This window comes from Amphiura filiformis, chromosome 17, assembly GCF_039555335.1.
Source record: "Amphiura filiformis chromosome 17, Afil_fr2py, whole genome shotgun sequence".
NCBI classification, from domain to species: domain Eukaryota; kingdom Metazoa; phylum Echinodermata; class Ophiuroidea; order Amphilepidida; family Amphiuridae; genus Amphiura; species Amphiura filiformis.
The window spans coordinates 100,001-164,171 of NC_092644.1; the positions used below are offsets into that span (position 1 = coordinate 100,001).

The window sequence follows — 64,171 nt, forward strand, 5'->3', positions numbered from 1 at the left end:
GCATGTGTGCTTCAAGCGGCACACATAAGCCCTATCGGGTCTTTGCTCGTTTGCCACTGATTTTCTTTGGGGTGAACTGGTGTAAATAATGCAAATTTTCTTATGGGTGAAAACGCGATTTGAACACGACCGTTGTTGACCTCTTCGCGATTTTTAGATCTCAACAAATGTAAACAACGAATTGCACTTTACAGGTTCACCGCTACTTAACCTTGGGTGACCTTTGACCCAAATTGGATAAACCTTTCAAAAGCATGGGTTTATAGTGATTTTCCTGCCTATGTTTACCGTATTATTTCAAAGATCGTTTTCGTAATTATATACATACAATTTTCAAACGCCTGAAACAGCAAGAAACATCACAGACGCTATGAAGAAATATTTAATATTAATATAGCTCATTAATGCATGCCGCATAAGAGGGCAGGTATTTCTGTCCGAATGGAGGAGGGGTCATCATGAATATACTGGGGGTTATAGAATTGTCATACCAAAAATAAGGGGGTTATAATTCTTTACACCAAAAATAGAGGAGTTATAAAATCACTAAAGAGCTGGTGACTCAAAATTTTCGCGCGCTACGCATTCTTTTAACAATCAAAATGTGTGCACAATATTTATAGTTACATGATCCAAATTTTCTCACGCTCTGCACGCGTTCTTTACACTTTTGCAGTTTTTGCGTTTTAGTTCCAACAATGAATAATTTGTTCTGAGGCCATATGGGCGGAATGGCGGGTAATATAAATTTTCAACCTGAGATAGGGGGTCATCATGTCTCCCCTGTCTCCCAACCCTTATACCTTCCATCATTTCCGTTCTTTGAATGGTTAACAAGAACCCGTTGTCAATTGTCTCATGCTGGAATATACCATAACGATTCGATGCAATTACAAATGTTATCCACAAGCTCTCACTGCTACCCGGGATACCAATACCAACTGCTTTTGGATAATCACCACGTATAGGTGTCCCAAATTGTCCAGTGATACCGTAAACAGTTGCAGGAAATGCAGGAAATGACCCATGACCTACTCCTATGGTGTCTTCATATGATATGTTGGTGACTATTGGATGTACAATAAACATACCACCATCGTTTGAAGTAATTATTTGATAGCACAAAGGAAAGTTAACATCTACCAAGTCAATAATCGAATAAACATTCGGAAAATGTGGTGATGACATGGAAATCTTATCATATTCAACAATTTTTATTAACCCATATGATTGGCAGATATCTAAAGATAAGTAAGAGAAGTCAAACACATTTTTGTTACGGGCACAGACATGATTTCTGAGCTTGGGGCTCATTAAATCGTGATCGTGGTGTTTCTTTGCGAACATTATAATACACAATAAAACCATGTAATCTTTGGTAAATAAACAGATCCGTAAAACAAAATAAAACGTTGCTACTGCAACTCCATGCAATATGCACTTTAACGATGGTCTTGTACGAAATGTGTCCCTTGGAAACCTTTAACCATTAACACTGTTCTTAAAATATGACATCAGCCCGGGGAAGCAAATGTGTAAGATTTACTCTCGTGTCAACAGGGGGACCTGTGCTTTAGTTTTTGTCACGCGGGTCCTTTCTGCTGCTCCATCAGTCATTTTATTAAAATTGGCACAAATGTTTATAATGATGTTCTCTTTCATTTTGCTACGACTCAGCAGGCAAAATTAGCGAAGTAATTAATAATTAATTACAAAGTCAAATTTGGTGTTTTCTATAGTTGCGTATTGGTCTTATGCCACTTATACACTTTATAATAGTAAACAAAATAAGAAACAGCTGCAAAATGAAAAGCACTGCACCGCATACTGGCTTATTATGGAATGAAGCCCATGTATATGTCTTCTTTTTTTACACAGCCGTGACGTGAGATATTTGAAAAGAAAAAAAGGAAAACAAAAAAGGGTCATTGGGTGAGAAGGAGTTCAGTAAAACGAAAACGGGGTCATTGATGAGAGGGAGTTGAAAAATGGTGGTCAATGTGGCCGCACATCCCCGTCACCCATTTCACCCCCGGACGTCACTAGCTATGTAATGAGACCGACGAATTGTGAAGTTCGATATCAGTGCTTGAATGCAATTTACATAACTTTATTCTCTTTTAACACACAAAATATTTGCCAAGTTTACTCCGATGTAAATATTAACATATAGATTAAGAAAAGTTTGATCTTACTGAGGATGTTACAATCCTTCTCATAAGTTCCACCATACGGACAAGAGCAGTTATATCCTATAATTTCCATACGTGATGCTACGGTATCACCATCCTCAATAGGGTAAACACGCAGAAAGCGCGTGACAATAGCATATGGAAATGCGAAGTCAGCTATGTCATAATTATGCTTGTCTTCAAATACCTGTATGACAACATGAATAAATTAAATGCAAGTTCTTCTTAAAGGATCTGGAATGAGCGATTCGAGCGTTTCTACAGTATTTTTTGTGGGACATGAGAGCACACCAGACATATCGAATTGCATTCTGAATACGAAGAATGTCTTTCTGATATCAAATAATTTTCATTTTTTGAAATTTACGATATAATATAAATTTTATGACAAATTATTAAAATTTGATATTTTCACATTTTGATATATAACAGTCCTCGAAGTAAATTTTATAAATCTAATGATATATTCTTAAAGTGTATGTAGCTGGGAGGAAAAAGCCGACGATCAATTGAAAATTTTGACCTTTCATATTGAAGATATGGAAAATCCATATCTTCAATACGAAAGGTCAACATTTTCAATTGATCGTCGGCTTTTCATCCCACCTACATACACTTTAAGTACCTATTATCAGATTTATAAAGTTTACTTCGAGTACTGTTAAATATCAAAAATATCAATTTTTAATCATTTGCCATCAAATGTGTATTACATTGCGAATTTCAAAAATCTAAATTATTTGATATCAGAAGGACATTCTTCGTATTCAGAATGCAATTCGATATGTCTGATGTGCTCTAATGTCCCACAATAAATACTGTCCAAAGGTTCATACCACACCCCTTAAGCTTATTGTCACGCAATTATTCAAGCAAAATAACAATTTTACCACAAACTCAATAATTATGAAACATTCGCGAACCGCTTATTACTTTTTGCCTTATGTACCAAGTCGCTTGGCAGCATAAACCTGCTGTCACTAGGATCTTTAACATGACAATCTTTAGTACACAGTTCCGTAACCCCAAAGTGCCCCCTACACTCCAAGAATGACCTTTGCATGTGTTGAGTACAATAACCTCATACTCCACACCTTGAGATGAGATGTTGTGCTATGATTGTTGAATAGTAATACTTGAGGCTATTATTAGGGATAACCATCAAAATTTCATGTTGCCCCTATTGCTACAAAAGATCGTTTTCTGGATGGAACTCATCAATAGAAGTATTTTGGTGGTTAAATGGTCAAAATCGGTCAAAAACTTTTCGAATTATGAATTTTCAAAGTTTCCCATTCTGACCGGTCATTGGAACGAAATGAAATGACAAGGTCCAAAAATAGCAATTGGGAGCAAAATTGGCATAAGCATATATTTACCTTTATATATTTCTTTATTTTAACATATATGCAAACATGAAACAACATAATGAAAGTACCAAAGGGGTTTCTTATGAAATGGCACTTTACTAGTCAATGGCATAAATATTTTTTCAAACCGAGGCATTGAAATCATGCATTTAGAGAACATTTGGCAAAAATCATCCAAGATGGCCGATATGGCACAAAATCAAAATTGCACTAAGTACAGGTGAACTTTTTTTTTCACAACCAAAAATGTCAATGTTATTGGGTTTAATATGACCAATTAGTAGGTGTATGCAAAGAAAATCCTAAGTGTCATTGAAGGTCATTGACTCATTCACAACAATAGAGGTTATCCACTTCACTCATCATCATGATGAGTGAAGTGGATAACCTCTATTGATGCTCATGTGTGACTTCTAACAAAAGGTGCTGGTTCCCGTAGTATTCCTTATTCAATACAATTCAATGCATGACCTCGAAGTTAGCTGCATGACTTTCGCGGGCTATTTTGAAACAGTTATGGTTGCACATTCAGGTACTTCTTTTGAAAGTTCTAAACAAGGTATAGCCAGCAGCAAGTTCTAGATGGTATAGGCCTAAATATAAGAAAACGTTTAGGGTTGAAATCAGGTGAACAATACATCAAATGAGCACGAAACGTCACATTTATGTTCAGAAAGGTGTCTTCTTAGCATGATTCGAAAGGAGTATGGAAATTCTAAAGGGAAGCTGGTGATTTAATTTGTAACTCGAGATCTACTTGTTCAATTTTTTAACCTTTTTACAGAGGGTATGATAGAGGTATTACTGGCAACTCTGTCAAATTACAGCTCAGTAGGCCACGTTGTTCACCTGATCTTATTGACATGAATATTTTGTGCCATTCTTGAGCAGTGCTGAACTCAGCCACTGGCAATTAAGCGCACTGTGGCGATGGACCAATTTTGACTCGCACTTACAGGAAAATGAAATAAGTTATGTTGTTGTAATTTGCAAGATAGTTACAAAACATAATTGGCATTAACATCCCCAATTTTTACAGACAAATTATGAAAAATAAAAGAATGAGCTCAATTTAGAAATGTCTGTGCAAGTGCACAGTTGAGCTCCCTGCATGTCTATGGGAGTGTTCTAATCAAGTTGATGGTTCATTGGTCATCCCTACTATTATGGTTCATAGTGTGTGTAAACTTTAGCTATGAAGGTAACCATGGTAACACCTCCTATGCTGTAAAAAGTATCGAACGACAAGCATATTGATGGAAAGATTATGCTATTTTGAATGAGGCACACGCCAGTTAAAATCATGACCGAATGTACATAGCACAAAACAATTAAGGCATGAGTTATTTTTACCCCTGTATTTCCTAAACAAAGACAGATATGTCATTTTTAGAACCAGCAGACAGTATCGGCATCTCGGCATCTTTTAGTTCGGATTTAAGATCTCATTTGTTAAAAAACGATGACGTAAAAAGCCAAGGAAGATGCCAATTTCAAAGTTGCAGTTTGCTTCATTACATGCCTTATTATATGTAAATAAAACGGTCTCGAACATCAACTATCGCTATGCTTTAAACCAAACATAAAAGTGCAACTTTTGATTACGTTACTTCCTCGGGGTTTAGATCGCCGTTTCATTAACCAGTTACAACAAATGATATCATCTTAAATCAGTACAGGTGCAGACTGCTTGTTTTACTTTTGACATATTTGCCTTTAAATAGAATGTGGGGGCATAACTGTGGGAACATTTAATGCAGTCCGGGGATGCAGTCGCTTACACATGCCCTTCTCTTGATCACCCGTTGATACACATGTCCCGATTTTAAGCGACAAGACATAGACGAGGCGTGGAGGTAAATCTGAGCAAGAGATTCAATTGATATTTTTGCTGTTGCCGGCCGTGGAAGTATTTTTCATTTAGCAATCTCTCTAATATTTGACACTTGTCTAACAATATTATTGAGGTATGGTTTACCTTGATTGAGTTATTTTCCATGATCGGTTCAAGGGAACCTTCATCTGATCCAAAATACACTTGATGGCGTTTACTGATTTGTGTTTTAAACCCAGTAACAATTACATCAAAACCAAAGTCTATCTGTATCCACTGATCTGTATTTGTCTGCCTAGCTTCCCAATAAGGTACATAGTTCCAAGTAACCCTGCCGAGTCTACAGTTCTGAGGAAAATTATTGTGGGTGTAACTTGATGCAGTTATTTGGCCATCCTGTATCCGCCCATCTGCTAATCCAAGTGGGAGACTTCTCCCAGACTTAACTAAACAAATAAAATACAGTAAAGAACTTATTCTCTAGGCTTATTCCACCCTCCTTTGGAGAAAAGAGATCTTTTATGTTTATAAGTTCAAGTTGCATTAGTCAATACATTTAAAGATTTAAAGTGATCATGGTGATGATAAAAGTGATGATAAAAACGACACACCACTCTCCTTTAAAGACGTTGTAGTTAAATTTGGCGAAATTGTTTCCCGTCTAGATTTAATTCAGGAAAAGTGATGATAAAAAGCACACACAGGAATGTGCGGAGACAACGTCCTATAAGTGCGGCGTAATTTACGTGCTGCATGTTTTATATCAAGCCAAGATACATAAGAAAAAATAATAATTCCCGGCACTTCGGCCATATTCAAGGGTAAAGGTCAACATATTGACCAAGTTTTGACCTTTTTGCTTATAACTCATGAACATTACGTCGCAGGTAGGTCAACAATTACTTTTTCTGAATCCTTGCAACGAGAGGAATAATTTGTTTACCAGATTTGAGCAACTTTAAAATTTGACCACTGTGTTGACCTTTAACCTAGATTATGGCCGGAGTGCCGGGAATTATTTTTGTTAACATCTTGAATGTGTTATAGGGCCATAAAAGGAAGCTAAAAAGTTTGGTAGAGTCCTGTGGGGGTCATCAATAAATTCCCGTATATACCGGACTAATAATCTTCATAATTGGACATAGGCCAATCAAATTAAAAAATCGCCCACCACTAATTGCAACAGAATCCATTTGACATGCATCCATCTCCCAAAAGATAAGACAAAAACATATCAAAAGTCCCCCAAAATCCAAGTAGTGGAGGGGTGAAATTTCAAATTTGGTCAAATATTGCTAAAAACCATACAAATGTATTTATCTCGTTATAAGGATTCAGAAAAAGTATAGTTTGACATATCTCCGATTCACATTTCTAGTTATAGGGGAAAGGTCAAATGTCAAAATTTGAACCCTACAAGGGGGCAAAAATGAAATATTCTCCGATTTTGTTAAAAATGGTCCCATATTGTTCCGCTTGCAAAAGCATTTAATAAAAATAAAAAATAGTTTGCCATATCTCAGGTGTTTTGTTACCCTGGTAACATGGCAAAGAAGATCAAATTGAATAGAGCCGTATTGACCTTGACCTATTTTGTGATGTTACCTATGTAATAAAACATCCAAAACAATGAAACTTTTCTCATTTTGATTTAGTTTTGCCAAAGGAACAATTTGAGAAGCTTAAAACTGGAGCATATTTCCATTGCAAACGACTGAGAACCCAACACTTGACATTTGATCTTTTTGCCTATAACTCAAGAACTGTATGTTGGAGAATTGGTATCCTTATGATGAGAATAAGACATTGGTATGGTTTTTAAAAAGATTTGACCAAATGTGACCGTACAGCACGAATGAGCCGTAAATGTCCTCAATTGTATTCTGAGTTACAGTGTAAAATGGGCATGAAGGTCGTATTCATAGGTACCTCAATTTGGTGCTATACGTGTACCTCATTTAATGAGATACACGTAGCACCAAATTGAAATGCCTATGAATATGACCTTCATGGCCATTGTACGCTGTAGCTCAGAATACAATTGAGGACATTTACGGCTCATTCGTGCTGTACGGTCTAAATTTGAAATTTCACCCCTGCACAAGCGGCCATTTTAGATTTATGCAAATTAGGTACTGTTCCACTACTTGGATTTTTGGGGACTTTTGATATTTTCTTTAATACTTTTCTGAAAAGAATGGTGATTAAATAGTTTCTGTTGCAATTAGTGGTGGGTTAAGCCCTGATTTTTCTTAATTTGATTGGCCTAACAGGATTATGAAATATTATATGTGTCATGATGCAGATATGTCTACAGTAGAATTCACCACGACCTTTGCAGGACTTAAACCCCATTAAAAGCTATTAAACCAATATAACACTCATTGAAAACAGCTCAACTATGTTACATCAGATCTTCTCTGGTTAAATCCACACACACATGTTTCTGATTTACCTGTGCAATGAGCAATGAGCTGGTATTATAGTTTCAGTTGGGTGAACGATTATAAAGCAAACGCGAGGTAACAATTACTGAGTGGCCTTTGTTCACGAAATGAGACAATACTGTGCATATTGTTAACCACATTCTTGAAAATGAGAAACATAATGACTGTGGGCCGTAACACGGTTTGGAAGTAATTTCTTCATATTTTTTGGTGTTATCTGTCGTTTACATATCCTTCCTAAAACACCAAAGTGCGAATATTTCCAAACACTTAAATTACTGAGCAACAAATTTAGGACATGTTACAAAACTATATTTTCTAGAATTTCAGAAGAGTACTCTAAATATTGGCCGGTTATTTTTCACACAGTGACGTTAACTAGGCAATGTACTATTACCTATAACATACACTAAAACACCAAAGTGCGAATATTTTCAAAGATCTAAATTAGCTAAAAATTTAGGACATGTTACAAACTATACGTTTTCTAGAATTTTAGAAGAGTACTTTTAATATTGGCCGGTTATTTTTCACACAGCGACGTTAACTAGGCAATTACCCATACTTCTAACATACATTATTTGTAGATGTTACGCGTCAATGATAAGAGCACTGTGTATTGTGTATAGGAAAACGGAGAGTAACTGCAGTGTGTTATATAAAACAAAATCATCAGACTACTCATTATTCATGACATTGTTCAAAATACAAATCCTCGTTGACTGGAGATCATGGACCTACTATTTTAAATGGTAGGCTTATGGTCCCCAGTCACTTTGGGTAGGTATTTTGCACCATTGTCTCCATGTGCAGTCAATATCTGTATCCTTCCGTCGTACAGCGTCGTACTAGTTCCCATTTCATAAGTTCAAGATTGGAATTTGAATCTGCTATGCTGTCAACCGAGAAGAGTTTTGACACTAAAGTCATCATAAAGACCCCAAAGTCGTCTCACAACTAGGATCGTTATGGGATGTAATAAACATGAAACTTAATCCACTTTTAACTAATATGTTAAACAACCAATTTAAATAATTTTAAACATTTACCCAATTCGCACGTAGGCCCCATGTAGCATGGTGTGCAAGTACAAGAATTATCATCAACGCAAGTTCCTCCGTTGTTACACGTACACATTGCTATAAACGCATAATAATAATAATAATATCAGAAAAATTGTAATATTGTGCCGATTTATTGTCAACATTTGGACATAAGTTGCCAAATTTCATTATCATTAGTTCGTTCATTGGTCACCTGATGCCTGGACACACACAAATACCATATAAACTTCTACTCTTAAAACCAGGTGCGAAAACAATGCGAATACAACGCAGGAACATATGTCATGGTGTTTACGCAAATGCACAATAAAGCTACAATCCCGGACATAAATAGTTCGAACACTTGTGTCAAAGTAGGACTGTTTGAAACCGTATTTCTGTTATACTTGACATATTAAAATTTCGCTTTCTTTGGTGTAAAGTCTGAACCATTTCCTACTATTACAACCCTCCCCCTGCCCCACCAATCAATGTTGGATGTTTCTAGGGGTGCACGACCAAAAAAAACACAACTAACAACATTGATCGGGGGAATGGGGGCAATTATGCCCGGGATTGTAGGCCACATATCCAATTTCTCTCTATTGATCACACGGAATCCTTCTTGGAGCTGTTTTCAACCGTATTATTATCACACTCGCGTAAAAATTCCAATGGTGGCTAGAACGGCGAAGTCGACTCTGGAAGACAAAAACTGGACTGGTCAAAAAGAGCAACCGCTGTCAGCGCATGGATTTGTGAATCGAGAGAATTGTACTGTACAAAAGACTTGTAAAAGATACTTTACCTTCGGTTTTAAAGTTTAGATGAAGAAGCGCAAATACACACAGCAATAACTGCTCCTTCATAGCTGCAGATGTGAAGAAATTGAATACTAATCTACACAGAAAATAAATTAACACAACAACGAACAATTCAACTTTGTTTATATTTTCTCATTCTGAATACGCACAACGCATTCATTCACAACGCATTTGTTCACCTCGCATTGACAACGCGTTCATTTACTATACTGCCAGTTTATACTTAAAGGAGGATTTCGTGATCTCCTATGCCATTGTCCCGCCTGATCATGAATAACGACTTCCTCGTTTTTAAATTGACTAGCCGTATATCAAGTGACCAGTCCACCGGGTCAGTTGCCAGATGAAGTCAGGTGGTTCCAGACGCAACGTCGCAAAGTTGCAAAAAGTATTCTACAGTATTTGATTCACACATTAGTATGCTTAAATGTTGATAGAAAGCATCGTGCAGTATAGGTGGTATGAATGGCCTTGCACAAAATATAAGCATCTACAGACTGTAACAATAAAAATGATACAATTGCAATTTCGCTTCTCAGAAAAATATACACAAGATCATGGCAACAATTTTACATGCAGTGGAATCAGTAACATCTTAGCTAACTTTACTTGGTTTCTTTAATAGTTCGGGCTCAAACGATATGCCCTATTGACTAAATCGTCCAGAAAACGAGTTGGGCAACTTTTAACATTTTCGCACATATCAAGTCTGCATTGCGTAAAATCGACTTTCGTGATTTAGCAATTGCATTTTGCTCTTCAGGGAAAAATTAAAGTGGCCATGACATAAATATGATAAGCAGTAGAATCAGTAATACCCTGACTAACAGAAAAAAGTTCGTGATTTAGCAATTGCATTTTGTTTTTCTTTAAAAAAATAAAGTGACCATGGCATAAATATGACAAGCAGTAGAATTAGTAATACCTTGACTAACAGAAAAAAGCGTTACTTGGTGTCGTTCCTAGTTCAGGTTCAAACGCTATGGCCTTTTTTACTTAGTCGCCCGAGTTGGGGCAATTTTTACCAATATGGTACATCATGTTTGTTCCACGTAAAATGAACTCTCATGCTTATCGTCAATGATCTCAGAACAAAAATAAAAATAAAACTCAATAAAACTGAAGACTGCTTTTAGAGTGGAGGCAAAACAGATAAAGAGCTTACCTGCAATGATTATTCTCAACATATCAATACCAAAGAGAACATACGACCGGGTTTTAATCATTCATAGCAAAGCTGCATGTGCGTTGTCTAATTCAGCCTCACACCTATGGAAGACGAATCCGGTAACTGACGCAGCCCTTGTAGGTCTACAAGTCTCAATACTATAGGCTACTTTTAGAGTGCGGTTGTAGCCATACGCATTTAATTATTTGTCCAAAAACTGAATAAATATGCTGAGTGCAGTATATTTTAATATATTTCAAATAATACGATATATTCTAATTTGTGCTAAGAATAAACTGCGAATGGACACCGTAAGTAATTAGTTTTACATTTTAATCAATTTGAAAATAATCACACTGGTTTTTTAGGTATAAGAATATCTTCTGTTTGCTATTATTCACCGTTGTAGTGACAACGTCATGTGTTGTGCTATAGCCATCCATTCTCTGATATATTTGAAGTCTTTCACCTCATCTAGCTTTGTGCTATTATGTGTGCTGATGTTAACCTGCTGCATTGTCTGGTTAAAAGATATGATACTTCGTATTGGTGGCATTCTTTTTGTAAGTCGCCACTTCCAACTGGTTTTATTTACCCTCTCAGGTAGTTCATGAGTTTGTTTATTTATTCTGACTGAATGACGATGTCATCAGCAATATCCAATATCCAGCAGTATGTATATGAAGCTAGTTTTTGAAATTAGAATTATAAAAATTATTGATAAATTTAATCAAACTAAAAGTGCTGATCATGATAATATTGGATATGTTTTTTAATAATCTCTATATAAATTATATTACCACTTTTTACACCGGTCACCTATCAATACTGTGTATAGGATATTGATACAGAGGTAAAAACCACGCTATATATGAAGAGTTTGTTTCAAAAAGGCGCTAAATCCAACGGCTGCTTTATGTAAAATTCAATTGTAGATAGTCCTAAGAGTAGCAGTAACCTTGCCAATCTAATAACATTGGACCACTAGAATAGTTCTAACAATTCTTTGGATAGCTTAAAAAATAATTGCAAATCTCTTTAACCTCCCCCGGGCGAAGACAAAAACAATAAATATAAAAGAAAATAATATTTTTTGTTCCAAAAGGCGCTAAATCCAATGGCAGCTATTTTAAAACGTTGCATTGGAGAATTTTTAGGGGACAAAATGATTTTGAAAATAGTTAGAAAATAAGATAGAGTTACTAACATATCCATTCCAATTGTTAAATGTCATTTAAACTTTAAAAATGTTAAAATATAACTGTTAGGGTTAATGGGTGACAGGGATCAAAAGTGGTAGTATATACATCTGCAAGTGTGTGTCTTAACCCCATTAGCTCGGTTGGTAAAGCGCCGGACTTTGGTACAATTTTCAAAAGAGCTAGATAGTAAACAGATGTGCTAACTATCGAGTTTTTACGGTACCACTCTTTACACCTGTCAATAGTCAAACTGTGTACACAATTTTGATAGGGGTATCGGTCTTACCATATTTTTTAAAAATACTAGAAAGGTTACTGACAGGCAGAAGTGTTAAATATATCAATAAACTCAATATTATTGAACAATAAGCAATTCGTATTCAGATCAAACCACTCCAAATGTATGACACTTTTAGACTTAATAGTTACGATTAGTAACTAGTTGGAAAGCAACGAACCAAAACTTAGAGCCTTCCTAGATTTATATAAAGCGTTTGACACCGTTGATTATAAAATACTCTTGCATTTATTAGAATACTATTAGAGGAATTGTCCTCGAGTGGTTTCGTAGTTATTTAAATAAAAGAAAAACAATGTGTCTTTTTCAATTCCGAAAAAAAATAATGAAATTAATTAATTAAAGTACAGGGTGGGTAAAAAAAAAGTGCAATAGAGAAAAGAATCCATTTTTATTTGAGAACCAAGTTGAACCTTTTTGGTTTTAAAACATTTTATAAATAACATATCCATTAGAAATCATGTGTGAAAAACTCAAGGAATTGGCATTTACCGTTTTGTTTTTATGACACATTTTATAGCGATACCCAATTTTAATGTTTGTCCAAGACACATCTAATCGCAATTTTGAAGTGGAGTGAATTACAAAATATCCAGTAAGTTGAACATATTGAACAATACGTGTATACATAATATGATAAATATCGATTTTGACTGCATCGTATATCGGTCCGTGCAATTTATAGGGAGTCTGCCATTTTCTTGTAGGCTTGTAGTCCCAGGGGTATAGACGTTGGGTTCTCCCCAGTTTATTCAAGATTTTCTCATAGAACCCCAAGATGTTTTTAGAAAATGGAAGATTAGATTACCATAAAAACGATACAGTAATCTTGATCGGGGTTCTATGTAAAAATTACATAGATTTTACAACATTTTTTGAGAGTTTATTTTCACTAAATTCAAAAAATATTTAGACGTAGGCCTATATAAAATTGAAATAAAGTTCTCCCATTCCTAAACAACACCAACTGTACCACAATTGGGTATCACGAATCGTTCTACATGTTGTGCAGTTAATATTCATATATTTCTTTATACATAGGATGCTTCAGTTTTTACACACAAAATATTTCGGCGAAAACCCGCCCACTCGGCTATTTTATAAAGATATCGGACTTCCCTAGAAAATGCAATAATTAGCATTAAAACCAAGTTGTTTTTACGCATTTTAAAAACACTTTGGCCCGATGGCGAATGCCGCTGTAGGTACATACCAATAATAAACTGTGTTAATGTTAGTTCCACTAATAAATTTAATATAATCCTTGATAATAACTTCTTATTCTTACGAGTATTGATCGACGAGAATCTAACATGAAAGAAGCATAGAAATAATGTCTTCGAAACCATAGCAAGACGCATGGTGATTTTTTTATAAACTCAAACAATTTATCAGGGAAAAATAGTGTATTCTATATATTGCACTTTAATTCTTCCACATATAACTGTATATTTGCTATGGGTAATGTTGCCAACAAGTGTATTTGAAAATACTCCTAGATTGCAAACGAGAGAGCCCTCAGAATAATCTTCATTATTGATTATAGAAGTCATTCAGCTCCCTTGTTTAAAATTACATGACATCAACGAAGTAGAAATCAGTACATTTATGTATAAGTGCTCCAACCACCAACTCCCAACAGCATTTGATTCGTTCCTTGTCAGACAAAATACTCTGTACCAAACACAGGTAACTATAATACTCTCTTAAATATATTATAAAACTAGAACCAGATCTTAAAGGAAAATATAATTTTAAATATGTTTAATTCTATAAATCTAAGTTATAAAGGTTATTATCTCGTACAAGATTATGCATGCTTATTTTCCCGTACACGAATGGATATAAAAGATAATGTATTTTTATTATTATGATTTTTTTTCTACGTTTGTATAATTTTTTTCTAAATGGAAAGTTGGTGTTCACCTCAGGTGGTCAGTTCTCTCGAGCATCTACATTCTTGAGTTGTTGCTTTTTATTAGCGCTTTTATCTTGTTGATGCAAAATGAATGTTATGCATGTATGTTTATCCTATCTATCTTATACCTAAATATGTATATATAAAAAATGTGGTGCATAGCGGGCAAATTTCTTTAACTCCATCCGCCACACACCCACCCTCCCACCCACAAACACCCCGTCATCCACTTACCTCTCATCCACACATAGTCCTATTGTACGCTCACGTGCAGCATAATGGAACAACTTCTGGTAAACCGCACAGAACCGTATGCTGGTTTGATAGTGTCATGCCGCCTGCCGCTTTTGCCGTTCAATGGTGATATTTGTGTCACTGCGCACTCTCATCAGAAACGCCAGTGGTGACGTGACCAAGCAACAACCAACGATCACCTTGCCGCTCTTTTCGAAAGCGGCAAATCACAAGGAGTTGCTTTACGTCAAATGTTACGCTTGTGGCGTGTATGGCACTGCACGCTATTTGGCCAATGAGAACATAACGGCAACATTGGTTTCAGACTCGAGCCGCTGTCGCAAAGCCGCGTACCGCTTGGTGACTGCGGCAAGCGGCATGACAATCTGAAACCAGCATCAGGCACTATAATAGTCTCCTACACAGCCAGTTTGCGTCGGTCTGACACTCGTCGATCCTCCTAACAAACAGTCTGCAAAAGAGCACATATAACGACTCTTCTGATTGGTGCCCCGTATTTCGGGTGCCGGAAGTGGCTGTTGACCTGATCAATTTGATTTGACCTTTGAACAGCTGATTGATTTCGTTCGCCGCAGCACCGTAGCACGATCTGTCAACGCGAGCAGATTTGATTGAAAATTGAACGAATTTTCAACATCTATTTGGTAATTTTGAGCACCTTTTCATGAAAGAAAATCTCAAGACGAGAAAGTAAGTACTTAACGAACTGATTTCTGTTGATTTTATTGATACTTTCGACAGGCCAGTCCATTGAGTCCCGTCTAAAATCCCTGCAATCTCTGCATACATCCTCCTGTACATTACAATGTTTACATCATTTGTACATGGCATACATACATCATGTACTATTACACTGGAATATTATAAATATATTATAATACTAGCCATTGCATGCATGCATGATACTCTACATACTGATTCTGTCTGATGGCATGGCGTTTGGAGTACATGAGTAAACCTTTGACGAGAGTGTACATCACAAAATTTACTCAGCTCAGTCAGTCATTTGTTGGAACACACTTGTCTGATTGTTGTCTGCAGAGGTGATCTGCTGTCAATGTGGAATCAGTGGAAATTTACAAATTAACTTTGTGCTGTACATAACACATTGTTAGCTCAGACTTTACAACATCACGGTACGTACGCGCTCATCAAACTTTGATTTACTGCAAGTGCAACATATATTATACTTATAGCACCATTGCAAGGCAGCAGTGCATCAGGTTCGGGATGTGGTGCGAGGTGACTGCGGCCTTCATACAGTGTTAATTTATAAACGTTTGATTGTGTGTGTAATTACACAATACACATGAACGCTTGTACGAGAAGTCTAGCTTCGAATTTGTCACAGATAGCTTCACACTATTTAAAGACGAGTCCTGAGCTATCAAAATCTAGTACTTAGAAATCAATGGCTATATAGGGAAGCTGTAAGTAAACACAGCCGATCACTGCTGGAGATCGTATCAAAAATGTTGCTAAAATTGCAGTCATGCACTTCAACTAAATATTAGACTGTCAAAAATAGGCAGCATTTCCTTAAAATACACAGTTGACTCAATCAAATTTTAACTTGCATCAAAATCAGCAGAAATATTAAATGTTAATGCTGATCGGCAGATCCACTGAAATAATGATAGCAAATGGACTCGAGCATCGAATGCGTACAAAGCTGTACATGTAAAACTATTGTGTGCAAATTTGAAGCTAGAGTACTCAAGTAAGTAGTAAGCAAACGTTACTGTCTCGATTCTCGAATGGTACAAATCCTGGTCCCATGGGAGTATGGTGGGGATTTTTTTTCACATGTGAAGTCCCCGATTTTGGCATTCTGAATCTAACTCAAAATTAGTTACAATTTTATCTCAGTATCATTTTTGTTTGGAGATAAATAGGATCAACTGATCATTAAATCGGATATCGTACCGTCGGCCAGATATTTTCGATATCGGTATTTGATCGGATATCAGTCCAAAAAAAATTTCAATTATTTTTTTTTAAAGTTTTCTGCAACTTTGAAGAACCACTGGACCTATTCTGAGGTGCTAGCACAGTTAATTTGAAGAAAAAAATTGGGGAAAAAATTACGAAAAGATTAGTTTGTTATCCAATATGCAAACTATCAACAAATGTTTGTACCTCTTAGCTCTTCATCTATTACATAATTATTATTTATGGAAAATCGTAATTGTTTCCAATTTTTTTTTCAAATTAATTTTGGCTGATCTTAGCACCTCAGAATAGGTCCAGTTGTTTTTCAAAGTCGCTGAAAACTTTGGAATTTTTTTTTTTAAATTGAATTAAAAAAAAAAATTTAACTGATATCTGATCGGATCAGATATTGGCCGATATTATTTACATCGATATCCAATCGGTAGACAGTTCTGCCATGTCGGTTGAGGGCAGGCCTAGAGATAAATCAGGTTTAGCTAGCTCAAGTTGAGTGCCGGTTAATATACCATATCCAATTAGAGCGCCAGCTCAGGGCACAATTTTTTAGCAAACATGAGGAATTGGTAAATGGGGATATACTTTTTTTATGATGAAAACATCATTTGTGAGAAAAAACTGCTATTTATTAAATCATTAATTTGTGTATTTGGTTTGCAGTTGACCAAGATGACATCTGTTGAACAACAGTAATGGAGATGGCTTGATGCAACACGATCTTGGGTTTCTGACAGACAGTGACCTGTTACTTTGTAAGTAGAAACATGCTTAATGTCAACTCATTTTTTCCTTTAGAATCATGCCAACAGCAAAACACCATAGAGTATAATGGTGAAATTAAGAATGGTGGAATATAAATAAGCCTAGATAAGACAAGCAACTAAAAAACTGGAAGAGGCTACATTACCCTAAACAATCACAGAAAGGCTTGAAAATGTGAAAAACATAATCTATGGCAGCACATTAAAATGGCTATTTTTATTTGCTTTTGATTTGAAAGAAAAAATACTAAATCCCCATAATGTCACTGATTCAATGATACGTTAACATGCATGAGACGTCTCGGCACTCACTTTATTGGTGAATAAATCTCCATGCAGACATTTATCAGACCCATTTAATATATTATGTTTAATTGTTATTATTGTCTTACAGGAGCATGCATGATGATTTGGAAATTGGACCTTGTGATGGCCACCTTGGACATAAATAGCGAACAACCGATTTTTGAATCAACAGACAGAACTATTATTGTTGATTATTCAGTGGATTATGCAGCCTACTGATTTGTCACATACTACTCAAATAGCAATTAGATGTAAAGTTACAGCATTCAGCAATTGAGAAAAATCAGACAAAAACACTTGTTTGGCCTGTATGAAAATGAATCGTGCAGAAACACAGAACACAAAATGATTGTGTTCCTGGAGAACAAAACTAAAAGGGCTCCTGTATTACTCTACAAATTACATAAACAATGTATAACACTCAAAGATTATGACACAGGAATTTGATTTAATACAGGGCCTCTGAAAGAACTGCAGTCAGAAAAATTAATTTTTGAGTACCGTAATTAATTTTGCTACAAAGAAATTAAAAAGGTGTATGTTGTTACGTGGTAAAGCATCTGTCACTTACTTTTTAATTTTGAAAATCAAGGGTTTGGTTCAGGAACCAAACTAGGAACAATAATTAAAGTTCAGAGAGTACAGTTCTGTATGAAGTGTTTTTTTTTATTGTTTTGGTTTTGGAGTGTCCCTGTACTAGAGCTAAATGCTAGGATCAGTCTTCATTGATTAAAACAAAAGATCAGAAAAATAAGGCCCCAGTGTTTTTGCAAAGCTATAATTCAGTGTGTTCATGAGATACTCTATTAATGATTTCAAAATGCATTGAATTTGTATCCATTTTGAAATCATTAAGGGGGTACTACACCCCTGCCCAATTTTGTACCTATTTTTGCATTTTTTTCAAAAATTATAGTGCATTGGTGACAAGTAAGATATGTATATTATAGGGGCAAGGACTACAACTACTACACTGGAAATTTTATTTCAACACAGACAGCAGTTGTGGAGTTACAGTCAAAAATGAGGGAAAACCAGTATTTTATCAATAAATCAATAACTACTTGCCTTAAGTTGTCGAATTTTCAGTGCAGTAGTTGTTAGTCCTTGCCCCTATAATATCTTACTTGTCACCAATGCGCTATAATTGTGTGAGAAAAATGCAAAAATAGGCACAAAATTGGCCAGAGTATGACATGAACACATTATATATAACTATTTGCAGGGCCTATTATTTTTTCTTCTTTTTTAAATATCAACCATGAATGATCCTAGCATTTAGGCCTAAAAATTGTTTGATTGACATTTGAAAAATTAGGGTAGGTCGGTCAGCATTTTTTCCCTTTTTTTTCTTCTTTTTTGCACCTGCTTTTTAAGCTGTAAATTGCGTATGATAAAGGCCTTGGAACTTTAAAAAAAAAAAAATTATTATTTTTTAGGGTGTTTAAGTTTAGGGTCGCTCGGATTACACCAATCAAACCATTTTTAAAGGCCTTAGCTCTAGGGTCCAGGGACACTCCAAAACCGAAAAAATAAATAACTAAATTAATTAATTAAATATTTTTTAAATAGCCTGACGGGCCACATGGAGATAAAACCCAATAGCCCAATGGAAAATTTGGTGGGCATGGCTATCGGGCTATCTCTTTTTCCAACCCCTTCAACTTGCAGTTTCTTGTATTCACAGTTTCAAACATTTACAGCCTATGGGACAAAAACATTTTTGCAGGCAAAAATAAAACCCATGATATTTCATGTTTTTTATTTTTGCCTGCAAAAATATTTTTGTCCCATAGATTTGTAGGATTGTATATTAAATTGCAGACCGCGATGATGCATGAAAAGAGTACCCTTTCCTGCAGATTGTTGCTCGATGATGACAACACATTTATTCTGAGTGGCTCCCCGGGTATTAACACTGAAGCAAATTCAAACAAACTAAAATAATTATGCTTGTAATTATTATTCTTTCCATTGTTACACATACAAAGTCATGAAATACAAAGTCATGATTGTTATTAAATGCCATCTGTAATTACCAACAGTATTACCAGTGCTTGTGTTTAATATCAAATATAATTATAGTTTCTTTCAATAGTGTATGAAAAGTAAATCTTCAGATACCATGAAGAGGTTGAATAAAATGTACGTTTTATATACCATGGTCATTTATAAGTCAGATTATAGTCATTCATCTCTCACCAATGTCCTTACTAGTTCCTGACAGACCTCAACAGCATGTACATGTGGTCACAATTCACTATAAAATATTTGGCTGACCAACTGAGAGTAATTTCCAGGACCTATGTTACCAGAAACACATAAACACATTTAAAGTCTAAATGAAACAAGTGAACCTTGACCCTTTTTAGATGAAACTAAATTTCCTATCAAGAGGTGGAAATTACACATTTCATGTAGACCTCAAGGCCATCTATTGCCACACAATGAGTTAGTGGAAGGGAGTTTCATAGGGTATGAAAATACTTGCATTTTTCTGACAATAAGTTGAGCTGTGAACAGATGTAACAATGGCCAGATGATTTCGCTGTGAATTTTGTACCAATTACATGCTATTAAGGTGCACTGAAAGTGGTACTATGGTGTAATTTAAAGAGTTCACAGTGGTGAACTCATTGGAGATTTGAGAATCACTGAATAAACATGATTCTCAGCTTCTGTCTATCCAGTCTAACAAAGCTTCATAATATCAATCCTTATTCATTTGTTGCCACAGTTCACTGCATAAATTTAGTTTCTAAATTGGAATGTGTTAAATTAAAAGTTGTTTATGGAGTGCTTGCTGCCACACCAGTGTACACAGAGGGATGTTGGTGCAAATTTGGTTAACTAATAACGCAGAATGTGGAACCTCATATTGCTGACTTCCAGGTGGCTTCTGTAAGTTTCCCAGGCTTGGTCAACCACTCGGCTTACCACATCAACCTGTAAATTTTAAAAGAAAAAGAATAAAATATTTTTATTGTTTATATTCAAACAATTTTTTTGGTAAATTGAAAATGATACACTGTGACTGGTCACATACTAGAGTTGCAGATCAGGTGGACTGTAGGTACATTTTTATAGCTAGTCAAACTTTAAAAATTACCCTCCCAACATTTGGTTTACTCAGTGGCATTCATTTGTAAACTTAAATTGTTTCCCAATTTTGGAAAAATCTCAGTAGGTCAGCCCCATAGAACAGGGTTTTATTTTTTCGTCACCTATTTTAAAATCAAACCTCCCTTTGGCCTACCAAAAAAACTTTGCCCCCCCCCCCCAATTCACCACCCTGCGGTACATATAAGGGGCTGTGCAATAATTATGAGCCCTGGAGGAGGGTAAAATGACACATGTAGCGCCTTTTAGATAAAACGCTCTAAAAAGGCTTGGAAAACAGTACGGGAAAAGCTTTAATATGCAAATATTCCTGCTTGCTGCACTCGCAACATGTATCTTGTAAATTGGGATTCCAAAAATTTGGCATGCGGCCATGCGCAAGGGGGGGGGGGGCAAAGAATTTTGGCAGGTTGAGAGAGGGTGGGGCAAGCAATTTTTGGCTAGCCGTTCGGAAATTTTACCCTCCCCCGGCTCATAATTATTGCACAGCCCCTAATTATTGCACGGAAGGTCATTCGTTCAAATCATCCTTCAGACATGCTCCAGAAGACATGCAAATGCATTTGCATGTCTTCTGGAGCGCTGGTCTGGAGGTCAGTGGAGGATGATTTGAACTAATGACCTTCCATGCAAGCACCTTACACCCATCGAATGTGTGTCATCGGCCCTCAGACTGTAGGATTCAATTCATGTAAAGCACCTAGTATAAGGGGCTGGCATTTTCTTCAGAAGGGGGGGGGTCCCAAATATGTCAGTGACCAGAGTCAATTTTTTATGACCCCCTATCGTGGCCAAAATTTTTTAACGACCCCCTTATCTTGGGTCAAAATTTTTATGACCAACCCCACCCCCCGCCCACCTACACGCACTCAAGACAAATCATTCATTGCCGGAACTAAAGTGCGGAGTGTGCCAAAGGCTAAGAGCAATGAAGGCGCGTGAAGTGCATAAAAAATTTGCATTATATAGCTAGATTGTATGCACATTTTGATTGTGAAGTTAAAGAATGCGTGCGCAGCGCGTGAACATTTTTAGTCGCCAGCCCTAGGCCTTAATAATTCTACAAACCCCCTATTTTGGGTGTTAAAAAATTATAAGCCCCCTATTTTTGGTCCAAAAATTGTATGACCCCCCACCCAGTATATTTGGGACCCACCCCCTTCCGAAGAAAATGCCAGCCACCTAATTATTTAATTAAATATAAATATACTCACGTCACGTCACTTTTAAGCTTTCTTAGATCAGCACAAAACTGCCTGTCTCTGCACTGTCGCGATCGTGCCTCAGCTGGCGGCCGCGCCGGTCACGGTAAATCCATACAAATTGTATCCATAAAGTGTCACTCGGATCGCCACACAGCATTTTAATTATACTTTATTTTGTTCATGTTTAACACCTTGTTTGTTTACATAAAATCCCCGTAAACATAACTGTAAACAGTTCCCGGGAAATCCCCGTAATACATGTACACTGCAGCCAGCTGACGAACGGCTTCCGGGGTTAAATTACGTCATGGTATATTGACCAATTGCGAACAACAGAGATGATTTTCATTTTGGACTTTACTAAGTCCAGATTAATTTTAAACTTGAAATTAAATTCACTTTGTGTAACAAGTATGATTTTGAATGTCCAATTTATTATCCATTCCAAAAGGAGCACCCCCCTTCCAAGGCTATATGATTAGGATTTGGACTAAGGTTAGGAAGTTGATATAGGATTAGGGTTTGCCTGTTAAGGGTATGTTAGGGTTAAGGTTGGGATTAGGGTTAGGTTAGGGTTAGGATTAGGGTTAGGATTAGGGTTAGGATTAGAATTTCGGTTAGTGTTATGGCCCATGTTTAGGGTTATAGGGTACCGTATGTAGGAGGGGTCTGCAATTACCTTGGATAAAATACAGTTGTTTGTGTGGGTGTGTGTACATCTGCACAGGTACATGTATGGCTATGTGAATATAGGCCAGTGATTCATATGAAGAATGTGCATGGTCTTTTTATAGTACAAGGACAAATTGGCCAATGCCAGAGGCTATATGCATACCAATGTGTGTACATCTACAAATGAGAAATTTTGGTGGTTTGCTTTTCATTGCAAATTGCAGTCATTTTAAATTATCGCAGTTTTTTTAATTGCAACTTCCTACGCACAAAATGGCGTTTAATTTACTCGCAACATTACGCGTCTGGTAAAGCCGTGAAATTGTGCCTATTTAGAGGATATCTCATCATTTGTATAATGTACATCATCACTATACTTGTCCATGTTATCAAAGATATGGCTATATGCAGCTGTGAATTTCAGCCCACCCCCCCCCTTATGGCCAGGGTACCAGGGGATGGGTGGCTGGGACTTATACTCAGGGCTAAATTTCAAAATGTTAAAACTCCCCGCCAAGTCCCGGACCGACGGGAAACAACACATGGCCGGCCCTACAGTGACAAATTTTTGTCAATGCCCGTCTGTTATAATAAACTGCCCGGCTATTTGTTCCGGGTACTGATCTGCACTGCAGGCAGGGGTTGGAGTGGGTCAGGGACTCAGGGTTTCAATTGACAAGTGCATTGTCAACAGTCTTCATTTTCACGTGCATGAAATCTATAAGCTCAACTACTGAACATACGGGCCTATGCACCCCCCACAATCATAATTACTCACATCACTAGTATCACAGGGTCAGGGTTTCAATTGACAAGTGCATTGTCAACAGCCTTGCATTTTAACGTGCATGAAATCTATAAGCTTAAATACTGAATATACAGGCCTATGTACCCCCCAGCACACACACACAATCATAATTACTCACATCACTAGTATCACAGGGTCAGGGTTTCTATTGACAAGTGCATTATCAACAGCATTGCATTTTCACGTGCATGAAATCTATAAGCTTACGGAACATACAGGTCTATGTCCCCCCCCACACGCACACAATCATAATTACTCACATCACTAGTATCACAGACATTCAAATTCCATCATGAAATCTATTCGGCTTTCACAGTACAGTGATTTTCAAGTTCAAACGCTAGCTCTTCAAAGGTGCTGAATTCGACCATCGTGCAAATCGCCAGATATCGCATGATCAAATTATTATAAGGGCGCACATCACTGAAAATGATGCCAGTTTTCTCTATAAAAATGCTAATTAAAATCATTTAAACAATTTTTGATATCTGCCATCTGTGATACAATTGTAGGATTTAATATTACTAATCATTACCAATCCAAATTTAGCCAAAATTATGCAAATTTCTGCTCATTTTAATGCTATCTATGTTTTTTTCTTAGAATAAAAATTAATTAAGATTTGTTCCAAGTCTACCATGTTACAATACTGATAATTCAATAAAAAAACTTTTTAGACTGCAACAAGTCTGTCCTAAAACATTGTATTTATTTGGATAATGAATTGGAAATTCAAAATCATATTTGCTACACAAAGTAAAATTATTTGAAGTTTGAAATATATAGTGGATAAAATAAAGTCCAATTTGAAAGAATTTAATGTTCTAAGGTGTATAGCTCAAGGCTTGGATAGCAGTTATCCATGTTTGACCAATGCATGCATGGATAGCCCTAGTGAAATGGACATTGGATAGCTCTTATCCATAGTGCTGAGTGACCAGCATGGATAATTGCTATCCATTTTGCCTCTCAGTTTACATGTGTTTGGCCCAAGGCTTGGATAGCAGTTATCCATGCATACAAGTGAAATGGGAAAATAATGGATAGCTCTTATCCATCCCAGTGCTGACCAGCATGGATAATTGCTATCCATTTTGCTTGTCAGATTACATATTACAACAGAGATGATTTTCATTTTGGACTTTACTAAGTCCAGATTAATTTTAAACTTGAAATTAAATTCACTTTGTGTAACAAGTATGATTTTGAATGTCCAATTTATTATCCATTCCAAAGGAGCACCCCCTTCCAAGGCTATATGATTAGGATTTGGACTAAGGTTAGGAAGTTGATATAGGATTAGGGTTTGCCTGTTAAGGGTATGTTAGGGTTAAGGTTGGGATTAGGGTTAGGTTAGGGTTAGGATTAGGATTAGGGTTAGGATTAGGGTTAGGATTAGAATTACGGTTAGTGTTATGGCCCATGTTTAGGGTTATAGGGTACCGTATGTAGGAGGGGTCTGCAATTACCTTGGATAAAATACAGTTGTTTGTGTGGGTGTGTGTACATCTGCACAGGTACATGTATGGCTATGTGAATATAGGCCAGTGATTCATATGAAGAATGTGCATGGTCTTTTTATAGTACAAGGACAAATTGGCCAATGCCAGAGGCTATATGCATACCAATGTGTGTACATCTACAAATGAGAAATTTTTGGTGGTTTGCTTTTCATTGCAAATTGCAGTCATTTTAAATTATCGCAGTTTTTTAATTGCAACTTCCTACGCACAAAATGGCGTTTAATTTACTCGCAACATATTACGCGTCTGGTAAAGCCGTGAAATTGTGCCTATTTAGAGGATATCTCATCATTTGTATAATGTACATCATCACTATACTTGTCCATGTTATCAAAGATATGGCTATATGCAGCTGTGAATTTCCAGCCCACCCCCCTTATGGCCAGGGTACCAGGGGGATGGGTGGCTGGGACTTATACCAGGGCTAAATTTCAAAAATGTTAAAACTCCCCGCCTTACAGTGACAAATTTTGTGTCAATGCCCGTCTGTTATAATAAACTGCCCGGCTATTTGTTCCGGGTACTGATCTGCACTGCAGGCAGGGGTTGGAGTGGGTCAGGGACTCAGGGTTTCAATTGACAAGTGCATTGTCAACAGTCTTCATTTTCACGTGCATGAAATCTATAAGCAACTACTGAACATACGGGCCTATACCCCCCCCACAATCATAATTACTCACATCACTAGTATCACAGGGTCAGGGTTTCAATTGACAAGTGCATTGTCAACAGCCTTGCATTTTAACGTGCATGAAATCTATAAGCTTAAATACTGAATATACAGGCCTATGTACCCCCCAGCACCCACACAATCATAATTACTCACATCACTAGTATCACAGGGTCAGGGTTTCTATTGACAAGTGCATTATCAACAGCATTGCATTTTCACGTGCATGAAATCTATAAGCTTACGGAACATACAGGTCTATGTCCCCCCCCACACGCACACAATCATAATTACTCACATCACTAGTATCACAGACATTCAAATTCCATCATGAAATCTATTCGGCTTTCACAGTACAGTGATTTTCAAGTTCAAACGCTAGCTCTTCAAAGGTGCTGAATTCGACCATCGTGCAAATCGCCAGATATCGCATGATCAAATTATTATAAGGGCGCACATCACTGAAAATGATGCCAGTTTTCTCTATAAAAATGCTAATTAAAATCATTTAAACAATTTTGATATCTGCCATCTGTGATACAATTGTAGGATTTAATATTACTAATCATTACCAATCCAAATTTAGCCAAAATTATGCAATTTTCTACTCATTTTAATGCTATCTATGTTTTTATCTTAGAATAAAAATTAATTAAGATTTGTTCCAAGTCTACCATGTTACAATACTGATAATTCAATAAAAAAACTTTTTAGACTGCAACAAGTCTGTCCTAAAACATTGTATTTATTTGGATAATGAATTGGAAATTCAAAATCATATTTGCTACACAAAGTAAAATTATTTGAAGTTTGAAATATATAGTGGATAAAATAAAGTCCAATTTGAAAGAATTTAATGTTCTAAGGTGTATAGCTCAAGGCTTGGATAGCAGTTATCCATGTTTGACCAATGCATGCATGGATAGCCCTAGTGAAATGGACATTGGATAGCTCTTATCCATAGTGCTGAGTGACCAGCATGGATAATTGCTATCCATTTTGCCTCTCAGTTTACATGTGTTTGGCCCAAGGCTTGGATAGCAGTTATCCATGCATACAAGTGAAATGGGAAAATAATGGATAGCTCTTATCCATCCCAGTGCTGACCAGCATGGATAATTGCTATCCATTTTGCTTGTCAGATTACATATTACAACAGAGATGATTTTCATTTTGGACTTTACTAAGTCCAGATTAATTTTAAACTTGAAATTAAATTCACTTTGTGTAACAAGTATGATTTTGAATGTCAATTTATTATCCATTCCAAAGGAGCACCCCCCTTCCAAGGCTATATGATTAGGATTTGGACTAAGGTTAGGAAGTTGATATAGGATTAGGGTTTGCCTGTTAAGGGTATGTTAGGGTTAAGGTTGGGATTAGGGTTAGGTTAGGGTTAGGATTAGGATTAGGGTTAGGATTAGGGTTAGGATTAGAATTACGGTTAGTGTTATGGCCCATGTTTAGGGTTATAGGGTACCGTATGTTGGAGGGTCTGCAATTACCTTGGATAAAATACAGTTGTTTGTGTGGGTGTGTGTACATCTGCACAGGTACATGTATGGCTATGTGAATATAGGCCAGTGATTCATATGAAGAATGTGCATGGTCTTTTTATAGTACAAGGACAAATTGGCCAATGCCAGAGGCTATATGCATACCAATGTGTGTACATCTACAAATGAGAAATTTTTGGTGGTTTGCTTTTCATTGCAAATTGCAGTCATTTTAAATTATCGCAGTTTTTTTAATTGCAACTTCCTACGCACAAAATGGCGTTTAATTTACTCGCAACATTACGCGTCTGGTAAAGCCGTGAAATTGTGCCTATTTAGAGGATATCTCATCATTTGTATAATGTACATCATCACTATACTTGTCCATGTTATCAAAGATATGGCTATATGCAGCTGTGAATTTCCAGCCCCCCCCCCTTATGGCCAGGGTACCAGGGGGATGGGTGGCTGGGACTTATCCCAGGGCTAAATTTCAAAAATGTTAAAACTCCCCGCCAAGTCCCGGACCGACGGGAAACAACACATAGCCTGCCCTACAGTGACAAATTTTGTGTCAATGCCCGTCTGTTATAATAAACTGCCCGGCTATTTGTTCCGGGTACTGATCTGCACTGCAGGCAGGGGTTGGAGTGGGTCAGGGACTCAGGGTTTCAATTGACAAGTGCATTGTCAACAGTCTTCATTTTCACGTGCATGAAATCTATAAGCAACTACTGAACATACGGGCCTATGCACCCCCCCACAATCATAATTACTCACATCACTAGTATCACAGGGTCAGGGTTTCAATTGACAAGTGCATTGTCAACAGCCTTGCATTTTAACGTGCATGAAATCTATAAGCTTAAATACTGAATATACAGGCCTATGTACCCCCCCCACACACACACAATCATAATTACTCACATCACTAGTATCACAGGGTCAGGGTTTCTATTGACAAGTGCATTATCAACAGCATTGCATTTTCACGTGCATGAAATCTATAAGCTTACGGAACATACAGGTCTTGTCCCCCCACACGCACACAATCATAATTACTCACATCACTAGTATCACAGACATTCAAATTCCATCATGAAATCTATTCGGCTTTCACAGTACAGTGATTTTCAAGTTCAAACGCTAGCTCTTCAAAGGTGCTGAATTCGACCATCGTGCAAATCGCCAGATATCGCATGATCAAATTATTATAAGGGCGCACATCACTGAAAATGATGCCAGTTTTTCTATATATAAATGCTAATTAAAATCATTTAAACAATTTTTGATATCTGCCATCTGTGATACAATTGTAGGATTTAATATTACTAATCATTACCAATCCAAATTTAGCCAAAATTATGCAAATTTCTGCTCATTTTAATGCTATCTATGTTTTTTCTTAGAATAAAATTAATTAAGATTTGTTCCAAGTCTACCATGTTACAATACTGATAATTCAATAAAAAAAACTTTTTAGACTGCAACAAGTCTGTCCTAAAACATTGTATTTATTTGGATAATGAATTGGAAATTCAAAATCATATTTGCTACACAAAAGTAAAATTATTTGAAGTTTGAAATATATAGTGGATAAAATAAAGTCCAATTTGAAAGAATTTAATGTTCTAAGGTGTATAGCTCAAGGCTTGGATAGCAGTTATCCATGTTTGACCAATGCATGCATGGATAGCCCTAGTGAAATGGACATTGGATAGCTCTTATCCATAGTGCTGAGTGACCAGCATGGATAATTGCTATCCATTTTGCCTCTCAGTTTACATGTGTTTGGCCCAAGGCTTGGATAGCAGTTATCCATGCATACAAGTGAAATGGGAAAATAATGGATAGCTCTTATCCATCCCAGTGCTGACCAGCATGGATAATTGCTATCCATTTTGCTTGTCAGATTACATATTACAACAGAGATGATTTTCATTTTGGACTTTACTAAGTCCAGATTAATTTTAAACTTGAAATTAAATTCACTTTGTGTAACAAGTATGATTTTGAATGTCAATTTATTATCCATTCCAAAGGAGCACCCCCTTCCAAGGCTATATGATTAGGATTTGGACTAAGGTTAGGAAGTTGATATAGGATTAGGGTTTGCCTGTTAAGGGTATGTTAGGGTTAAGGTTGGGATTAGGGTTAGGTTAGGGTTAGGATTAGGATTAGGGTTAGGATTAGGGTTAGGATTAGAATTACGGTTAGTGTTATGGCCCATGTTTAGGGGTTATAGGGTACCGTATGTAGGAGGGTCTGCAATTACCTTGGATAAAATACAGTTGTTTGTGTGGGTGTGTGTACATCTGCACAGGTACATGTATGGCTATGTGAATATAGGCCAGTGATTCATATGAAGAATGTGCATGGTCTTTTTATAGTACAAGGACAAATTGGCCAATGCCAGAGGCTATATGCATACCAATGTGTGTACATCTACAAATGAGACATTTTTGGTGGTTTGCTTTTCATTGCAAATTGCAGTCATTTTAAATTATCGCAGTTTTTTTTTTTTTTTTTCCTACGCACAAAATGGCGTTTAATTTACTCGCAACATTACGCGTCTGGTAAAGCCGTGAAATTGTGCCTATTTAGAGGATATCTCATCATTTGTATAATGTACATCATCACTATACTTGTCCATGTTATCAAAGATATGGCTATATGCAGCTGTGAATTTCAGCCCACCCCCCCCTTATGGCCAGGGTACCAGGGGATGGGTGGCTGGGACTTATCCCAGGGCTAAATTTCAAAAATGTTAAAACTCCCCGCCAAGTCCCGGACCGACGGGAAACAACACATGGCCGGCCCTACAGTGACAAATTTTGTGTCAATGCCCGTCTGTTATAATAAACTGCCCGGCTATTTGTTCCGGCTACTGATCTGCACTGCAGGCAGGGGTTGGAGTGGGTCAGGGACTCAGGGTTTCAATTGACAAGTGCATTGTCAACAGTCTTCATTTTCACGTGCATGAAATCTATAAGCTTAACTACTGAACATACGGGCCTATGCACCCCCCCCACAATCATAATTACTCACATCACTAGTATCACAGGGTCAGGGTTTCAATTGACAAGTGCATTGTCAACAGCCTTGCATTTTAACGTGCATGAAATCTATAAGCTTAAATACTGAATATACAGGCCTATGTACCCCCCAGCACACACACACAATCATAATTACTCACATCACTAGTATCACAGGGTCAGGGTTTCTATTGACAAGTGCATTATCAACAGCATTGCATTTTCACGTGCATGAAATCTATAAGCTTACGGAACATACAGGTCTATGTCCCCCCCACACGCACACAATCATAATTACTCACATCACTAGTATCACAGACATTCAAATTCCATCATGAAATCTATTCGGCTTTCACAGTACAGTGATTTTCAAGTTCAAACGCTAGCTCTTCAAAGGTGCTGAATTCGACCATCGTGCAAATCGCCAGATATCGCATGATCAAATTATTATAAGGGCGCACATCACTGAAAATGATGCCAGTTTTTCTCTATAAAAATGCTAATTAAAATCATTTAAACAATTTTTGATATCTGCCATCTGTGATACAATTGTAGGATTTAATATTACTAATCATTACCAATCCAAATTTAGCCAAAATTATGCAAATTTCTGCTCATTTTAATGCTATCTATGTTTTTTTTTTTTTTTTTAAAATTAATTAAGATTTGTTCCAAGTCTACCATGTTACAATACTGATAATTCAATAAAAAAAACTTTTTAGACTGCAACAAGTCTGTCCTAAAACATTGTATTTATTTGGATAATGAATTGGAAATTCAAAATCATATTTGCTACACAAAGTAAAATTATTTGAAGTTTGAAATATATAGTGGATAAAATAAAGTCCAATTTGAAAGAATTTAATGTTGAACGATGTTATATCAATTGCGTGACTTGACACTCAGAATCGAATGTCCAATCACAATCAAGTAGATCCTTCAGTTTCCCAGACTGTATGTTCGTGATAGCCACATACAGTCTGGCCGCGAGACTAGCACTATAAATCCTAAATTAAGTTCTTGCTCATTCTCTACCATTCCTCTTACAATAATTTACATCCTAACAATTCAAACCGCATCTGCCACCCGGATCCATGTTTCTCTACGGGGTATATTCGAACAATCTGTGCGTAAACGGCTTCAGGAAAACGATTTTCCTTTGCAGAATATCGGTCGCTGTTGGCGTCAAAAGTCTGAATGCAAAATTAAAAACAAATAGTTGGCAGTATAAAAACAGCAATATTTTAATCTGTTTGAAGGAAGGAGAGACAATAACATAGATTTAGATTTAGATGGGGATACGGCATTGAGAATTAAAGTAACATAGAATTCAAAATATTCGTCTCATCCTTCTTAAACAATAACTTTTATTGAAAATTCAAATTAGTTGTGCGATACACCTAGAACATCCAGTTCCGAGGCCTTTGAAGACTATCCATGGTACAATAAACGCTCAGATCAATACGGCAAAATTATTTACATGACATTATTCATGTTATTGAAAAAAGAAGACGTTGCAAGTGTAAGATCCTTAAATTTGTTATTCTTGTTGATGTTAGTTTTCAGGGGTTAGTTTTCTTTTTTTTCGAATTTGAAGATGAAAATGTGGCACTCACCTTAACAATCCCCGCCTCTTTTACAAAAATCTCCTGATCCCATTGGTTCATAAGAAATGTAGAAACGCGGATTTTTGTAATCCAATCCACCGACGAACCACCCACACCTCCATCACCTTGTGTTACCACACCTGTCACGTACGTTTGATAGCCTAAATCGGCTTGTATCCAGGGTGGTATGTCACCTGATGCCCAGTGAGACGGTCCGTTTAGTCTACCGTGTGTTGCGAGTCGGTTTGTAACATCCGACGAGGCTGTGATGCTGGAATCTGGAATGGAATTGTCTGCCATTCCTAAGTATTCATTTGATTCATTCTTTGCCAGACAATGTGCTCTGTACCAAACAAGAAATACAAATAACTATACTCTTTTTAATTAAAATATACACCAAGAACCAGCTTTTCCTTCAAAAATATCAGAAACACTGGTCCTAGTCACTGGAATTTATTACTAAGATATGTAAAAGAAAAAGCTTTTCAATCGTTCAAGACCTGTAAGATACAACTCAAATTTGATTTTCCTTTGAGTCAAATGAAAATAAAATCTTAACCCTATTCTATTACCCCCACAAAAGTGGTATATTTGAGTGGTGTGGAGGTATCATATAAACTACTGCGTTGCAGTGTTATTGGTTGGGTAAAAACCAATAAGTGGCATACCATTGGCAAGCTTGGACTTTAGGCTTTTAGTTTAATATTTGATTATGTAAATTTTATGCAATTAGCTCATGAATAATTAATGAGCTCATAGCCAAATATGATCAATTTGTTTTTTTCATTTACAATTTTGTAGTGTCTGAGTACATCAACGTGGCATTTTTATGCAGTTTTAAACACACTGCCGTGTTTCTACATGTAATAAAAAGAAATCCGAGTTACTTTGGACCATATTTAAAAAGTTTATGGACATTTTTGAGCTATTTTAGGGCAAAATTTGGCCTAAAGATGGTCAAAATATGCAGGTTTCCAACATTTTAAACCATTTTATGATGTGTTAAAGGTAGTCATAATTAGGAAAAAGGTGTTTTGTTGATAGAGAAGTGATAAATTATCAAAACTGTTCCAAAGATAAGGGGGTAATAGAATAGGGTATATGTTTAATTCTATGAATCTGAGAAAAATTATATTTTATTGCTTGTGCATGCTTATTTTGTACTTACAAACGGTAATGTATCACCTGCTTTTTATTTTGTATAGACGTTTATATCTTTCAGTTTGTATCCATTTGTATAATTTTGTTCTAAATGTAAAGCTGATGTTCAATTCCGGCCGTATAAGGCATCTTAGCTTCTCCTGCATTCTTTTTTTTAAATGTCAAACAATGTGAGATCAAGTCGATCTTATCTTTGAGTAAGAACAAATAAAACGCGAGCGCGATTGTATTAAAAGCCTCTCCCCATACCATTACCATCATCTTTCCCACCCAGTCCAAATGTCTTCGGTGTGTCGGTGTGTTGCCATGTGCTCAAAAAGTTGGTAATACCGAACAAGTGTTTAAACACTTAACGCTGTGATGATGTAAGCTACAGAGGGGGTAGCAGGGTATAAGACCTCAATTTTCACCGTTAAACGATGTTTACGTAGCGAAGACGTGTTTTTAGGTCTTCGTTAAGCACGAGGACCTCGTTGTGTCGGTATGATGAGAGTCCTCGGAAGTAATGTACTGCACATGCACCCCACCCCCACCCAACACACCCCCACCCCAACCCAGCACATATTCACTCTTACGATACGCTCATGTGCTCCATTTTCGCATTAGCATAACGGAACAACTTCCGGTAGGCCTAACATGCCTAAGGCACAGTAAGTTCCTTAATTTAGGTATTGCTCATTCTCTACCATATTCCTCTTACAATTTGCATCCTAACAATTCAAACCGCATCTGCCACCAGGATCCATATTTCTGCACGGGATATATTCGAACTATCTGTGCGTAAACGGCTTCAGGAAAAAGATTTACTGTTGTTGAAAATCGGTTGATGTTGGCGTCAAAAGTCTGGATTTAAAATTGAAACCAAATTAATTTAAAGAGGAAACAACGCATCCGGGCTTTACAATTTTCACCCGCTGCGTGCACTTTCTTTACATTACAATCAAGCTGTTTGTGCGCTCCGCGCCTTTAATTTGTCTTGAGTCTGTGTAGGCGGAGTGGTGGTTTCATAAATATGTTCAACACGAGATAGGGTGTGGGGTCGTAAAATATCGGTCACCAACATATTCATGACCCCCTTCCAAAGATATTGACATTCCCCTTAGTATAAACCTTTAGTAATTGTTGGCAATAGTTGCTGCACAAAAACATATGTTGGCGACATCCATGGCCAGAGGTGGCCTGGCCAACACTTCTTCCTATACATATTAATTGGGAGTACAGAAACAGCAATATCTGATCTGTAAAAAAGGAGGGGCAACAACTTAATGACCAGGCACTTTATCGAATTTGTTTTCTTGCTAATGCTAATTTCTTAACAATTTGGCACTCACCTTTTCAATCCCAGCTTCTTTTACAAAAATCTCCTTGTCCCATTGGTTCATGAGAAAGGTAGAAACACGGATTTTCGTAATCCAATCCACCGACGTACCACCCACACCTCCATCACCTTGTGTTATCACACCTGTCACGTACGTTTGATAGCCTAAATCAACTTGTATCCATGGTGATAGATCCTTTGAATCCCAATGTGACGGGTCGTTTAGTCTACCGTGTATTGCGAGTCGGGTTGTGGTATCCGACGAGGCTGTGATGCTGGAATCTGGAATGGAATTGTCTGCCATTCCTAGGTAGTTATAGCAACCTTTAACGGATATAATAAGAAAGGGATAATTAATCTCGTCTTCGGAGATGTGACCCCCTGGCCTGCCCAAAATTGCTTGCTCCCCCTCCCTCTGCCCACCAGAAACACGTCTAAGTTGTGGGTACTGAATTTGCAAACATTAAGAAATATACAGCCTGTCTCAAAACAAAATTGTGCAAGTGAAACGCGCCCACTATGGCAATTAGACAATACCGTTGTGACATCATGCTTACATCAACGTCAAGGGCGCAGTCTTAGCTCTCAAATGCAGTTTGTTCTGTTCAATTTGCTTGTTTTAATCTCGATATGTTTACTTAACAACGAAAGGGTAAAATCACAATTGTGTTACTTCCAAATCCAAGGTGTTTTTCCGCCCAGACAAATTTGTGATACATATTTATAAAATATTTCGTTATTATAAGCATTTCCGAATCCTAATAATGCTTAAGATCGTGAAATTTGATGATATTTTTAGTGCGATTCTACCCCACCCAAAACATTATGGTATATGGTCTTTGCTTATTTTGCTTTATGAGAAGGCAAATAGCTGTTACTATTGCAAAAGATATTGGGCACGTTTAGATTGCCTCGACCACAATCCTTTAGCCGATCCATACATGTTCCACTATTCTTTTACTTTGTTATGAAGTATTTTCTTACCAACTATGTCAATTTCAAAGGTGCAGTTTGCTTCATTATTGTGATAATCATGTGCCTGGCACTCAACAACAGTGACTCCGATAACGAATCCGGACCCTGACTGGGCATTACACGTGACCTCAGTATATCCAGAATTATCAACAGCAGTTATGTTCCATTCGACGGTCACCGTAGCTTGACCTGCAATAGCTGATCTTGATGTGTCATTAGGACATATAGTAAATATAGGTTCCTCAAGATCTGAAAACAAGGTTAGGAGCAAATGAATAAATTACATCAGATGAAATGGGTATAGGTCTCGTGTTCTCTTATATTACTTTAAAGAATCATGTAAATATCTTATGAACATAAGCTGTGTCAGTCTTTAAAAATACATATAAACACGACTCCAAACTAAATTCCAAAGTTAGTCACTTGTAAAGTATACTTGTTATAAACACGACTTCTGTATATACAGCCTGTCTCAAAAAAATTGTGCAAGTAAAAAGCGCCCTCTGTGACAATTAAAAAATTACGTTGTGACATAATGCATACATCAACGTCAAGGGCATAGACTTAGGTCTCAAATGCCGTTTAGTCTGTTCAATTTGCTTGTTTTAATCTTGAGATATGCTTACTTAACAACAAAAGGGTAACATCACAATTGTGCCACTTTTACTAGGGAAGAGGGCTGTACATGTAAATCAATGATAGCATCAAGTTTATCAAGAGTTCCATCGTAAAATCAAAAGAATACATCAATTACACAACAATACATAATTGTTTTAACGTTTTATCATGATAAAGGTATAATGGTTCTCTTTTTCCACTTACGACAAATTAAACGATAAATAAATATTTCACATTCTGCTGTAAAATTAAATACATCTGCATGTCAATGATTTTACCATGGTATACTGTTCTCATTTGTCATTCAAGACATGTTAAAAGACAAACAAATATTGCACACCTATAGGTTAATGAACTTTGACAAGTTCATGAAATTAGACAAAATAATGCACGCGCGTTGGTGTTGATGCGTCTAATGCGAAGTGCATTAGACGCATCAATATCAGCTATCATTGATTTACGTGTACCAGCCCTATTCCCTAGTAAAAGTGGCACAATTGTGATTTTACGCTTTCGTTGTTAACATATCTCGACGAACAGAACAAACGGTATTTGAGAGCTACGACTGTGCCCTTGACGTTGATGTAAGCATTATGTCACAACGGTATTTTCTAATTGCCAAAGAGGGCACTTTTCACTTGCACAATTTTTTTTTAGACAGGCTGTAGGTCTTATAGGTCATCCTGTTGTAAGGTGCGCAGATTAAACGGACAGTGGCTGGCCTTTAAGTTAATGTATATTGTACCAATTGCCCGCTCTTTTGAAACAAACTCCAACGAGGCACCACATGCAGCTATTACTATTTGCAAAAAAATGTAACACCCGACATATATCCGAATAAATACCTATTTCGCAGGTGTGACCACTTATAGCCCTTGGACACCGGCAAATATATTCCCGAAGTCTATCATAGCATGTACCTCCGTTTTGACATGGCGCCGATGAACATTCGTTAAATTCTGAAAAGCAAGATAGAATAATTACTGGAAGTTTAAACTTCATACCTATATACAATGATTATGATATTAGATGACTTTTGACGTATTGGAAGTCCTAAAACACATCGTATTAAGTCCAAACCAATCATAACTGTGGCATATCTAAACCCTATGAAAGAGTTACTATGGGTTTGAACTTACGATCATGAATTGAACGACTTAAGGGGTGGGGTATGAACGTTTGGACAGTATTTATTGTGGAACATTAGAGCCCATCAGACATATAATCGAATTGCATTCTGAATACGAAGAATGTCCTGATGATATCAAATAATTCTGATTTTTTGAAATTCGCAATGTAATACACATTTTATGGCAAATGATTAAAAATTGATATTTTTGATATTTAACAGTATTCGAAGTAAACTTTATAAATCAGATGATTTATTATACTTAAGGTGTATGTAGGTGGGATGACAAGCCGACGATGAATTGAAAATTCTTCAATATGAAAGGTCAAAATTTTCATTTGATCGTCGGCTCTTCCTCCCAGCTACATACACTTTAAAAATATGTCATTAGATTTATAAAATTTACTTCGAGGACTGTTATATATCAAAAATGTGAAAAATATCAAATTTTAATAATTTGTCATAAAATTTGTATTATAACGTGAATTTCAAAAAATGAAAATTATTTGATATCAGAAAGACATTCTTCGTATTCGGAATGCAATTCGATATATCTAATGTGCTCTCATGTCCCACAAAAAATACTGTCGAAACGCTCAAAACGCTCATTCCAGATCCCTTAACATTGCGTCATAAATGACACCCGCTTGCATTGTTACATTGTCATTGGATTGGAACTGTTTACGTTGTTTATGAATTATATTTGAAGCGTTTAAAACTGTAAGTCGATATCATTTTGAAATCAATACCGCAAAACTCCTTTCTTTGGAGGAGTCCATCCAAAGTCTCTGGCGTCCAATTCTCCCTGGCGATAAGACTTTCTGCATGTTCTGGAGAGTCGGTGAACCATAGGTCTTCTGTGGGTATCGTTGTTGTATTACACTGGTTGGTACTATGGGCACTGCTGGTACTCATCCAAACAGGTGCGACAACCATCTGACAGAAGCAACGTTCTATTGAAGTTAGAGACCAACGCAATACCCCATTACGGTCTTGTCTTTTCTTGAGTAAGCAGACGTGTGCGTGAGAGACGACAAAGAATATCGCTGTGAAAATAAATGTTGAAGTTGTGTCAAATATGGTAGCTTTCTTCCAAAGATGAGGAAAAGTAATTTTCTTCCACGTTTTCAACATGTTCAAAAATGAATTAACCGACTATTTTTTATAACAATTTCAGCTCATCGCGATTACGTGCAAAGTGAAAGGGAAGATGAAGAGAGTAGGGCAAGTGCAAGCAATATTTTACATCTAAAAACTTCCAGAAGTATATATATCTTTTGTCATGTTTTAGGGGAAATCGAGGCAAGAGCTGGATGGATCATTATTGTCTCTCAAGAGGTTAGTACTCATTTCATTCCTGATTGTCTGTTTTCTCCGGTTTATTTGTCGCCATGATTCAATACCGTAACTCGTCAGTGACAGGAGTGGTATATAAGTAGGCATATCACCTCAAAAATAAGCGCAGCAAAGACACGTTATTTAATGTTTCTACATGAATAAGCTTCATTAAAGCATCAAAAATCAAAAAATTGAAATCGGTCAATGCATTGTGATGTAGTGTTCATTTTAGGATCATAAATGGAATGGAAATCTGCCACAAATGGCTATAATCCCAAAATTGGCACATTTCGAGATTTTGAAGGTTTATTCGGACGCTTGCTTAAATTTAAGTGCCACAGGATAAATGCCTATCTTTTCTGACTTCGTCAAAGAAAACAAAAGTTAAAAACCTATCATTAAATAATTATAATGAATTAACCAAATATTCAGCTAATTAATATGCAAAATTGATGCCAATAGAAAACCGTACATGGTATCAGGGTGTGGTTTTTTGCACACAGTCATATGTATACAAAGTTCTTTCAATTGATAACAAAAAATTCACAAAAAGTAATTAATTATGCAAATTAGCTAATTACAGCTAATTATGTATTCATGATATTATTATGTAAATTAGGCATGAGTAATTTTGGGTTTTTTCAATATTTAATGAAAGTCTTTTCATTCATCATAGATTTGTCAAGTATGAACCTTTTATGATGTTGAATAAAGAAACTGCAGTTAATTACTTTAATATAATACAAAAAATGCAAAGTTTGACATTTTCACGGTGTCTGGAATAGAATTTTTCTGTAAACACGGTATGTGTCACCATTGCTCAAAGCCAAATCCGAAAGTAAATATAAAAAATCATTTGCAATGAGACTTTAAATTAACATTTTGTTATCTGGATTAACATGGGAGGGCAAACGGTAAAAGGAACCGCCATTCCAATATACCGTGTATACAAAAACGGTGTGGCCTTGGACACACACAATGGCTTAGAGCTATTGTGGTTTGTAATATTACTCCCTCTAAATTCACTTTGATAATATTATATTTCAACTCGTTTTCCTCAAGTGTGCCATTCGTTGTCGAATTTCAAAAAGTCTATATTTATTGATTAAGGAGGGCTCTTCAACAATCCATAAAAACAGGTAGTAGCTCTTAAACGAAGCAAACTTTATTTAAAAAATACCCGATGGTAGTCAAAGAAAGATTTCACACACCATATATTAAAAATTCAAACAACTGGGATAAATAGCACATAATGAGGACATTAATTTTTCGACATGCATGTGTGCCAAAATGGAACAACTTTGATGCGCTCGCTTTTCAATTGAATGTTATGCTTGCATGCACAGTGTGGCAAAATAATTGAGCAGCCACTGTGATCTACCTAATATAAAGCAGTATGCAGACTTTTTGTTGTACGTAAAATATTGTATGTAACATATCTACGTTATTTAATCTATTGCCATTCTATTTCCAGTAATGTTTAAGTTCTAACGAATGTTTGATGACGTAAAATCGATAATATATTTCTGCTAGATAATATGTAACATATTATCGATTTTTCGTCATCAAACATACGTTAGAACTTAAACATTACTGGAAATAGAATGGCAATAGATTAAATAACGTAGATATGTTACATACAATATTTTACGTACAATACTCGGAGTCTGCATACGACTTTAGGTGGCAAGATAATATCTCGTGGTTGAATTTGGATACATGTCACGAGAAATGAACTTCGTGTGGACAATGTTGGAACTTAGTTCGGTATCAATTGATAGAATAGACCAATATTCATGATAATTATCCGTTTGTACCAAATAGAATAGTACAGGAAATTTGGTGTAAAAATACATACGGGTTGCTACAAGTTATTATACATGTTATACGCCGAATTTTACGTTTTATAAATAATATTAGTTTATAGTTATATGCTAATCTAAGTCAGAACAACACACCAACACAAGATATTGTTATCCATGAGAGTGATAGCAGCATATAATACTGTCTATGAATGTGATGCTCATAGATGGATTGTTCCATTTCACACTATGGTAAAGCAAGTACACCACTTCTCCATACGCCATACATAAGTACACCTAGCCCCATTTCCCTAAAATGAAATTTTCAAAAGGTGGGTCTCGAACCCAAGCTGCACATTGCCGCTGTGTAATACCAGTATAATAATACCCGTCTGCGCGCTAAATCACTCGCTAAATCACTCGCTCACTTACGTAGCCGTCTTGAAATCTTAAGTCATATATAACTTCAACATATCGAGTATAGAATACTATGACAAGCAAAGACAGAAATCGTGCCATAGTTTACCTGCTTCAAAACATTAATGTGTATGGCTACTAGTACTAGTATATTGACAATATTTGCCGATAATTGTGTATTTCACATTGTATACAAAAAGTACGATGGGCGCGCCCAGGCTATTAATAGTACATGTATCAATTTTGACTTGGATTCGCTGTATGTGGTAGGTCTATCGGGTAGATCCTATCCAGTTTTCTTGTATAGACGTTCCGGATTTTCCACATCAGACCCCAAACATTATTTCAGAAAATAAAATATTAGATAACAATAAAATCGAAACAGCCATCTTTGACGGAACTAACGTAATTTTAACATATAATTTTCACCATCTTTTCAGTCTTCATTTTTACTAAATTCAAAGGATATTTTGGCTTATATAGAATTAAAATTAAATTTTCTGCCTCCTAAACCACATAAATTGTAGCACGCTTGGGTATCGCGAAATATGATGTGCAGTTAATACTAATATATGCTTTTATACATAGGATGCTCCAGGTCTTACACAAAAATTATTTCATTTCGTACATCACTCGGCTATTTCAAAAAGGTATTCAGGCTTAAAACCCATACACCTCCTTAAGGAAAACATGACCTTAATCTCCCTCACATGGAGTGTAGATTTAAAAAGAGTAGCCCATTCATGTAACCCCATTTGAAATTCACACTCCCTCTTCCATAAGGGGTGTATGGATTTCAACTGAAATAGCCCAATAATTCGGTGATGGGTCTTAATGCGAGGTATAAAACAGAACACCATGTTACAATAATATATAATTCATTAGAATGAAATGTTTGAAGTGTAATAGATATGGACGTTCGGCACCAACATTGTAAAAATGAAGGAAATAACATACAAATATCATGATACGTCAAATTTTTAATACTATGTCTAATTGAAAATGCGATGTTCAATATTTTATTAGTTCCTGCATAATTTAGTTTCCTTCTTTTCGTGATCATTATCCATATACTTGAATCCATCGCAACTAAAATATGTGGTTATTGTACGTTTGTGTATTATATTTCTCTTTACAAATGTATTTAATCATTAATTACGCGAAGAGAGCTAAAAAGCAATGAAGGTATTGCATAAAGTGGCTTGCTTGCAGTGACATTACTTATTGATGGCTAACAAAAACTAAACCAAAAGGATTCACTCATTATTCTGCTTAATCTAATAGAGAGAAAAGAGAAACATACATCATAAAATATATTTAGCCAATCACATTTCCATAGTATCAAGTAATGGTGTTGTGTGTGTGTGTTTGTCTGTTTTAACTAAATTATAGACTTATCCTTCGTCTTACCAAGGTTTTTTAAGGGGGTGGTTACCATACTCGTCTGATTTTTTTTTTTAAAGTTGCTTGCGATTTCTTTATTATATTATATTACTTCTAACTAAATAACGAACTAAACAGGACTGACCAACTAACCAACCAAGAAAGTAAGTAATCAAATATTGAGTGGATTAGTTTAGTCAACAACTAGGTAAGTCAGGCCTAAGTAGTTGGTAGTAGGCCTAAGTATTATGAATGGATGTAAAAGCGCAACAGTATAATATTCCCAGTATTTAATCCTACAAGAGGAACTTTAGTTGGTTTCATTTAATGATTAAGTTCACAAGTTATGTCAGGGTATTAAAAGGGTCTGGAAGAGTTGGGCCATATTCGCAATAATTCAAGATATCAAGCTTGTTGTACAACGTATTTTTTTTGATATTGTAGAAATCGTGTAGTGCGCATCAAGAAAAACAAACAAAGCAATACAATAATATATTTATTGTTTATTTATTTTATTTTAGAGCTCATGACAAACACATCCTTATATTCCTGAGTGAATATTATGGAAATTTATACTTTTATATTTCGTTTAGACATGTCACATCATACACTAAATAAAACAAAAATGGACCGGGCCGACTTAACGACTCATTCGTGGTGTACGGTCACATATTTAGCTTCTGTTCTATATTAACCTTTCTTAGATAAAAATATATTTTTAACGGTTACAGGTCGAGGGGTCATTAGCAGGGACAGGCGATTTGCGCGGAAAAAAATAGCAAATTGCGCGGAATTGCGCGGAACTTTTTTTTTTCAGTGCAAATCATGTATCCCTAAAAAAAAAAAAGCGCAATTGCGCGGAAAGAATGTTCCGCGCAAATCGCCTGTCCCTGGTCATTAGTCCTAAAACCCAATTATTTATGTAAGGTGATGTCGTTCTTACTATATATGATTATAGGATACAAAGTAATAGACGTAAATCTCTTACATTACTCACCAGCACAAATGCATAGGCCTTCCTTCAATGTGACAAACTTGTACGCAAGTTTTATTCCTACCATGATGGCATTATGTGCTCGCCGTGGTTAACATATTGAAGATTAATCTCACTAATGGAATAAATCTATGCAGTGCTAGTAGATGCCGAAGGTGAACATTCATTATTAAACATACATGCATGATGAAACGCCTAATTAATAAATCTCGTGATCCCGGGCTCGTGATCACGTTCTATATTTTTTATTCCCAATGAAAAAGGTTATTGTCGAAGGCTTATGCCTGACACATGGCCAAAAAGTCTAGAAAAAGGTTTAGATAATTTTGACCCCTTAGGACTTTTATTTTTCATTTTTATACTAATTCTGATGCAGCTTCCAGTTTTTTTACCCTGCGTTCAAAAAATGATGAATAGATTATTGAAAGCTAGCATACTCATTTGCGGTGCGCATTGTCCTGGAAGAATTGGCAATTTAATTTCCCCACAAAATAGGTTTTGAAATCATTTCCCAGCAAACACAAAACGTTTTCGACATCATTCGCAAAAGGTTATAAAAGGTGGTCAGAAAACGTTTAAATGTTGGGTTATATAAAGGGTATATTAAGGGTATAAAATGTTTTCATAACATTGAAAAACATTTTCTGATAATCTACTGCCCAGCACACACAAAATGTTTACAGAAAACGTTTAAATATCGGGTTATATTAAGGGTATGAAAACGTTTTAATAACATTCCAAAAACATTTTTGAAAACTTGATACAAAACATCCTATACAGAATGTTATCTTGAGTTTGAAAAAATATTTTGAGAAAAACGTTTGCCCAAAATATTTGCAATAACGTTTTGACCTTTATGTAACCCGACATATAAATGTTATTAAAACGTTTTGAAAAAAAAACATTTTAAGAACATGATGTTATTTAAGTGTTGACAAAATATTTGGCAAAAATGGTTTACAATAACATTTTGAAAACATTTTAAAAATATTGTTGTAGTGTGTTTTCATACAAAACGTTTTAAAACGTTTTCATGACCTTTATATAACCCGACATTTTAATGTTATTAAAACGTTTTACCTTAACAAAAAGCCAAAATATAACTTATTTAAAACGTTTTGTGTGTGATTAACATGAACATTAAAAACCTCGCGTCGAGGTTTTGCCAAGTTTTAAAAATAACGGTTACTTAATGAAATAACGGTTAGTTCATGAAAAAGAAGAAGTGAAATTTAGCAAAACACGACGAGGTTTATTTGCCCGTAAGAGAGCTCTATTGTTCCGCTATTGTATCCGCTATTGTATCCACTATTGTATTCTATTCATAAAAGCTGCTGCAAGAATCGCGGCAATCCCTGATATCGCTGGTGTCTACCGCCGGCGTTTCGTATTTATTAACATTCAAAATGATCCGATACTCTTACATTTATAGACTTATTCTCGCTTTTTATATAATATTCAGAAATTGCAATTATGAAAACTACAAACTTTGAAAGTGAAAATATATTACCATCGAAAATATATCATACATTGCATGTGACGTATCATCCCGTAAATATGGCAGACTACTCAAATGCATTCAACAAAAGCATGATTGCAATCTACCGTGACAGTTCGTCTCACACATAACCCTGCACTACGATTTGATTGAATGGACTGTACTCCGCCATAACTACGGTGAAGGACACCGGTTCAAATTCTTTGTTTGGAGCCAATCAATAATTTCATGCAGGGCCTCTATACGCTGGCGAAGTTACGTAATAAATCGGATTAACTACCATAGCAATAGGTGAAAACAATTTTGAACATATCGCGCTGCACTACATAAGCAGGTTGCACTCCTCACCTGTGTATGTCTGCAATAATAGATTGAATACAATACTGGTCTTTTCAAAGATACTAATCTTACAGGTGCAAGTGACCAGAATGATATGGTTCAATGCAGAGGTACCGCGTGAACTATCAGTGCAGGGCGGTATATTCAAAAATTGTTTTCACCTATTGATATGGTAGTTAATCCGATTATTACGTAACTTCGTTAGCGTATATCTGCTGGCGAAGTAACGTAATTAATCGGATTAATTACCATAGCAATAGGTGAAAACAATTTTGAACATATCGCGCTGCACTACACGCAGATTACACTCATCACCTGTGTATGTCTGCAATCATAGATTGAATACAATACCGGTCTATTCAAAGATACTAATCTTACAGGTGCAATTGATCAGCATGATATGCTTCAATGCAGAGGTACCGCGTGAACGTATCAGTGAAGCGCGGTATATTCAAAAATTGTTTTCACCTATTGCTATGGTATTTAATCCGATTATTACGTAACTTCGCCAGCGTATAGATACCCAACCCAGAAGTGCCCATTTATTTTCTAATGTTTTGTAATCGCGCCCAAATATCCCCGCAAATATCTTATACACGGTTTTATTGATTCATTTTGGGCATTTCAAAAGTTAGAAGTCGTAAAAAATGGCAACATCCATTGATAGCAATGGTTGAGTAAACATTGTCTAAACACTAGATAAAAAGACGGCCTTGGACACACACAATGGCTTAGAGCTATTGTGGTTTGTAATATTACTCCCTCTAAATTCACTTTGATAATATTATATTTCAACTCGTTTTCCTCAAGTGTGCCATTCGTTGTCGAATTTCAAAAAGTCTATATTTATTGATTTACGAGGGCTCTTCAACAATCCATAAAAACAGGTAGTAGCTCTTAAACGAAGCAAACTTTATTTAAAAAATACCCGATGGTAGTCAAAGAAAGATTTCACACACCATATATTAAAAATTCAAACAACTGGGATAAATAGCACATAATGAGGACATTAATTTTTCGACATGCATGTGTGCCAAAATGGAACAACTTTGATGCGCTCGCTTTTCAATTGAATGTTATGCTTGCATGCACAGTGTGGCAAAATAATTGAGCAGCCACTGTGATCTACCTAATATAAAGCAGTATGCAGACTTTTTGTTGTACGTAAAATATTGTATGTAACATATCTACGTTATTTAATCTATTGCCATTCTATTTCCAGTAATGTTTAAGTTCTAACGAATGTTTGATGACGTAAAATCGATAATATATTTCTGCTAGATAATATGTAACATATTATCGATTTTTCGTCATCAAACATACGTTAGAACTTAAACATTACTGGAAATAGAATGGCAATAGATTAAATAACGTAGATATGTTACATACAATATTTTACGTACAATTCAGCATCGAAGTGGTTACGTAATTCTCTTGGTTACCGGATCACGCTACTTTGGTATGCCTTCGAGTGCCATATACTTTATGTGGTGATCATTTCGATCGTGGTTCATTACTCTAGCGCGTGATCCCGTTGACATAGTAACATTACGTAACTTCGATACTGAATACTCGGAGTCTGCATACGACTTTAGGTGGCAAGATAATATCTCGTGGTTGAATTTGGATACATGTCACGAGAAATGAACTTCGTGTGGACAATGTTGGAACTTAGTTCGGTATCAATTGATAGAATAGACCAATATTCATGATAATTATCCGTTTGTACCAAATAGAATAGTACAGGAAATTTGGTGTAAAAATACATACGGGTTGCTACAAGTTATTATACATGTTATACGCCGAATTTTACGTTTTATAAATAATATTAGTTTATAGTTATATGCTAATCTAAGTCAGAACAACACACCAACACAAGATATTGTTATCCATGAGAGTGATAGCAGCATATAATACTGTCTATGAATGTGATGCTCATAGATGGATTGTTCCATTTCACACTATGGTAAAGCAAGTACACCACTTCTCCATACGCCATACATAAGTACACCTAGCCCCATTTCCCTAAAATGAAATTTTCAAAAGGTGGGTCTCGAACCCAAGCTGCACATTGCCGCTGTGTAATACCAGTATAATAATACCCGTCTGCGCGCTAAATCACTCGCTAAATCACTCGCTCACTTACGTAGCCGTCTTGAAATCTTAAGTCATATATAACTTCAACATATCGAGTATAGAATACTATGACAAGCAAAGACAGAAATCGTGCCATAGTTTACCTGCTTCAAAACATTAATGTGTATGGCTACTAGTACTAGTATATTGACAATATTTGCCGATAATTGTGTATTTCACATTGTATACAAAAAGTACGATGGGCGCGCCCAGGCTATTAATAGTACATGTGTCAATTTTGACTTGGATTCGCTGTATGTGGTAGGTCTATCGGGTAGATCCTATCCAGTTTTCTTGTATAGACGTTCCGGATTTTCCACATCAGACCCCAAACATTATTTCAGAAAATAAAATATTAGATAACAATAAAATCGAAACAGCCATCTTTGACGGAACTAACGTAATTTTAACATATAATTTTCACCATCTTTTCAGTCTTCATTTTTACTAAATTCAAAAAATATTTTGGCTTATATAGAATTAAAATTAAATTTTCTGCCTCCTAAACCACATAAATTGTAGCACGCTTGGGTATCGCGAAATATGATGTGCAGTTAATACTAATATATGCTTTTATACATAGGATGCTCCAGGTCTTACACAAAAATTATTTCATTTCGTACATCACTCGGCTATTTCAAAAAGGTATTCAGGCTTAAAACCCATACACCTCCTTAAGGAAAACATGACCTTAATCTCCCTCACATGGAGTGTAGATTTAAAAAAGAGTAGCCCATTCATGTAACCCCATTTGAAATTCACACTCCCTCTTCCATAAGGGGTGTATGGATTTCAACTGAAATAGCCCAATAATTCGGTGATGGGTCTTAATGCGAGGTATAAAACAGAACACCATGTTACAATAATATATAATTCATTAGAATGAAATGTTTGAAGTGTAATAGATATGGACGTTCGGCACCAACATTGTAAAAAATGAAGGAAATAACATACAAATATCATGATACGTCAAATTTTAATACTATGTCTAATTGAAAATGCGATGTTCAATATTTTATTAGTTCCTGCATAATTTAGTTTCCTTCTTTTCGTGATCATTATCCATATACTTGAATCCATCGCAACTAAAATATGTGGTTATTGTACGTTTGTGTATTATATTTCTCTTTACAAATGTATTTAATCATTAATTACGCGAAGAGAGCTAAAAAGCAATGAAGGTATTGAATAAAGTGGCTTGCTTGCAGTGACCATACTGCAGTTACTGTCCGTTTTCCTATACACAATACACAGTGCTCTTTCGCATTGACGCGTGACCTTTACAAATAGCCCTACGTTAACAGTATGGGGATATGACTAGTTAACGTCGCTGTGTGAAAAATAACCGGCCAATATTAAAAGTACTCTTCTAAAGTTCTAGAAAATATAGTTTTTAACATGTCCTAAATTTTTAGCTAATTTAGATGTTTGGAAATATTCGTACTTTGGTGTTTTAGTTAATGTTATAGGTAATAGTACATTGCCTAGTTAACGTCGCTGTGTGAAAAATAACCGGCCAATATTAAAAGTACTCTTCTAAAATTCTAGACAATATAGTTTTGTAACATGTCCTAAATTTTTAGCTAATTTAGGTGTTTGGAGAGGTCGTACTTTTGTGTTTTAGGAAGGACATGTAAACGACAGATAACACCAAAAATATGAAGAAATTATTTCCAAACCGTGTTAAGTCAAAAATCATTATGTTGCTCATTTTCAAGAATGCTGGTTTACAAAAAGCACGCCATTGTCTGATTTCGTGAACAAAGCCACACATAACATTGTTTCCTTTCGTTTCCTTTATAATCGGTTACCCAACTGAAGCTATGAATACCAGCTTTATTGCGATATCGCACATGAAAACAGTCACTTGTGCACAACCAGAGAAGATCCGATTTAATCAGTTGAGCTGTTTCAATGAGTGTTATCTTGGTTTAATAGCTTTTAATGGGGTTAAGTCCTGCAAAGGTCGAGATGAATTCTACTGTAGACATGACTGCATCATGCATTACTTATTGATGGCTAACAAAAACTAAACCAAAAGGATTCACTCATTATTCTGCTTAATCTAATAGAGAGAAAAGAGAAACATACATCATAAAATATATTTAGCCAATCACATTTCCATAGTATCAAGTAATGGTGTTGTGTGTGTGTGTTTGTCTGTTTTAACTAAATTATAGACTTATCCTTCGTCTTACCAAGGTTTTTTAAGGGGTGGTTACCATACTCGTCTGATTTTTTTTTTTTTTAAAGTTGCTTGCGATTTCTTTATTATATTATATTACTTCTAACTAAATAACGAACTAAACAGGACTGACCAACTAACCAACCAAGAAAGTAAGTAATCAAATATTGAGTGGATTAGTTTAGTCAACAACTAGGTAAGTCAGGCCTAAGTAGTTGGTAGTAGGCCTAAGTATTATGAATGGATGTAAAAGCGCAACAGTATAATATTCCCAGTATTTAATCCTACAAGAGGAACTTTAGTTGGTTTCATTTAATGATTAAGTTCACAAGTTATGTCAGGGTATTAAAAGGGTCTGGAAGAGTTGGGCCATATTCGCAATAATTCAAGATATCAAGCTTGTTGTACAACGTATTTTTGTTTGATATTGTAGAAATCGTGTAGTGCGCATCAAGAAAAACAAACAAAGCAATACAATAATATATTTATTGTTTATTTATTTTATTTTAGAGCTCATGACAAACACATCCTTATATTCCTGAGTGAATATTATGGAAATGTATACTTTTATATTTCGTTTAGACATGTCACATCATACACTAAATAAAACAAAAATGGACCGGGCCGACTTAACGACTCATTCGTGATGTACGGTCACATATTTAGCTTCTGTTCTATATTAACCTTTCTTAGATAAAAATATATTTTTAACGGTTACAGGTCGAGGGGTCATTAGCAGGGACAGGCGATTTGCGCGGAAAAAAATAGCAAATTGCGCGGAATTGCGCGGAACTTTTTTTTTCAGTGCAAATCATGTATGCCTGTCCATAGGAAAAAAAAAAGCCAATTGCGCGGAAAAAATGTTCCGCGCAAATCGCCTGTCCCTGGTCATTAGTCCTAAAACCCAATTATTTATGTAAGGTGATGTCGTTCTTACTATATATGATTATAGGATACAAAGTAATAGACGTAAATCTCTTACATTACTCACCAGCACAAATGCATAGGCCTTCCTTCAATGTGACAAACTTGTACGCAAGTTTTATTCCTACCATGATGGCATTATGTGCTCGCCGTGGTTAACATATTGAAGATTAATCTCACTAATGGAATAAATCTATGCAGTGCTAGTAGATGCCGAAGGTGAACATTCATTATTAAACATACATGCATGATGAAACGCCTAATTAATAAATCTCGTGATCCCGGGCTCGTGATCACGTTCTATATTTTTATTCCCAATGAAAAGGTTATTGTCGAAGGCTTATGCCTGACACATGGCCAAAAAGTCTAGAAAAAGGTTTAGAATATTTTGACCCCTTAGGACTTTTATTTTTCATTTTTATACTAATTCTGATGCAGCTTCCAGTTTTTTTACCCTGCGTTCAAAAAATGATGAATAGATTATTGAAAGCTAGCATACTCATTTGCGGTGCGCATTGTCCTGGAAGAATTGGCAATTTAATTTCCCCACAAAATAGGTTTTGAAATCATTTCCCAGCAAACACAAAACGTTTTCGACATCATTCGCAAAAGGTTATAAAAAGGTGGTCAGAAAACGTTTAAATGTTGGGTTATATAAAGGGTATATTAAGGGTATAAAATGTTTTCATAACATTGAAAAACATTTTCTGATAATCTACTGCCCAGCACACACAAAATGTTTACAGAAAACGTTTAAATATCGGGTTATATTAAGGGTATGAAAACGTTTTAATAACATTCCAAAAACATTTTTGAAAACTTGATACAAAACATCCTATACAGAATGTTATCTTGAGTTTGAAAAAATATTTTGAGAAAAACGTTTGCCCAAAATATTTGCAATAACGTTTTGACCTTTATATAAACCGACATATAAATGTTATTAAAACGTTTTGAAAAAAAAAACATTTTAAGAACATGATGTTATTTAAGTGTTGACAAAAAAATTGAAAAAAATGGTTTACAATAACATTTTGAAAACATTTTAAAAATATTGTTGTAGTGTGTTTTCATACAAAACGTTTTAAAACGTTTTCATGACCTTTATATAACCCGACATTTTAATGTTATTAAAACGTTTTTACCTTAACAAAAAGCCAAAATATAACTTATTTAAAACGTTTTGTGTGTGATTAACATGAACATTAAAAACCTCGCGTCGAGGTTTTGCCAAGTTTAAAAAATAACGGTTACTTAATGAAATAACGGTTAGTTCATGAAAAGAAGAAGTGAAATTTAGCAAAACACGACGAGGTTTATTTGCCCGTAAGAGAGCTCTATTGTTCCGCTATTGTATCCGCTATTGTATCCACTATTGTATTCTATTCATAAAAGCTACTGCAAGAATCGCGGCAATCCCTGATATCGCTGGTGTCTACCGCCGGCGTTTCGTATTTATTAACATTCAAAATGATCCGATACTCTTACATTTATAGACTTATTCTCGCTTTTTATATAATATTCAGAAATTGCAATTATGAAAACTACAAACTTTGAAAGTGAAAATATATTACCATCGAAAATATATCATACATTGCATGTGACGTATCATCCCGTAAATATGGCAGACTACTCAAATGCATTCAACAAAAGCATGATTGCAATCTACCGTGACAGTTCGTCTCACACACATAACCCTGCACTACGATTTGATTGAATGGACTGTACTCCGCCATAACTACGGTGAAGGACGCCGGTTCAAATTCTTTGTTTGGAGCCAATCAATAATTTCATGCAGGGCCTCTATACGCTGGCGAAGTTACGTAATAAATCGGATTAACTACCATAGCAATAGGTGAAAACAATTTTGAACATATCGCGCTGCACTACATAAGCAGGTTGCACTCATCACCTGTGTATGTCTGCAATAATAGATTGAATACAATACTGGTCTTTTCAAAGATACTAATCTTACAGGTGCAAGTGACCAGAATGATATGGTTCAATGCAGAGGTACCGCGTGAACTATCAGTGCAGGGCGGTATATTCAAAAATTGTTTTCACCTATTGATATGGTAGTTAATCCGATTATTACGTAACTTCGCCAGCGTATACGCTGGCGAAGTAACGTAATTAATCGGATTAATTACCATAGCAATAGGTGAAAACAATTTTGAACATATCGCGCTGCACTACACGCAGATTACACTCATCACCTGTGTATGTCTGCAATCATAGATTGAATACAATACCGGTCTATTCAAAGATACTAATCTTACAGGTGCAATTGATCAGCATGATATGCTTCAATGCAGAGGTACCGCGTGAACGTATCAGTGAAGCGCGGTATATTCAAAAATTGTTTTCACCTATTGCTATGGTATTTAATCCGATTATTACGTAACTTCGCCAGCGTATAGATACCCAACCCAGAAGTGCCCATTTATTTTCTAATGTTTTGTAATCGCGCCCAAATATCCCCGCAAATATCTTATACACGGTTTTATTGATTCATTTTGGGCATTTCAAAAGTTAGAAGTCGTCAAAAATGGCAACATCCATTGATAGCAATGGTTGAGTAAACATTGTCTAAACACTAGATAAAAAGACGGCCTTGGACACACACAATGGCTTAGAGCTATTGTGGTTTGTAATATTACTCCCTCTAAATTCACTTTGATAATATTATATTTCAACTCGTTTTCCTCAAGTGTGCCATTCGTTGTCGAATTTCAAAAAGTCTATATTTATTGATTTACGAGGGCTCTTCAACAATCCATAAAAACAGGTAGTAGCTCTTAAACGAAGCAAACTTTATTTAAAAAATACCCGATGGTAGTCAAAGAAAGATTTCACACACCATATATTAAAAATTCAAACAACTGGGATAAATAGCACATAATGAGGACATTAATTTTTCGACATGCATGTGTGCCAAAATGGAACAACTTTGATGCGCTCGCTTTTCAATTGAATGTTATGCTTGCATGCACAGTGTGGCAAAATAATTGAGCAGCCACTGTGATCTACCTAATATAAAGCAGTATGCAGACTTTTTGTTGTACGTAAAATATTGTATGTAACATATCTACGTTATTTAATCTATTGCCATTCTATTTCCAGTAATGTTTAAGTTCTAACGAATGTTTGATGACGTAAAATCGATAATATATTTCTGCTAGATAATATGTAACATATTATCGATTTTTCGTCATCAAACATACGTTAGAACTTAAACATTACTGGAAATAGAATGGCAATAGATTAAATAACGTAGATATGTTACATACAATATTTTACGTACAATTCAGCATCGAAGTGGTTACGTAATTCTCTTGGTTACCGGATCACGCTACTTTGGTATGCCTTCGAGTGCCATATACTTTATGTGGTGATCATTTCGATCGTGGTTCATTACTCTAGCGCGTGATCCCGTTGACATAGTAACATTACGTAACTTCGATACTGAATACTCGGAGTCTGCATACGACTTTAGGTGGCAAGATAATATCTCGTGGTTGAATTTGGATACATGTCACGAGAAATGAACTTCGTGTGGACAATGTTGGAACTTAGTTCGGTATCAATTGATAGAATAGACCAATATTCATGATAATTATCCGTTTGTACCAAATAGAATAGTACAGGAAATTTGGTGTAAAAATACATACGGGTTGCTACAAGTTATTATACATGTTATACGCCGAATTTTACGTTTTATAAATAATATTAGTTTATAGTTATATGCTAATCTAAGTCAGAACAACACACCAATACAAGATATTGTTATCCATGAGAGTGATAGCAGCATATAATACTGTCTATGAATGTGATGCTCATAGATGGATTGTTCCATTTCACACTATGGTAAAGCAAGTACACCACTTCTCCATACGCCATACATAAGTACACCTAGCCCCATTTCCCTAAAATGAAATTTTCAAAAGGTGGGTCTCGAACCCAAGCTGCACATTGCCGCTGTGTAATACCAGTATAATAATACCCGTCTGCGCGCTAAATCACTCGCTAAATCACTCGCTCACTTACGTAGCCGTCTTGAAATCTTAAGTCATATATAACTTCAACATATCGAGTATAGAATACTATGACAAGCAAAGACAGAAATCGTGCCATAGTTTACCTGCTTCAAAACATTAATGTGTATGGCTACTAGTACTAGTATATTGACAATATTTGCCGATAATTGTGTATTTCACATTGTATACAAAAAGTACGATGGGCGCGCCCAGGCTATTAATAGTACATGTGTCAATTTTGACTTGGATTCGCTGTATGTGGTAGGTCTATCGGGTAGATCCTATCCAGTTTTCTTGTATAGACGTTCCGGATTTTCCACATCAGACCCCAAACATTATTTCAGAAAATAAAATATTAGATAACAATAAAATCGAAACAGCCATCTTTGACGGAACTAACGTAATTTTAACATATAATTTTCACCATCTTTTCAGTCTTCATTTTTACTAAATTCAAAAAATATTTTGGCTTATATAGAATTAAAATTAAATTTTCTGCCTCCTAAACCACATAAATTGTAGCACGCTTGGGTATCGCGAAATATGATGTGCAGTTAATACTAATATATGCTTTTATACATAGGATGCTCCAGGTCTTACACAAAAATTATTTCATTTCGTACATCACTCGGCTATTTCAAAAAGGTATTCAGGCTTAAAACCCATACACCTCCTTAAGGAAAACATGACCTTAATCTCCCTCACATGGAGTGTAGATTTAAAAAAGAGTAGCCCATTCATGTAACCCCATTTGAAATTCACACTCCCTCTTCCATAAGGGGTGTATGGATTTCAACTGAAATAGCCCAATAATTCGGTGATGGGTCTTAATGCGAGGTATAAAACAGAACACCATGTTACAATAATATATAATTCATTAGAATGAAATGTTTGAAGTGTAATAGATATGGACGTTCGGCACCAACATTGTAAAAAATGAAGGGAAATAACATACAAATATCATGATACGTCAAATTTTTAATACTATGTCTAATTGAAAATGCGATGTTCAATATTTTATTAGTTCCTGCATAATTTAGTTTCCTTCTTTTCGTGATCATTATCCATATACTTGAATCCATCGCAACTAAAATATGTGGTTATTGTACGTTTGTGTATTATATTTCTCTTTACAAATGTATTTAATCATTAATTACGCGAAGAGAGCTAAAAAGCAATGAAGGTATTGAATAAAGTGGCTTGCTTGCAGTGACATTACTTATTGATGGCTAACAAAAACTAAACCAAAAGGATTCACTCATTGTTCTGCTTAATCTAATAGAGAGAAAAGAGAAACATACATCATAAAATATATTTAGCCAATCACATTTCCATAGTATCAAGTAATGGTGTTGTGTGTGTGTGTTTGTCTGTTTTAACTAAATTATAGACTTATCCTTCGTCTTACCAAGGTTTTTTAAGGGGTGGTTACCATACTCGTCTGATTTTTTTTTTTAAAGTTGCTTGCGATTTCTTTATTATATTATATTACTTCTAACTAAATAACGAACTAAACAGGACTGACCAACTAACCAACCAAGAAAGTAAGTAATCAAATATTGAGTGGATTAGTTTAGTCAACAACTAGGTAAGTCAGGCCTAAGTAGTTGGTAGTAGGCCTAAGTATTATGAATGGATGTAAAAGCGCAACAGTATAATATTCCCAGTATTTAATCCTACAAGAGGAACTTTAGTTGGTTTCATTTAATGATTAAGTTCACAAGTTATGTCAGGGTATTAAAAGGGTCTAGAAGAGTTGGGCCATATTCGCAATAATTCAAGATATCAAGCTTGTTGTACAACGTATTTTTGTTTGATATTGTAGAAATCGTGTAGTGCGCATCAAGAAAAACAAACAAAGCAATACAATAATATATTTATTGTTTATTTATTTTATTTTAGAGCTCATGACAAACACATCCTTATATTCCTGAGTGAATATTATGGAAATTTATACTTTTATATTTCGTTTAGACATGTCACATCATACACTAAATAAAACAAAAATGGACCGGGCCGACTTAACGACTCATTCGTGATGTACGGTCACATATTTAGCTTCTGTTCTATATTAACCTTTCTTAGATAAAAATATATTTTTAACGGTTACAGGTCGAGGGGTCATTAGCAGGGACAGGCGATTTGCGCGGAAAAAAATAGCAAATTGCGCGGAATTGCGCGGAACTTTTTTTTTTCAGTGCAAATCATGCTATGCCTGTCCATAGGAAAAAAAAAAGCCAATTGCGCGGAAAAAATGTTCCGCGCAAATCGCCTATCCCTGGTCATTAGTCCTAAAACCCAATTATTTATGTAAGGTGATGTCGTTCTTACTATATATGATTATAGGATACAAAGTAATAGACGTAAATCTCTTACATTACTCACCAGCACAAATGCATAGGCCTTCCTTCAATGTGACAAACTTGTACGCAAGTTTTATTCCTACCATGATGGCATTATGTGCTCGCCGTGGTTAACATATTGAAGATTAATCTCACTAATGGAATAAATCTATGCAGTGCTAGTAGATGCCGAAGGTGAACATTCATTATTAAACATACATGCATGATGAAACGCCTAATTAATAAATCTCGTGATCCCGGGCTCGTGATCACGTTCTATATTTTTTATTCCCAATGAAAAAGGTTATTGTCGAAGGCTTATGCCTGACACATGGCCAAAAAGTCTAGAAAAAGGTTTAGAATATTTTGACCCCTTAGGACTTTTATTTTTCATTTTTATACTAATTCTGATGCAGCTTCCAGTTTTTTTTTACCCTGCGTTCAAAAAATGATGAATAGATTATTGAAAGCTAGCATACTCATTTGCGGTGCGCATTGTCCTGGAAGAATTGGCAATTTAATTTCCCCACAAAATAGGTTTTGAAATCATTTCCCAGCAAACACAAAACGTTTTCGACATCATTCGCAAAAGGTTATAAAAAGGTGGTCAGAAAACGTTTAAATGTTGGGTTATATAAAGGGTATATTAAGGGTATAAAATGTTTTCATAACATTGAAAAACATTTTCTGATAATCTACTGCCCAGCACACACAAAATGTTTACAGAAAACGTTTAAATATCGGGTTATATTAAGGGTATGAAAACGTTTTAATAACATTCCAAAAACATTTTTGAAAACTTGATACAAAACATCCTATACAGAATGTTATCTTGAGTTTGAAAAAATATTTTGAGAAAAACGTTTGCCCAAAATATTTGCAATAACGTTTTGACCTTTATATAACCCGACATATAAATGTTATTAAAACGTTTTGAAAAAAAAAACATTTTAAGAACATGATGTTATTTAAGTGTTGACAAAATATTTGGCAAAAATGGTTTACAATAACATTTTGAAAACATTTTAAAAATATTGTTGTAGTGTGTTTTCATACAAAACGTTTTAAAACGTTTTCATGACCTTTATATAACCCGACATTTTAATGTTATTAAAACGTTTTACCTTAACAAAAGCCAAAATATAACTTATTTAAAACGTTTTGTGTGTGATTAACATGAACATTAAAAACCTCGCGTCGAGGTTTTGCCAAGTTTAAAAAATAACGGTTACTTAATGAAATAACGGTTAGTTCATGAAAAAGAAGAAGTGAAATTTAGCAAAACACGACGAGGTTTATTTGCCCGTAAGAGAGCTCTATTGTTCCGCTATTGTATCCGCTATTGTATCCACTATTGTATTCTATTCATAAAAGCTACTGCAAGAATCGCGGCAATCCCTGATATCGCTGGTGTCTACCGCCGGCGTTTCGTATTTATTAACATTCAAAATGATCCGATACTCTTACATTTATAGACTTATTCTCGCTTTTTATATAATATTCAGAAATTGCAATTATGAAAACTACAAACTTTGAAAGTGAAAATATATTACCATCGAAAATATATCATACATTGCATGTGACGTATCATCCCGTAAATATGGCAGACTACTCAAATGCATTCAACAAAAGCATGATTGCAATCTACCGTGACAGTTCGTCTCACACATAACCCTGCACTACGATTTGATTGAATGGACTGTACTCCGCCATAACTACGGTGAAGGACACCGGTTCAAATTCTTTGTTTGGAGCCAATCAATAATTTCATGCAGGGCCTCTATACGCTGGCGAAGTTACGTAATAAATCGGATTAACTACCATAGCAATAGGTGAAAACAATTTTGAACATATCGCGCTGCACTACATAAGCAGGTTGCACTCATCACCTGTGTATGTCTGCAATAATAGATTGAATACAATACTGGTCTTTTCAAAGATACTAATCTTACAGGTGCAAGTGACCAGAATGATATGGTTCAATGCAGAGGTACCGCGTGAACTATCAGTGCAGGGCGGTATATTCAAAAATTGTTTTCACCTATTGATATGGTAGTTAATCCGATTATTACGTAACTTCGGCAGCGTATACGCTGGCGAAGTAACGTAATTAATCGGATTAATTACCATAGCAATAGGTGAAAACAATTTTGAACATATCGCGCTGCACTACACGCAGATTACACTCATCACCTGTGTATGTCTGCAATCATAGATTGAATACAATACCGGTCTATTCAAAGATACTAATCTTACAGGTGCAATTGATCAGCATGATATGCTTCAATGCAGAGGTACCGCGTGAACGTATCAGTGAAGCGCGGTATATTCAAAATTGTTTTCACCTATTGCTATGGTATTTAATCCGATTATTACGTAACTTCGCCAGCGTATAGATACCCAACCCAGAAGTGCCCATTTATTTTCTAATGTTTTGTAATCGCGCCCAAATATCCCCGCAAATATCTTATACACGGTTTTATTGATTCATTTTGGGCATTTCAAAAGTTGGAAGTCGTCAAAATGGCAACATCCATTGATAGCAATGGTTGAGTAAACATTGTCTAAACACTAGATAAAAAGACAGCTTTGTACTACCATGGAAGAAAGAGATGAGAAGGAACCACAACGACTTCGATCGGCCAAGTTTTAAACCGCTTATCTATTGACGCATGAAAAGAAAAGCTATCAATGGTACTTCCTTTCATGTATGATCCATTTACCGCGATCGATGCTTGGCGAAATCATTACTGGAAAAAAATTATAACAAACCTATCCACGAACAAACAAACGCTACCCAGAAGTAAGATTATGGAATTTCACTGGTGCTCTGAACATGTATAGTAGCTTTGTTTTGGGATCTACAGTCAAACTGTTTTCTTGATCGTGTTGTGTAGAAAATGTCCTATAAAATATCGAAAAGGTCATCAAAATCGGCCGTTTCTTTGCTGAGTTTCATCTTTAGCAAATAAGGTAAGATTTTGGTGACTTTTTCGATGAAAAATAGATGTAAAATGTTCTTAAATAATACACAATGTTCCGGTTGAGTCCGGTACATGAAACCTGTTTAATTTAATAGCTTATATGTGTATAATAGTAACTAGCTAACTCGTTTCAGTGCCAAAGACTGCCAACTCTGAGAAAAAAGTCATCAAAGTTCGGGAAAATTGGGCAAAATGGAAGAAAAAGATGTAGGCCATCAATGACCGATGATCACGTCACCAGAGAAAATCCTATAGGGTGCTTGCACGGAAGGTCATTAGTTCAAATCATCCTTCAGACACGCTCCAGAAGACATGCAAATACATGGAATACAATGCCAATCACCAATTTAACGCGGGGTATTGATCAAAGTAAATCCTCATGAATAACAGTGTCAATTAAATGTCGGTAAAGGGAGTGGACAAAGTGAATGCGTTCGTTGTGGTTCCTTCTTATCTCTTTCTTCCATGGTCTGATAATGCCTGTGTTTATGGTTCGGATAGCGGTTACTCGTTCCGCTTGGGTTTATTGAATACACTCAGGAGGGTGAAAGTGCATATAGGAACAATGCCAAAAACTACGTCACGCCGGTCACGCTATTGTTCGACTTAAACTACATCATTCGCCATTTTGTAAATATTAACGCATGATCGTTGCTTTGAAGTTTCCACCGGATAGTCTGTGGATAGCGCAAGAGCATGCTTTGACCATGCGCAAAAAAATGAATATCATGAAGATGTTTAAGATTGATTCTTAGATGTTTCAAAAAATACCGTCATATTGCATAGATTCATCAAAGAATGGTTTGAAGTACTAACCTTATTTAGTAATTTTACTAAATCGGGAGAATTTTACAAAATCAATGTTTTTACCTGTCGGTATTACAACTCGTGAAACACATTAGTGATGTGCCTGGGTGACCTAATCTAGTACTAACCTTTAACGTTTCCTCTATGAACTCTAACCCTCCTGCAATATGGCGCCTATTGTCTAGAGTTAAACTACATCTTTCGGTGTGTTACGTAATACTACGATGCCTATCCCATTATATCGATCCCTGATACACTCTACATGTATAGTCATCAATATGTCGTTTCCAGTCCCTGGCTGAACTATAGGGTTCAGCTATTATTTTTTTAAATAATTCTTTTACCCCATGCAGCTGATTGGGGTGGTTACGGGTCGTTTAAAAACCACTAACCGCGAAATGAGGATATCGAACATAGGCCCCCGCAGGGCTACAAAAACTGCTAACCGCGAAATATGGATATCCAACTAGTTTGCCCCTCGAAGCTGTAAAAACCACTCATCGCGAAATATGGATATCCAACTAGTTTGCCCCGTAGGGCTACAAAGAACCACAAACCGCGAACTATGGATATCCAATAAGTTTGCCCCGCAGGGCTACAAAGAACTGCTAACCGCGAAATATGGATATCCAACTAGTTTGCCCCTCGAAGCTTCAAAAAACCACTCATCGCGAAATATGGATATCCAACTAGTTTGCCTCGCAGGGCTACAAAGAACAATTAACCGCGAAATATGGATATCCAACTACTTCGCCTCGCATGGCTACAAAGAACCACTTACCGCGCAATATCTTTTACCTCAAAAAAAGAATTAATATCTACCAAAACACGTTTCAAAACGTAAAAAGGGGCCAAGTTTAAAAATCTTTCCTGTGTGGCTTTTCACCCTTTTTAAACTTGGTCCCATTTATGAAAGTTTCTAAAGACCCATACGAAGTCATCTTTAGGCTACTTTTTGTTTTCTTAGTTGTCAGTGTTCATTTTGTAGAGTAAATTAATTAATGTTCGTGCTTGATTGAAGTTTTTCCGTAAAGACGTTATAATGTATTTTGATTTAAGCAAAAGTAGCAAATACTCACTTTGTTAAATTCTTCATCGTCTTGTGCGATCCTGCGCCTTATGTACAGATGTAGGGCCTATAATATGTAACAGGTTGACAGACAGTCAATTTGCTAAGTATATATAATACTCTACTACTCTTTCTGAACAAGCAATATAATGAAACATAAACCTTCAAATGTTTTTGATAATACATAGCCTACGTCATATTGCACCGCTTTCGAACAGTCTTAAACCTAATTGTTGCATGTAGAAATTAGGACTCATTCTTCATGTTATTACGGTACCACTTTACTGAATGGGACCAAGTTTAAAAAATGGTGAAAAGCCACACAGGAAAGATTTTTTAAACTTGGCCCCTTTTTACGTTTTGAAACGTGTTTTGGTAGATATTTCATTGTGTGTATGAGGATGTCCAAAGGTTTCGAGAATGCCAAACCTATGCGGCAAAAGAAGAAGAAAAAACCGAGATGGCGATCGCAACAGAGCCCTAAAGTATTGCTACATAATGTAATCACCCCAAAGTCAGCTGTAAATTTCAACTCGGGCGCAACTCGAACTCGCAACTCACATCTCGCAGCGCTCGATTATCCACACCTCTTTGCTCGTCCTCGCAAGTTTTCTCCGGGTGCTCCGGTTTTCCTTTTGCATCTCAATCGGACCTCTCAACATCGGAACTCCTTTTTTTTTTCAAAAACAGCTGTATATCAGAAATTTTTGAAATCTATTATTGTTTCATATTTAGTGTAAACATTGTTCTTTCCTCTCAACTATGACACCTCATTTGTGACGATAATTTATTCCACGGCTGAATAACTTTCTTTGAAAGACAGAGAGGTCTCAAAGAAAAGGTGCCAAACCGACCATTGTATTCGCTCATTGCTTTGAATGGGTTAATGCAAGAATAAAAGAATGAATGAAAAATTGTTTACAGTATATTCTGTAAAACCTTGGACGGAAGGCTGTTATACAGGATGGTAACGATCGACCACACAGGGCAAGAGCTGTAAATGACTTCCTGCAAGAAAGAGGAATTCAACAAATGGAGTGACCAGCCAATAGCCCGGACTAAAATCCTACAGAACATCTAGCCATCGACCAACTGGTCGGGCTGTGCGCACTGGAGTGACAGATCAAAATCACCTTGGCTGGTTTAAGAGGGTACTACACCCATTGATTTTTGCATTTTTTTGCATTTTGTGAAGAAATTACAAAAAAAATTGGACAAAGTGGTATGCAAAATGAAGGGGCAAATCTTCTCGTTTTATTGGTGGCATCGGTATCAACGTAGCTTACATGCTTTTAAAATTAGAAGCCAAAAGGTGGTACATCACTGATGATTTAAATTCACTTCATTTTGGAAAGCTTACTATCAACAGATTTCGTTAAAGTTTTGGATATGTGTTGCTAATACATAAGGGAAATAAAGTTGATATGTAAAATGGGAATAAGTGGTTCCTGATTTCTTTTATGACTTCATGAACTTGGTGCTCCACAACTATCAAAAAAGGAACTGGTTAAAATGCTTCTATTTTCAATGTTGAGCTATAACTTGCGACATTATTTCACTGAAACTTAATTAAGCCACAGGTAACAGGTTACCACAACCATACTACAGCAATGTTGAAAAAATTGTATTTCTTGTCACCTATACCACCATATTGGGTAGTTTTCCGAAAGCTTAACTTTTGTGATTTTGGTAACTATTTTATATTTATTTGTGAAATCCATCTCAACTATGCATTCTAAATTGTACTCACCATTTACATCCCAAGGTATATTAGTATATCCACCTTGCACTTCTCGATATATATCCAGTTAAAGACAGAATATCAAAATTATGCCTCATTATGATATCACAGACTCTCACATGTGTATTCAAAATTGATGCTTAAATTTGACCTGATCCAATTGACATATAACCTGACATACGGTGACCTAATAGCCTTTTCTTCTCCTAACAACACATAAAGTATTAAATTGACTAATGACTATGCATCCATTGTGTAAGTGTTTATTTAATTTATTCAGTGTTATATATTTTGCATGCAGCACTAGATTTTCTACAGAGAGTATAACAAAGGATTTAATGTATTCTATTCATGTATCCTACTTGAACATGTTGAATGGAATAAATTATGGTTTGTTATGAAACACGCATCTGAGTTACTAGGATACAGTAAGCAAAAAATATATAGGGCTAAAATGACTTACTAAAATGGTTTAAAAACGCTTTGTATGTAGATATATTTTATAAGTTCAGGACATGAGGTGATGAACATATTTATTTACTTTATGAATTTGCAAGAAAAAAAAAGAAGAGGGGTACTGATGAAAATCAGGGTATTATTCCCCCTTAAGACAGACCTTGCTTGAACGGGAATGCAATCCCTCAGGAGCGTGAGGCCAGGTTGAAAAGAAGCACATGAGAAGACGATGCAATGCTGTTGTAAATGCATATGGGTTCTCTACTCATTACTGATTTGTTTTAATGAAACAGTGTGATATCCCTTGTTTACTGATGCAAATGGCTCAGAAAATGGCAGATTTGGCACATTTTGTTTGAGACAAATCAAAAATCTGACAGAAGCCTAATATAACACTACACAGTAACAAGCCTTTTACCGAAGAAATGAAAATTATTGTTTTTCATTTGATCGAGAAAATAAAAAAAAAATACTTCTGAAGTGAAAAGGTGTAAATGAAAATTTTGCTAGTTTTAACACCGAATTCGATCGTTTCAAACGCTTTAAATAATTAAGTTACTGAGTGGATCTTGTTTAACAATAGCCATCGGCTGACTACTACGGAGCCTCATGGGTGACATGTAACAAATATTTTTTTTGGAAAATTATTTGTTACATGTCACCCATGAGGCTCCGTAGACTAGCGTTCTGCGTGTATAATGATAATATTATAAAGTAAACAATAATTCCCTGACATTTCATGTCGTTTTTACGACTAAAGATGACCTTTTATTGATTCTTTCAAGGCCTATAAACAATGAAAGTTATCTTCACA

General features: G+C 35.8%; 1 protein-coding gene and 2 long non-coding RNA genes across 3 annotated transcripts; 1 reads left to right on the plus strand and 2 right to left on the minus strand.

Annotated features, from left to right (window-relative positions):
- The first annotated feature begins 15,037 nt into the window (after positions 1-15,037).
- Positions 15,038-18,786, plus strand: LOC140136753 (uncharacterized). The gene is made up of 3 exons (XR_011856756.1): positions 15,038-15,241; positions 17,162-17,253; positions 17,657-18,786. It is a non-coding gene; the product is annotated as an uncharacterized lncRNA (long non-coding RNA).
- A 566-nt stretch (positions 18,787-19,352) lies between these two features.
- Positions 19,353-22,198, minus strand: LOC140136754 (uncharacterized). Its single transcript, XR_011856757.1, has 2 exons — positions 21,908-22,198; positions 19,353-20,514 (listed from the first exon to the last, which is right to left on the minus strand). It is a non-coding gene; the product is annotated as an uncharacterized lncRNA (long non-coding RNA).
- Positions 22,199-33,977: 11,779 nt separating this feature from the next.
- On the minus strand, positions 33,978-42,944 carry LOC140138283 (uncharacterized). Its single transcript, XM_072160195.1, has 6 exons — positions 42,843-42,944; positions 37,655-37,951; positions 36,622-36,735; positions 35,168-35,407; positions 34,197-34,507; positions 33,978-34,061 (listed from the first exon to the last, which is right to left on the minus strand). The coding sequence occupies exons 1-6, from the start codon at positions 42,904-42,906 to the stop codon at positions 33,978-33,980; spliced, it is 1,110 nt and encodes a 369-aa protein (XP_072016296.1). The 5' UTR covers positions 42,907-42,944.
- Positions 42,945-64,171: the final 21,227 nt, after the last annotated feature.

What these genes read in the sequence shown, in the direction of transcription:
- LOC140138283 (XM_072160195.1), bottom strand. Translation starts at nt 42,906, where the DNA reads ATGGTAGGAATAAAACTTGCGTACAAGTTTGTCACATTGAAGGAAGGC. An exon ending in CTTTGAAATTGACATAGTTG is followed by an intron (nt 34,508 to 35,167) that starts GTAAGAAAATAC and finishes TATCCGTTAAAG; the next exon opens with GTTGCTATAACTACCTAGGA. An exon ending in AAGAAGCTGGGATTGAAAAG is followed by an intron (nt 34,062 to 34,196) that starts GTGAGTGCCAAA and finishes TAATATGTATAG; the next exon opens with GAAGAAGTGTTGGCCAGGCC.